The sequence below is a fragment of the Leptidea sinapis genome, chromosome 2 (assembly GCF_905404315.1).
Source record: "Leptidea sinapis chromosome 2, ilLepSina1.1, whole genome shotgun sequence".
NCBI classification, from domain to species: domain Eukaryota; kingdom Metazoa; phylum Arthropoda; class Insecta; order Lepidoptera; family Pieridae; genus Leptidea; species Leptidea sinapis.
The window spans coordinates 9024567-9096655 of record NC_066266.1 but is presented as its reverse complement, the minus strand read 5'-3'; the positions used below and the strand labels follow the sequence as shown (position 1 = coordinate 9096655).

At 35.9% G+C, this 72089-nt stretch overlaps 6 protein-coding genes across 8 annotated transcripts in view; 2 read left to right on the top strand and 4 right to left on the bottom strand.

Annotated features, from left to right (window-relative positions):
• LOC126976426 (CCR4-NOT transcription complex subunit 9) overlaps positions 1 to 833 on the bottom strand; it is a 3009-nt gene extending 2176 nt beyond the window's left edge. The window contains exon 1 of the mRNA XM_050824757.1: positions 1 to 833. This exon is cut by the window's left edge and continues 2176 nt beyond it. Coding sequence (XP_050680714.1) covers positions 1 to 636 — 636 coding nt within the window. The 5' untranslated portion in view covers positions 637 to 833.
• A 5275-nt stretch (positions 834 to 6108) lies between these two features.
• Positions 6109 to 9235, top strand: LOC126976603 (putative glutathione-specific gamma-glutamylcyclotransferase 2). Its single transcript, XM_050825021.1, has 3 exons — positions 6109 to 6330; positions 6409 to 6637; positions 8986 to 9235. The coding sequence occupies exons 1-3, from the start codon at positions 6175 to 6177 to the stop codon at positions 9162 to 9164; spliced, it is 564 nt and encodes a 187-aa protein (XP_050680978.1). The 5' UTR covers positions 6109 to 6174; the 3' UTR covers positions 9165 to 9235.
• Positions 9236 to 16621: 7386 nt separating this feature from the next.
• Positions 16622 to 18743, bottom strand: LOC126976169 (uncharacterized). Its single transcript, XM_050824404.1, has one exon. The coding sequence runs from the start codon at positions 18277 to 18279 to the stop codon at positions 17074 to 17076; it is 1206 nt and encodes a 401-aa protein (XP_050680361.1). The 5' UTR covers positions 18280 to 18743; the 3' UTR covers positions 16622 to 17073.
• Positions 18744 to 38420: 19677 nt separating this feature from the next.
• Positions 38421 to 57996, bottom strand: LOC126975902 (ralA-binding protein 1-like). The gene is made up of 8 exons (XM_050824022.1): positions 57888 to 57996; positions 55091 to 55337; positions 46491 to 46600; positions 44210 to 44361; positions 42909 to 43089; positions 42072 to 42196; positions 40905 to 41094; positions 38421 to 39164 (listed from the first exon to the last, which is right to left on the bottom strand). The coding sequence occupies exons 1-8, from the start codon at positions 57915 to 57917 to the stop codon at positions 38505 to 38507; spliced, it is 1695 nt and encodes a 564-aa protein (XP_050679979.1). The 5' UTR covers positions 57918 to 57996; the 3' UTR covers positions 38421 to 38504.
• Positions 57997 to 63449: 5453 nt separating this feature from the next.
• On the bottom strand, positions 63450 to 65151 carry LOC126973093 (ralA-binding protein 1-like). Its single transcript, XM_050820229.1, has 3 exons — positions 64804 to 65151; positions 63933 to 64071; positions 63450 to 63777 (listed from the first exon to the last, which is right to left on the bottom strand). Exons 1-3 carry the CDS (start codon positions 64886 to 64888, stop codon positions 63450 to 63452), a joined length of 552 nt encoding a protein of 183 aa, XP_050676186.1. The 5' UTR covers positions 64889 to 65151.
• Positions 65152 to 70473: 5322 nt separating this feature from the next.
• LOC126975868 (golgin-84) overlaps positions 70474 to 72089 on the top strand; it is a 17365-nt gene continuing 15749 nt past the window's right edge. For 2 of the 3 annotated variants that reach the window (XM_050823971.1, XM_050823953.1), the window contains exons 1-2: positions 70551 to 70716; positions 70797 to 71212. In XM_050823971.1, coding sequence (XP_050679928.1) covers positions 70819 to 71212 — 394 coding nt within the window. In that variant the 5' untranslated portion in view covers positions 70551 to 70716; positions 70797 to 70818. The other variant, XM_050823961.1, reaches the window with a different exon arrangement.

Genomic DNA, 72089 nt, shown 5'->3' with positions numbered 1-72089 from the left:
CATAGCCACATGAGAGAATCTGTCATAGGTTTGGCAAATATAAGATAAGCCACTGTCATCAAGTAATATCTTCTGTAATATAAATGTAGCTACGGTTTTAGAAAGTTCTGAGCCATTTTCCATGATGCGTAAACACAGAGGTATAATTTCTGTTGTTAGGAGAAATGTTATCACTTCTTGTTCATCTGTTTTAACAAGCGCTCCAATAACGCCCAGACTAGTTAAACGTAAATATTCAAATGGTCGCGTTTTAGAGACAGTATGCAGAAACGGATAAAGAAACAGTGGGACATGCGCTTGTAAAAATGGGGTTCTAGTCTCGGGATGGGATGCAACACACTGCATCAAAGCAAGTGCATTACAAACTCTATTGCTTTGATGTGCTGTTAATGTTGGAGGAATCATTGCCACGTAAATGTTCGTGATTTCTTGCAATAAGGCGGCCATGGATCCGAAACTATGCCACAGCATGGGAGCTAAATCTGGCACAACCTCTCGTTTTTTGCTCAGTTCTAAAAGAGCATTTTCACGAGTGTCTGGATGGCAAAGCTCTAAAATCCAGGTATATATCTTTTCTCTATCCACAGGTTGCATGTTACCAGGGCTCTGCTGTGCGCTCATACTCGATTGCATCATATTGATGTGTATTTCCTTATCAGATTTTATAAATTTACTTTATCCGCGACTATATCTAGATTTACACCAATATTCCACAATAAACAATACACCACGTTAAGTCTAGAAAATTCACATCATCAACTTATAAATAAAGATATAATCGATTTATACTCTATAGTCTATGCAAAGAATTATTGCGTCGTATTTACACTATAAATCCTCCATGGAATATATCTATTTACTTCACTTACTCCACAGAATAACAATAGACCTGACTCCTAGGCTCTAGCTACAGAATATTAACGCTACACTCTACAGAGTGCAGAAGTAGCGTCGGTAACTTCATTACAAATAGAAAGGACAAACATTATTCAACTTAGGCTGGGAGAGAACGGGATTAATCTTGCATCTCTATTGCGTAACCCATTTTATTGTTTACATTGGGACAAATAAGCAAAGAGCTGTCATGTCAACGGTCGGCGATTAGTATATATTTTGTGAATTTATTGTTTTGAAATGTATTTGGTGTAATATAGGTATTCGTATATAGTTATAAAAGCTATCAATAAGGTTGGGTGTATTATGAATATGCTATTGGACGGTATGCAAAATAATTACTTATTTATTACCATCGGCGTAGATAATGGACTTTAAAAGTGAATCGCAATAATAAACATAAAAAATATTGAGTATTTCTGGCAAAATAAAATTATTTATTTTGAGTTTGAACGACATGATTGTAAACGGTTGTGATTGGTTAATTTTACTATGACGTCACACGTTTGTAAACAAAGACAAACATCTTCTTTCATTGCAGCTAGCCGTTTGCGTTTATTATTTTTAACTTTACTTGCGATTTTTAGACTGTTATATTATTACATAACTACTGTTTGATAAAGTGCTATCTAATTGTTTATAATCGAGAGTAATTTTATGAAAGCACGCTTTAATGTTCGGAATGTTATTTAAGAATAACTCTGACTTTAACTCACCAGAGCTAAGAAATATGAAAGCCGCTATGTAACTATCTTATAATAATCTTTATTCACCCACCAAAATCTGAAATAGTATGTTCATAAAGCAATACTTTTGGATATATATAAATCATAACTTATAATATCTCTAATCAAAATAAATGTTCCATTATTCTGATACTATTTTATTTATTAATATAAGTTGCTAAGAAAGTAGGTAGTTCAAAATGACGAAAGCCTTAAATTAAATGTTGATTAGAAATAACATACATAGATTTTTTTAATGTTTATGGATCTGTTGCTGTACCACCTACAACAAATAACATCAAATAATATCAATGTCTAACATCTAACCTTTAACATAATACCTTCGTAGAATTATAGATCGTAGATATTTAAATCGTGCATATTAGCTGTAATAGCGTATGCCGAACGATTCGTTCTTAAAAGAACATATCATTTTGTATACCGTAATATTAGCTCTGATAAGAACCATTTAATAATGCTGTACATCAAGTCATGGAATCATGCAGATCACCCGTAGTCTTCTCAGTAGAAGTACAAGCATCGTCACGTTCTCTCGAAGACTGCAGATGACCAGTCATATGCTCCGCGTTACACAACCTATCTAAAGTGCGTAGTTTCCTATTCATTCAATTTTAATCAATGAGCCACAGCAGTGAGTGGTCAATGACACCCGTCGATCGAGCATCGACGCAAGTTTATGGCAAGCGCTCGCTGGCCGGCTTACTTCTGATAGCAATAGTTTTAGAGCGAGATAGAACACATTATATTATTCTCAATTCTAATTGAATGAAACGTTTAACTATTGGTCAAAATGTAAGCTTTAGTATTAGTGTGTAATTTCTAAAGTTGTAAATATTTTTTAATAACAATTGAAATTGGATAACTAGTTTTAAGGATTTTGTATATACACTGGCCTTCAAAAGTACGTATCACACTTTTAAAATTAGGATAAGGTTTTAAGTTCACAAGATATACTTTTGAAATAAAACGGACTCCAAAGAGAATTTAATTTTGTACATAAAAACTTTATAGTCGGTAACCTTCTTTTAAGAATTGGCTGAAAAAAATCTTCAAAAACAAAATCATTGCTTTTTCAAAGTGGACGTTTCCGAATTACAATATTACCATTCACATTTTTCTTTCTGTTTTAAATTTTTTTCAAGATCGATGGGTCTTGTTTTAAAAATTTATGCTAAAAAGCACATAACATTTATTTATCATGCCTCTTTCAGTTGAAGAATGTGCTAGGATCATGGCTTTTCAGGAACTAGGCATCAGTATGCGTCGCACTGCAAGAATGGTGGGTGTGACGGTACGAACGGTCCAGAAGGTAAAGCGAAGGTACGAAGAGACTGGACACCATCTGAGGAGACCTTATAATGGCAGACCCAGGTGTACCAGTGCCCGAGAAGATCGTTATATTATTTCCACTGTGTTAAGAAATCGCCACCAAAATGCAGTTGAAATCCAGCAACAGCTACTTCAGACCCGGAGGGACTACGTTAGTGACAGTACAGTGAGAAGAAGACTTGCTGAAGCAAATTTGAAACCCCGAAGACGAGCGAGTGGCCCAAAACTCGAGAGACAGCATCGAGTAGCGAGACTGCGATACGCCCGTGAACACATGCAGTGGGATGAAGAAGAATGGTCAAGAATTTTGTTTGCAGATGAGTCTTGATTCTCCCTTTACACTTCTGATGGAAGGCGAAGTGTGTACTGGCGACCTGGTGAGCGATACCTTCAAGCCTGCATCTCAGAAAGAGTCCAATACGGTGGAGGCAGTGTACATGTATGGGCTGGCATATCTTCAGAAGGTCGCACAGAACTAGTAGCCATAGAAAATGGCATCCTCACTGGGCAAAGATATGCTCAAGAGATTCTCAATGAGTATGCAGGGCCGTATTTAGCAAATATGGGTGATGGATCGATGCTGATGCATGATAATGACCGGCCACACACGGCTCATATCGTACAAGAGTATATTCAGGAGGTCGGTATGAGCGTGATGGCTTGGCCATCAAGAAGTCCTGATCTCAACCCGATTGAACACGCCTGGGATGAGCTTGGGAGGCTAGTCAAAAATCGCAGACCACCACCTACTACCTTCAGGGCACTAAAGCAGGCCCTGGTAGAAGGATGGGAGAATAGTCCCCAACATCGGCTCCGAAACCGTAATCAGAGCTCGAGGAGGCAATACCAGTTATTAAAAATTAAATAACATGTAATACATTTTAGTTGAATTTTTTTACACTAAACTAAAAATGTCTATTTTCATTGTTTTATCTTTGTTAAGTTAAAAATGTTACTAATGTATAATTTTAGTTTCTAAGAATTAAAGCCTATAAAATTTGCAACAAAACGTTTTTAATCTCAAATCTGTACCTTCCATAGTTAAGAAAAAAAAAATTTGAAAAGTGTGATACTTACTTTTGCAGGCCAGTGTATATCGTGTTTCTGAAATAAATTATATATTCCTCATGCTATTCAAGGAGTTGTTTTATTTACACTCCAAACGCTCTAAATGGAGGTGGGTTCATTAGCGAAGTCTCTACCTAGCTACAACGTGAAGATTTATTAAAAAACTAAAGCCTGAGACCTAAATAATAATAATTATATTGATACACTTTTACACAAATTATCTTGCCCCAAATTAGGCATAGCCTGTGCTATGGGTTGCAAGATAACGATATACTTAGTCCGGCCATGAAAACTGTTACAATTAAAAATTAACAAAATATTACATTTGAATTTGGTATGTGTCATTTTTATATGTTGTTCTTTGAGATTTCTCAAGAATATTTTGCAATATTAAAATTGAGTGGGGTGATATAGAGAACCGAAACGGTGTGATTGCATTACGCAAACTAGGTATGGAGCCAAATGCAATTCTTAATACTCTCCATACGCTTGGTATTAGTAAAATTTTTGTGTACCTGGCTATTAATTGGTACAATTAGACCTCTACTGTTTGTTACAGAAAAATATCTGGCCCAAGGGTGTCGTACATGGCGACTAAGAGCTTTTTCCAGGATTAATTACCACACTCGCTCAGAATACCGGCGTGAAGTACCGGTCTAGTGCCGCTATGTTTCGCATAGGTTAGAGTCGAGGATCGGAGGCCGACCCCCCTTCACCAATATATGACAGTGATGCAGAGATTTCATCCCAGGGTCGTACCGGCTCTATCAGGGTCGGAGAATCCCTCCCCGAGCATTCTCGCTCGGGCTGCCTGTCGTATTCTGGGGAGGGCACAGAACAGCGAGTGTTTGAGGACAAACGAGGCAGTTATATCACGGCACCCCGCTACATGCATAATGTGGACTTTTGCAATAGCAGGGGAATCCACTCCAATTTAAACGCCATCCAGCACCACCTTGAGACGGTGCAGCCGGCCTTCTGTTTCCTTACGGAGACGCAAATATCTCGACCTAGGGATATGTCATATTTAACGTACCCCGGGTACAAAATTGAGCATTATTTTTTGCCTCATTCCGGGGAATGTGTGTACGTTAGGGAGGATATCTGCTGTCACCGTCTCGGCAATTTTGAGGGTAGAGACCTGTCTACTCTCTGGCTCCGGGAAGTTTTTGAGGACCGCGTCCGCACTATGCGATTGTCTACAGGTCCCATAGTGGCAACGCAGAAACGGATCATCTCATGGGCAAGGTTTGTTTTCAAATTTGGCGAGCAGCTTTCCAGTTGAGAGCTACTTTTGATAACTTCAACCAGCCATCCTTGCACCGTTGCACATGAGGAATAACACCCTGGCCCTTGCGGCATAAAGAAAGCCGATCTTCTGTGCGCTCTTTTTGCCTCCAACTCGACTCTTGACGACAACAGAACACCTCCGACCATCCCGCGGTGTCAGAGCTCTATGCCTGAAGTATAGTTCAGACAGACCACTGTTCGGCGAGCTCTGTTTTCGTTGGACGTCAGGAAGTCGAGCGGGCTGGATGGCATTTCTCTAATCGTGCCTAAAACGTGTGCTCCTGAGTTGGCACTGGTGCTAACGCGTTTATTTCGGCATTCTTATTTAAAAAGCATAGTCCCTGACTCATTGAAGTCAGCACCTAGAAGGTCATGACATTGTCAAGGAAATACGAAAAAAAATTACGTAAATGAAAAATAGTGAAATGACAATAGGATATCATCCCCACCATCTGGATGTATGGCGGTCCTCCACAGTGCGGTTTACAAGGAGCTTTCTTCCACGTACTACAAAGCTTTGGAATGAACTTCCTTGTGCGCTGTTTCCGGGACGATACGACATGGGTACCTTCAAAAAAAGCGCGTAAACCTTCCTTAAAGGCCGGCAACGCTCCTGTAATTCCTCTGGTGTTGCAGTAGAACGTGGGCTGCGGTGATCACTTAACACCAGGTGACCCGTACGCTCGTTTGTCCTCCTATTCCATAAAAAAAAACCGGCATTATGTAAATAAGTGTCAGTACAAATAAGAAATTGTTTTGATTGGCATGCAAATGCAATGACGTTCCAACGTCATTGTTGGCATGTTACATTTGAAAAATTACATTCTACCATGGTGTTTAAACTTTAATGTTTATTTTTGCAAGGGCTATGTGGGTATTCGGTTATGGATCGTTAATATGGAAAGTGGATTTTAAATATGAACTTAAGATAACTGGCTTTATCAAAGGATACCATCGAAGGTTTTATCAGCACAGTATTGACCACAGAGGGGTTCCAAACAAGGTTAGATACTATAATTTTTCAACGTTATAGTTAACAATATTATATTATAATGAATTCACTTTTCTCTGTTTCTTCCAGCCAGGGAGAGTTGTTACATTAATTCCTTGTAAAGACCATCATGCAAGAGTGTGGGGAGTAGCATATAAAATCTACAACAATGATGTTGAAGAAGTAACAAATCACCTAGATTTTCGAGAAAAAAATGGATATTCAAAAATAACTGTTATGTTCCATCCAAATGATAACAATATTAAGCCATATGAAATTATCATTTATGTAGCTAAGGAAGAAAACGAATCATATGCTGGTGAGTGGTCCAATAAGTGTATATACTACTATATTTTTTTAAACATAAGTAGGTAAAGTTGAAATAAATAAATTGCTAACTTCTACACAGCCATAATATCAAATTCAAATATTTTTATTCAAAATAGGATTTATAATCACTTATTGAATGTCAAAATCTACCACCCATTCAAACTTTTTTTTTATATAAAATACGGATTACATTGTAATATCGTACAATAAACATTAATAATTAAAGAGCCTGAGGGTGTTCGCTTTAATCCCAGTCCGTGGTGTCATTAAGAAAATCGTTTATGCTATAATAACCTTTCCCACACAAACGTTTTTTAACAATTATTTTAAATTTTGTAACACATTTGTTTTGTACATTTTCTGGGATCATATTGTAGAAGCATATACATCGCCCAACAAAAGACTCACTAACGCGACCCAACCGAGTAGTAGGCATAACAAGTTTATGTTTGTTCCTCATGTTAACATTATGAATGTCACAGTTTCTAGAAAATTCCTCAATGTGCTTATGAACATACAAAACATTATCAAAAATGTATTGAGAAGCAACAGTCAAAATGTTTATTTCTTTAAATATTTCTCTTAATGATTCTTTAGGACCTATGTTATAAATCGCGCGAATAGCCCTCTTCTGTAGCACAAAGATAGTATTAATATCAGCCGCACTGCCCCATAACAATATACCATAGGACATAATACTATGAAAATAACTAACTAACTATCTATCTATCTCTAGACCTCTCTGGAATGTGAGGCCCCCTCCCAATCCCCTAGCACCCTCTAGTGCTCATCTTGTTGTGTCAGTATGATTTGCACTTCCATTACCTTTAGTAACATGTTGCCATATTTTCATGCTATCTCTGCTTTTTTTTAAAGTTCTCTTTGTTACAGTGTGACTTTTATTGTTTATAGTTCTGTAGTTCTCTATCAAAACACAACACTTGTACATCAATCTATAATACAAAAATAATTCATTGTTTATTTATTAACAACTAGCTGAGCCGGCAGACTTCGTAATGCCTTCATGGATAAATAAAAGACCTAAACTTTTGTATAAAATAAAGTTAAAGTTTTATTAAAACAAATAAAAAAAATGATCGGTATGAATGAAACTTTATTATTATTTTCGATTAATTACACATGATGTTGCTTACTTGCAATACTACTGGCTATTTCCTAAAATAAAGGCTATTTATAAGGTTTCAATTTGATATTGACAGACACATTTATGATACAGTCTGTTACTCAATTAAAAGCTTTCTGATAAACTATATAGCTTGTGTACGTTTACGGGGAAAAAACTTTGTTACGTTTTTATTTAACTCCGAGCATTTTCATATTTATTCACCTTTTAAACCTTCTCTGGACTTCCACAAATAATTCAAGACCAAAATTTGCCAAATCGGTCCAGCCATTCTCGAGTTTTAGCGAGACTAACAAACAGCAATTCATTTTCATCTAGTGATGCTAGTTTAGCACACTATATCATAATGACATCATCAATATTAGGTCAAGAGTAAATATTATTTACTAAGTTACTTATGTATTATTGCCATAAGTTGCATCATCATTTATGTTTATTTAATTCATAATTATCTCTGATTATATTAATAAGAATGACTTGATAGAGCCTCTATCTAAATCATTAATAGTGTTGTTGAATGCATGCAAAATGATCAGATCAGTCCCGCATTTGACACACCCGTTGTTTCTGTGTTATTGCTCATGATATGTAGTATATTAAAAAAATAACTATCAATAAATATATATCTCTAGGAAATGGCTAATGGAGATATGGCTGGCCTAATTAACATCCCACTACCTAGTAAAGGAGTGCTTTAGTGTGACTCAAACTTTTGCCTTCTTTTGTTTTTAATTTAATCATAACACGGCCATGTAACTACTGATAATATGAAGGAATAGCAATACCATGATGGTTTAAATAAATATTTTGAAGTGTTAACTTCTTATGGGAAGGTAAACCTCTTCCTAACATAACTTATTATGGTGCCAGTCTGTCTGGCTTCCCTTTACCTCACAGTAGGCCGGCTCCTCTTTCACTCTTACCAATTGTTACTTTTATAGGATTAAATGATGATACTGCTAACATACAAAATTTTAATGTACACATTAAAGAATTGTATAATAAATAACCTTTCCTTACATTATCATATTAAAATACGTCATAATATTGAAGTAATAACCTAAACATTTCTCAAGTTAAACAAATTCAATATTAAATAGTGACTATTTAACTTTTGTCGTTTCAGTTTCCACTTCAATTGGGCGTCCTGAGACACACCAGTATTTTTTTAAATATTTGTAATGTAATTACAGGTCCAGCCTCAATTGAGGAAATCGCGAAGCAGGTGATCAGCTGTGAGGGACCCAGTGGAACAAATAAAGAATATGTCTACAATTTAGCAGAAGCAACTCGACAACTTGTGCCGGATTTTCATGATGACCATCTGTTTTCCCTTGAAGCTGCTGTGAGGAGATTAGACCCTGATTTATGATAAACGCTATTGGTGTTATTACAAAACACGTGTTGAATACTTGTTTTAAATATTAAATATCCGTATCTGTTGTTTAGTGTCAATTTTTAGAAGTTGCTTAATAGTTATTTATGCAACTGTTGTGTAATAAGGGGTATTAAAACACGAATGTGGGTGTTTTAATACCAATTATCAACAGTTGCATACAAGACTAAAGTCTATAAATCTACACCCAGAATATGAATCCTTTAAAAGATTCTGAAACAAGTTGCTTACTGCTAACATTTAAACAGTCATCCGTCCTAGTAGTAACCTAATATCATCCATTAATGATTCAGTACAACAATACAACACTTGTTTGGATGATGTAATGGTTATTATGACATTGGGTGTTTTAATGTTGGTAATAAGCTAACTGTTTCAGAATCTTTAATAGAGAATTTAAAGAATGGGTGTAGATAATTAATTAAACACAATTATTTTTTGTAATAACACCATATCTGTCTTATTCATATATGCAATGAAAAGTTTCTCTAAGTTTAAAATTACTTCTCCCTGTCATGTAATTACAAACAAAGGTAAGATAAAGACAAAAGGCTTAAAATTTTGAACTTGAACTTCGGGTTTATTAATAATAACACAGTAGGTATATGTTTGAATTTTTTTAATAAAATATGCTTCATAATACGAGTAGACCTATAAAGTATGGTCCTGATAAATGTTGTTTATGGAAAAAAAAAATGGATTTCATTTTAGCTTGAATTGATGTGATACATTTAAATACATAATGCACATTGAACAGCAATAGCACAATTTTGTTTTTTTAATAAGAAATGTTTAATATAGTGTTTATAACATGCTTAAGTTCAAACAAGACAGAAGAAGCCTCATGTAAACATTATGGCTATAAAAATTCTGTGAACCATTTGAAAACCTAAAGATTAGTTTTCACTATAAAAAAATCCCATGTAGTCAATATCATTGATATATTTAAATAATATTATTAGAATAATTCTCATTAATTAGATAATGTACAAAAAATAAAATACACTATGAAAATATGTAAAACATAGGTAATCTTAATTCTTTAAGTAGACAAATTTATAACTATAGTCCCACAACTTCGTGCGCGACCGTCCAACGGGGTGACAGACGGGGACGGGGTACTAAAGATGTCATCGGGTAGCGGGTGGTGTTTCGGGGAAGGGTAACGCGTGAGACTGCCATCACCCCACTCACCTCTACTATATAAACCACTGGACTGGCGGCTGTCAAAGTGCTTTTATGCCTGTTTGATATTCGCCATTTTGGCGCTGTTGGCCATGTAGCGAGAGTCTGCGGTACTAAATCTAGTGATGACAACCTCAGCAAACATCCATAGATGGTGGGAAACTATTCACAAAAAAAATTGATACTTTCTTACGTTGATTCTTGAAATATAAACAACACGGAGAGCGAACGAAATTCATTCAGAATGCAAAAATACTTCAGAGTATTGTACGTTTCTTCGCAGCCATTTGTATTATACGTGAAAATTAGTTCTCTGGACGCTCGCGAGTGGCGCTTCAAATAGGCACAAAAAAATTGTTGTCAAAAATATGGAACAATCTGTCCAGTTGTATTTATACAGGTCAGTGCGTAACCCGCAACCCGCTGATTTCCTATTTCCCCTCCCTGCCACTGTCTGTCACCCCGTGGGACGGTCGCGCACGCAGTCGTCGGACTATAGTACATCTTCGCAATAAATAGACGACATAAGTGGGAAGTGGCGGTGGGGTGGAGGGCAGAGGATGATTGAAGTCGATCATTACGTGAGTGCTTTTTAAATAAAACACTTTTAATGGATAAAAACGCGTGATAATTTTAATCCTTTAAAAGTGTTTCATATAAATGTGTAACACTCGCGTTAATCAAAGAAAATACTACGTGAATGCTATCGAGCTGGTGCTAACATTTCTGACTTATAATATAATGTCAGCAATACTACAATATTGATTACTTGATGTGTTAATAAGCGCTTCCAACGTGTTGAACTGCCATAAGACATTTGACATTTTTGACATTAATAATTTCATCATGATGGATTAGACATCCCAATTAATTATAACATTTATTTAACTACTGACGGTATAAGTACTGTTTTATATAATTATAACTATAATTTAGAAATAACTATAATAGCATAATATATTCATATCTTTGGTTAACTTGATTCGTGTAAGTTAGTTGGCACTACAGTAGTGCCAACTAACAGTTGTTAGCATCATTTCTGTGACGGTTGTGCCCTATATAAGCCAGAGCGCTCAGTTCGAGGGTTCAACATTTCTGATTGTAAATTGTAAGGGGTAACGCTGCCCTAATTGTCTTTTAATTATAATTGTAATTCTAAGTGTGGAAACCTTAAAATACAGATGTAACAGTTTTATTCATTAAATTCTTGTATCCCCTAGCTGGGGCAGAGGGCATCCACAGTGCATCTCCATTGCGATCGGTCCTGAGCATCTCTTTTAATTTCACTCCAGGTCTTTCCGATGTCCTTCGCTTCTTCAATGACAGTCCGCCGCCAGGTTTGCTTTGGACGGCCACGTTTGCGTTTTCCTTGAGGGTTCCAATCTAGGGCTTGTCTCGGTATATACCGAGGTAACAACCATATGGTTGGGATCCCTACGGAGTGTGTGGCCTATCCAGCTCCGTTTGTGGCGTTTTATTTGTTGGTCGATTGGGACTTCATGACAGCGTGCCAAAGATGGTCGTTGGAAATTTTGTCGGGCCAATGAATACCGAGGATATTTCGAAGGCATCGGTTAACGAAAACCTGAAGTTGAAGTCCACGTCTCACATCCATACATCAATATGGTCTTCGCGTTGGACCGGAATATTTTGAGCTTAACTCTCCGTGTCAGTTTCCGTGATTGCCATACGGATCGGAGCCGTGCGAAGTTTGCTCGTGTCGAACAGTTTTATTATGTGCGTTTAAATTACCAACCCCTTGTACAATCATAATTTAATAATACTAAATAAACAAGTGGACTCACACTACGAGAAAATCTACAAGTACTTCATTACAAACCTCCGCCTGCAACTATATAAGGTGCAAATTCAGCTTCATAATATGGAGTACTGTTCTCACCTCCTAGAAGGGTGTTCCCCAGTACCAGCTCGTTCTATTTGACCGCACAGATATATATAATGATTATTTCCTACTTACATGCTTATTATTTTTGTTATATTTTTAATTATGTTTAAAAATATTCAAACAATTATTGTTGTCGTTTTTATACAAATAATTTGATTAAATATTTTGTTTTCTCTAGTTTCTATAAAATGTTGATTTAAACTTTAAAATGAAAAAAAAATATTTGGTTGTTTGTATTCATTTTGTTTTATTTTGTTATTTTTAATTTCTGCTATGTTGTTACAAGATTGTTACAATTAAAAGATTTTTTGTGCTTCTACATGCGATCTGTGTACTGTGTTAACGTGTCGGTGTTGTGGTGGTAAATAAATTACGTTATACACAGCAAGCGCATCTATCATTTCATCAGTATCAACCATAAACTTATTATACTACCGTAATAGACGAACCTTGTGTGAAAGTGAGATGCCTATCCTTACATAAAAACATAGGTGTGAGAAAGAGACGCAATAGGTGACCATGAAACCTTTTTGAAACAACATTGTGTCCATTAGTCTCTTGGTCCGTCTCAAACTGGACGGCGAAATTTTAGTATTGTTATCGTTCTTTTCTTAACGGATATTAATGAAAAAATACGCAGACTAATAATAATAATATAAGCCTTTATTAAGACAAGTTTTAAGTTTTTAGTAAGTATTTAACTATATTTAAAATAAAATTTAAACTCCCTCAACAGCCTTGTCTTTTTGTCTATTGTTGGCAAAGATCTCCTCCAATTTCCTTCATATATTTCTATGCCACCCGCCAGTTCTTATTTGGTCCACCCATCTTTGGAAAGGTCTACCCCTTTTCATGTGACCTGTGTACCAATTCATTACTGTTTTACTCCATTTTGTCCTCTGATTGTATGCCCTGCCCACTTCCATTTAAGTTTCTTAATGGTTATAGATACGTCTTTCGTTCCTGTGTGCTTTTGTATGGTTGATAATTTTAATACATCTAAAAGTTTCTTCCCCATCATGGTTCTATTCATTGCATTTTAACGCAGACTAGGTAAATATTAAATAGTGTTACATTTTGTTTTATTTGGCCGTGAGGTGGCACTGCAACACATGATTTTTTTTCAAAATTCTAATAACTACTTTTTTTGCCTTTGAAATGATTTTTGTGTTAACTTACAACACATAATGATTTACTTAATTCACGTCGTAGTTGACATATCAGTTACAAGAGGTTTTAAGTATGATACAAATGGTCTAGTTGACTAGGCGCCCTTCAGACCGAAGCACAGTAATGCTTGCACATTACTGCTTCACGGCAGAAATAGGCGCCGTTGTGTTACCCATAATCTAGCCGGCATCCTGTGCAAAAAACTATATATAGCTATATAACTCACCTAAGATTGGGAGGCTCCCCCACTGGTCTGGTGTGTTGTTGATCTATCGGGAAGATGTTCTATTTATACAGTTTTAACTTTACATAAGGTGTCCGTTAGTTGTTCAATCCCAGTGTCACTATTTGCATATCTCCCACAATAGCTTCCTTGTGCAGTGTTTCTAGGACGATACGACATGGGTACCTTCAAAAAGAACCCGTACAGTGTACTCCAAAAAGGTGGCAACGCTCCTGTGAATTCTCTGGTGTTGCAATGTGGGCGGCGGTGATCATCCTCTCCTCCTCTTCCATTAAAAAACAATATCTGGGTGTCACAGAGTTTCAGAAGCACGTAAAGTATTTTGTTTAGCTTGAACCAACTCACCGTTTAGGAGCATTACTCGTAACTCGATACAAAATCAAAGTCTTGAATGAACGTCGTTCGGCTGTTTTACCAGGTCGATATGACGCGCTTTTTTTTTTGCCAAACGTGCGGTTGTAGAATGCCAGACGACAACATGATGCGGGTGAAATTTTCTATTTTAACGTAATGTCCGGTGGTGGTAATCCCACCTGCTGCTGGTATCAACCCCAACCTAAAATCTAAGGCGAGAATATACGAAAATTACGACCACGCGACCTCATGACTTTCTCACGTGTCTCACGTAAAACTTAGCTGTGATAAAACGCGAACTTGGCATTTGTATTAGGCTGTCTTAGCTTAAGCTTAGCGTAATTTCAGATCTCAATTGACATTTAAAAAGTAATCAAAGCTTACGCTACGGATAATCTCACCTAAGTTAAAGTCTGAAGAAAGTCTAAGTACGTTATGTAGATCTCACCCTTAGGCCTCACTCACACGAGAGTTTTATTAACTTCCGTAAAAAAAACCCGTTAAAATTTAACATTTTGACACTCAAATGGTTATTTACAAGTCAACTTTAAATCCCGGTGCTTTTTATCGAGCTGTGATCAATATTGCACTTAAAATTCACACTTCAACACTTTTAAAACACGATTCTTTTACCTAGCTGTTGGTATTCAATAGAGAGCGTTGAGCGATAACTAGCGTTGGGTAGATTTTTTTTTAAGAAAAAACCTTCCTTAAACTCCGGTGATGCTCCTCTGAATCCTCTGGTGTTGCAAGAGAATGTGGGCGGCGGTGATCACTTAACTTAACATCAGGTAACACGTACGCTCATTTTTCCTCAACAACAAAGCAATTTCGTTCCACATAGATGATTGCACGGCACTGAGCAATCGAGCGCAGTTATATATTAAAAATAATTAGAATTTGTTTTTTTTCGAGTAATCCTGCTATGTCTAGAAAATTAATTTCCCTGTACAATGACAGTATTGAGAAATAATTATGGAGTATAGCTAGCTCTATTTATGAAATGAAAATGTGACTCACATTCGGAATTTTTTATCACCATGAAAAAATATTGTAGGTAAATTTGAAAATTCTATTTCAGTGTTTAGTGTTTAATACTACCTAGTTTTATTTTTTTTCATAATATGTACATAGAACTAAATTTTTGTTTGAAGTTTTAAAAAATATAACAATTATCGGTTAATATCTTATAGAGTCCTCTTAACGGATGTTTATAATGCGCTCGTGTGAATGAGCCTTTATTGTCGTTATTTTTGTTCATTGTGGTCTTGTTTGATGATTGATGTTGATGATCATCATCAACGAAAAATCATTAGCAATCACGCTAAGATCTTCAAGTTTTGAAACGCAGCATGGGCAGTGGTGAGCACTTGACACCAGTTCAGACAAAATCCCATTTCTCCTTTTTAAAGTACTGTAGTAAGTAATTAATATTATTACTCATATGATTATCACTGTGGAATTTAGTATAAGTTCATCACATGCATATCTAATGACTACCATAAAATGCCAATTAAAATTATATAATTATTAAAACTTGCTGTTTTATAACACAATCGCTATTACGCAACAACTTATCAAAAATTATGAATAGTGAATACATCGTGAATTAGTGAAAAATCACACCCAAGTAGGGTTGCCAGTCGTACTCTAAATAGAGTAATGTACTCTATGACATGTGCCTACAATGCGTACTCTATAATCTATACCACTAATAGAGTATGCTAAAATAGGTACTCATTTTTACACAATTCTATAAAAACCATGAAATATTGCTGTGCTGCAAAAAGTACCAAAAATACTTTTATAAAAGTATAAAATAAATGATACTCTCTTTGAAGTCCACTACTCTTTATAATATATTTTATGCCTTTGAAATCAGATAAACTATATTTCTTCTAAAAAAAGTTGCCAACCCTACACCCAAGTATTATTATTACGTAAGGAAGACAGACATATTCCTATTGTTTCTTTCAAGGTTGACTAATGAATAAATTATGATCGTATAGGTTTCATTTGCAAGCATTACTTTGATAAAAGGAACTCTTTATGTACCTGATATTGTTGGCATCTAGGTACTTACTTGTTATAAACAGAAAATAACAAAAGATTGTCTCATTTAAATATAAAATATTTTATTAATTCCTACCTACATAAAATTGTTTGAAATATATAGTAAAGTAACCAGTAATTTTATGAACAATAGAATAATTAATCTATATAAACAGTTTTCTTTTCTATAAGTATAGGTAAGTAATTAAGTGTTATTTCATGGTTATAGTAACCTAAATAATATTGTTTTAAAATTTACTGAGTGTAAATATTTTAAATAATAATGATACTCGTAAGTATGGACTAGTAACATTTTCCCCAAAGTCTTGTTTTAAATTGAGTGACCGTGGAATGACCTTAATTAAATTAACGCAACCTACTGAACAATTACGTTTAACACAGTTACTTCCCAAAATCAAATTACCTACATTGATTATTTCCTACTTTGTTACTCGCCAGTTCCTATTAATTTGTTTTATAACGACTAATTAATTAATATAGTAAATTAAATAAAAGTGTAAATTTGGTAACACTTATTTTATTAATAAAAATATTCATTTAGTTTGAATTATCGACAGCACAATATTATAACAGTAATTTATCACTGAACGTTAATAAAAATATAAAAGTATGATATCCGTATCACAAATAAAACAGTTTTACAATTTTTTTTTACAAATATAAAAATCTATACGCTCTGAATACATTTTTATTTTCTGTCACCTAGAACCAGTCATTTTGTAATTTTTTGATAAACGATTAAAATTTTAAATGCATTATGATAAAATCTATGAAGTATGTATGACCTTCGTATCCATTAAACTCCAACAATTATGTTACTTATTCAAACTTCTATCGGTTGTTCGATACACTGTAACGATAAGAACCGACGTCAATTTTTTGTATCCAATCGTTAAGAATTGATAAGTTATGGTATCTTCAGCAAAGATAACATTAATATAAACTTTAATACATTAGTTTTGAGTTTTAACACCCTTATTGCGCCCAAGGAGTTTATCTAAGAAACTTCTTTTTCTTTTAACCTTTTTGTTGGTGCTTTTATTGTTCGTACTTCCGCCTTCTTCGATCATTTTATCTATTAACTCTGGCATGGTCAAATCTAGCTTTTTATCCATGGGCACGCCCCTAGATGAATTACTTAATTGTCTTTTTATTGGTGACAGCTCTGGAACATGGTCAGTTTCCTCTCGTTCTTCATCCTTATCATCACTGTTTTTTCTTTGATATTCTAATGACTTGTCGTTCCCGTTATGCAATACTTCTACATGTGGATTAATTTCATGCGAATTGTTTTGGTCTAATTTAACAGTTTCTTCATTCTTTTCAAAGACCTCATCTTTTTCAGGTGAATCCCTTTGGCCAATAATATTTTCACCACTAGATGTCGATTTTGGCACTGAACCGACGATCTTTGGACGTGTAGGAGGTATGGTCCAATCGACAGGTTTTCGTTGTGGTGAGTATCTCTTGACTAGCTCTTCAAAAAGTTTTTGATGGTCGATTTTGGGTGAACCGTTATCATTTGGCAAACTGCGATGCTTATTCTCGTCTTCAGGATTCTGATTTTCCTTACCGTTGTAATCATCAATAGGACCTAAGTCAACGATAACACGTCGCACGGGCGTCGGCGTTAAATACGGTTCAGCGAACGGGAATTTATATATTTTTGGACTTTCAATCTTGTATTTTACAGTGCCACTATTAGCTGGCATTGAGGCGCGAACGCCACTTCGAGCTAACGGGCTCGCGTTCGGTTCGTGAATATTAGAATTCAGGAAATCTCGTCTCAACTTGGAAAGTCGTCGGGTTCTCTCAACAGTGCTGTATCTGTAGTCGACATCGTCACTGCTATTCAAATCGGACGTGAAGTTATCGGAATACTTTCGTGGTCTGAAATCATGGTGATTCCGTTCGTCGTTTCTGGATTCACGCATGCTTGAGTATCCAGTTGTGTTTCGTTTAAAATTAGTAGTGGTTTTACCGTGGTTCGATGTGATGATGGGCTCCACTTCTCTGTATGTCGGAATAGGCGACGCGGGTGATGGTAGCGGCATGAACACAGTGTCGTATTTTTCGAAAACCTCACGCCGCTGACTGAACTGGTCGCCACCGATGATCTCTCGTGACTTCACACTCGTTGTGGGTGATTTGGCGGCCATTTCCGTTCGATAACAAACCACAACACTTATGTTATTGATACTATTTTCCTGTAAACACTGTGTTTCTATTTTAGTACGACGCACATTATGACTTCACCAGTAGCATCGCGGTCGCGTCCGTACACTAAGATCACACGTTGACTTTAAATTGGACAATAAGAGGTAGTCCAGTCCGTATAAGGCGGGCCGTTCGCGATAATATAATAATGACTGATCAATGAGTGCTCCGATAAGATAGCGACTTCGCTCAGCTATACGTGTACACTGCACGATACCTATATCTTTCAGCAGTCGAAACAGTTGTGTAAATAGATGCGAATGAACACATACATATGTGTAATTAATAGCGACGGGTGAAAGCAGGCTGCGTCCGAACTCGAGCGCCGATCGACGACTGTTCGTTATATAATAAATTTTAAAGCAAACGCGGCGAACGCGTTGGCGCGACTTAGCCGGCTAACACTAAATGTTACTATGACTTATTCACACTCTGCAATACACAAACAATAGTGTTTGTATTTGTGTCAGTAGCTGTGATTGTTGAACGTCCAATTCAATTACAATATTTGTTTAGTAATTAAAACACGAATTAGCTATCTGCAGTAATTGTAGTTTGTACATGGGTAATGCTGTTGTTTTACTTAGTGTTAAAACTTTGCATTATTTTAATACTTTTTAAATAAATAACAGACATTTTTAAAGAAGCATAGGTATAGCGTGTAATAAGAGTAACTATTAATTAAGTACTTTATCTGGAAAATAATCTTAGTATTTCATTTAAACGCGTGATTTATTTTAAGTTTTCGCGCTAAAAATCATTTCAAAGGTATATAAATCTACAATAAAACTACTTGTAACCGTTTCTGTTTTATATAAGCTAACCTTATGTAGATAGTTAGTGATATATAAGGAAATTAAAGCGTTTTTGTTCACACCAGTTGATAAAATGTTTTGGTAAAACGAGCCGTGTAAAAGAATGTAAGAAATGCAACTCTAGATGGTTTAACGACAGGGACGCAACGAAAATGCTATAATAAAATAATTTATGTAGCCATTTACAGTTTGTGAGTGCAATTTATAATGTATAATGAATACTGCTCTACTTAAAATAGAACTTACGTAATCAGGAGCTACCTAAACATGCGAAAGAGTGTTCGATAACTGATTATAAAACAAGGTTTACGATCTTCGCCGATCACTATAATAGAGTTTACATACCCACATACGGAATGCAGATGTAGTCGCTTACTTATGTGGCCTTATGGTCGCTCAGAGGGCAGTGTGGAGAGGGCTATGTTTTCCTGCGAGATAGAATAAGAAATGAGGATTTCCGTAGAAGAAATAAGTCACCGCCATAGCGGACGGAAGTGGTAGTAGGCAGAGCACATAGGTAGGACAGATAGTTGGGATAGTAAAGTCCTCGAATGGCGACCATCTACCGGAAGACGTGTGTTGGTAGGCCCCCACAAGATGGACCAATGATCTGGTCAAGATCGCCGGAATACGTTGGATGAGCGCAGCGCAGAACCGATCTTCCTGGAGATTTTTTTTTACGAAAATAAGGGACGAGACAAGCAGGACGTTCAGCTCGTAGTAATCCATACGCCCTGCCCATTACAATGGAGGCCGCTCAAGATTATTGGAAAAACCATAAATTCTGAGCGGCACTACAACTGCACTCGTCACCTTGAGACATGAGATGTCAAGTCTCATTTGCCCAGTAATTTCACTAGGTACGGCGCCCTTCAGACCGAAACACAGTATTGCTTACACATTACTGCTTCACGGCGGAAATAGGCGCCGTTGTGGTACCCATAATGTAGCCGACATCAATTAAAATCTTTCGGGGAAGCTTCTGTTCAGCTGTGACCTTAAATAATGATAACTAGAGTTTATGCATATTTGTGTCTTTATATTCGACTACATGCTGACATTAATTTATTACAAGTTCAGGGGGCAAACGGGTAAATTGATGGTAAGTAATCATAGCCAATATTCTCTTGCAGCCCCAGGGAATCTCTGCCGGCCTTTTATACGTACGCGCAAAGCTAAAACTGAACCCGCTTTGTTTGAAAGAAAGTACCTACCTACCCCGTATCACCCTGCGAAGCTGCGCTAGGAACTATTCCACTATTTAAGAAAAAAACAAAATCCTTAAAAGCAGCGTTGTAGTGGAACACCACAGCAGATGCACACATGCACATGTTGTGTGTTACCTAATGTTGTGTGCGTATAAGCTAATTTTTGAAGGGAAAACATCTCAGTAATTTTGGGAGTTTTTTGAGATGAGAAAAACCATTTATCTTACGAAATTGTTACGGTTACCGACAACAAAGACAATTCATTCAAAAGTAATATCTGCAGAATAAAATATAAACTGACGATTCAAAAAATACAAACGTACCTAGTTGTTCTAGGTTTCATTTCTGTCGGCACTTTTTATATTCAAATTAAAATTCAAATATTTTTATTCAAAACTAGCTGACCCATCAAACGTTGTATTGCTATCATAGTTAACATCTGTAGTTATTCTACCAACTGTTGGTTGCTAAAATTAAGGACGTTTTATACCTCCTAAGAAAGTTAGAAAGATACCAAGATTCTAATAAGCTATTCATTTTAAAGTATTCTTTAAATTTGATTTCTGAACGACGGGGGACACATTAAAGGAAAAAGGCAATATTGTTCTTCTTTTTTAATTTCGAACATTTTCATATTTATTCACCTTTTAAACCTTCTCTGAACTTTCACAAATAATTCAAGACCAAAATTAGGCAAATCGGTCCAGCCGTTCTCGAGTTTTAGCGAGACTAACGAACAGCAATTCATTTATATATATATAGATAGAATGTGACATCACTTATTGAAAGTAAAAAAATACCACACATACCAAAATGAATGCCTCAGACCTGAGAAGAACGGGCGCAACAAACTCAGCGGGCTTTTTTTTCATCGAGGAAATATGTTTACAAAGTAATATTGTACAATTAGACTTATTATTTAATAGCCTGAGGGCGGTCACTCCATTCCCAATCTGTGGTATCATTAAGAAAGTCATTTATGTTATAGTAACCTTTACCACACAAACGTTTTTTAACAATTTTTTTGAATAACATAATACTTTTGTTTTGAACATTTTCTGGGAACTTTTTGTATGGATACTATGAGCAATCTCAGCACTATTAACTTATTGCTCGAGATATACTTTCTAACACATTATCAAATGAAATCAAAACTTCACTCGTTCATATAGGTCAAGGAAATTACACCTATTTTTATAAATTTTTCTATTTTCCTTTTACATTTACCACCATTTCGGAAGGGGTTGAGCTTTAAAGAAGAAGTAGCAAGAAACTCATCGCCTATCATAATATTATCAGGCATACGAATGTCTTAAAAACTCAGAGGAATCTGTTCAGTTATTGTGTGCTCATTCGACGATCTCTTTTAGTTCAACAACCTATAAACACGAAATCGTCCAACGTAAACATTTCTTTAAATAAATCTTTAGTAAGTAGGTTACTATACTATTCTGTCGATATGTGTTATGTTATTATTATGTTTTTTTATTAGTTATGGAAATATATAAGAAGATTACGATGGTTAAACACATTAGTTAAACATGTCTAATCTATAGTAATTCCACTGTTTAGGCATTGTCTAAAAATAAATTTAAATGTTTTATTAAAAAATGGCTCTGTCGTAAATCCTATTACTCCACAGCTGAATATCTAAGTGATCGGACAGCCTGGGACTAGATTATGATTATTTTATAGCGATAGGAATGACTGTACAATATGGTATATTTTTATTGAAAAGAGCGCAAAAAAAGCATGCGGGGAGAGTTTCTTCTCTCTCAGAGCGCCATGTGTTTTCGAAGCGGTAGTAGTATCTAGTATATTAGAAATGACATCAAAAATTATTCTAAAGGAATCAATTTTGAGAAATGACTTTTATGCCTTAATATTATAAAGAGGAAAGACTTCATTGTTTGTTTGCATTGAATAAACTCTTAAACTACTGAACCGATTTGAAAAATTTTCTCACTGTTGGGAATAGGAATAGGCTATAGTAGATTTAAAAAAGAAATAGGGATCCTTACTAAAACGCCAGTAATGTAACCCAAGTTGTAAAGAATTAATAAAATAAGTATTCTTGAAATCGCGTGCGCTGCGAATAGTATTGAGGATGGAATAAAATAATGTACAACAATACACATTTAAAAGTTTTGCACTTTTAGCTAATCGGAACTATTTGAATTTCGAATATTATATTTTTTTAAACGTTGCAACCTTCTTAGTAATAAAAAACTAACTTTCATCAGCCACAACACTTCTTATTGCAAAATAAATTAATTTTCAAAAGTAACGCTAGGTGGCCGACAGGAAAATACAATAATTCTTGCCTTATTTGTAAGCAGACAAAGTCTGTTTTTATTTAAATGAGAAAAACGTCTATCAAATTTTGATGAGCAGGTTTTACTCTCCATATTTTTTCTCATACCGGGCGCCTTATATGAAAATCGATTCATAAGGAGTAAACTTCAAAAAAACAATTGGTAATACCTTTGTTTAATAAGTGTTCTTTTATTAAATTTAATTGAAATATAGCTACTACCAGTACTACTACTTGCTCTCTGTATACGCGGACGAAGTCGCGGGGTATTAACTAGTTTAGAATAAACTCAATGATTTTATACATTGAAACACTTGTTATAAATAGGAAAAAAAGTTTAATACGTGAAATACAATGTTATTATCTACTAGAATTTAATAAATAAAATATCGTTGGCTATGACTCATCTATAAGTCATCGTGATCTTAAAAAAATTGGACAAATGCAAGTGGGACTTGCCCACCGAGGGTTCCGTACATATTTTTATTTGTGTGATAAAGGTTGCTATAACATAAATGACTTTTGAAACCACAGATTGGAAAAGGAAAGACCGCCCTCAGACTAATAAAATATAATAAATTTTATTGTTCGATATTACTTTGTAACCATATTTTTATGAAGCCCGCTGAGTTTGTTGCGCCCGTTCTTCTCAGGTCTGAGGATACTTTTTGGAATGGGTGGTAAGTTTTTTACTATCAATAAGTGATATCACATTCAATTTTGAATAAAAATATTGGAATTTGTATACAAATTTATATTAATAATATATTATTAGGTACCTACTAGCTACCTATACTTATAAAAAAGAGAAAGGGTGTTTTATTCATTCTTTATCATAAATCGAAAACTATACATCATGAAACTTATTTGTTATGTTTTTGAAGTGATAACTGACTAACTAGGATTAATACGAAAATACTACTATATAATATGATTTGAAAACAAAATTTTTTGAACGAAGCGGGACTCGAACCACGATGAAGACACGACCTGAGAGATGAAAAAAGCATACAAGACTTTATGACGATACGTCACTCGTACGGTTAGCTCAGTTCGAAGGGCACTGGCACGGAAACCGAGAGGTCGTGGGGTCGAGGCCCGCATCGTTCATAAGATTTTGTTTTTTAATTTTATTCGTGTATTAAAATTATTATTCCATTCAAGCTTGGCCAATGAAGCCCTTTCATACCATATCCTACATGATATAAAGACCCTGTTTTTTAATGATTTGTATAGTTTTTAGACTTTTTCCTATATGTACCTACTTGTATTTCATAGTTCTAGGTCAAGGGGAAATACCCTATAAATTTAGATTCCCTTTAGAGTGTCGAAATATAAGTTTATTGCGGCAAAAACGGCTGTGTCCGGTTAGACGTTAATTTAGAAGTTTGTTTTTTTTTTCACAGCTTCAAGAGACTGAAGACTTTAGTATATCGTTTTAATTTCATCTTGATATCAACATGTTGCCGAGATAAAGTATCTTGATAGACAGACGCTTTTTCTACCAGTGAGAGGCTCCTTTGCATAGGATTTCGGCTAGATAGTGTAAACATTATTGTGTTTCGGTCTAAAGGGCGCTGTGGCTAGTGAAATTACTGGGCAATAGGACTTAACAACTAAAATCTAAAGGTGACGAGAGCAGTTGTAGTGTCGCTCAGAATTTTTGGGTCTTTCAAGAATCCTGAGCGGCACTGCATTGTAATGGGCAGGGTATATCAATTACCATCAACGTCCTGCTCGTCTCGTCCCTTATTGTCACGAAAAAATGGCAAAGTGATTCAAAAATGGTTCAATTTTTTCCATTTGAGATACAGAACCCTAAGAATCAGATACTTAGTAGTCAATGGTGAGTGTTTTAAACAGGATTTGCATAGCTCTGAAGTCTGAATACAAAACGAATGTTATTTTTAATTGTAAACAAAATTCGTCATCGTATAATTTTAAAACACAGCGCACTCGTTTCGTGAAACACGGTAGGTATGTCCGTTTTATTTATATAAATGATTTTTTTGTCATTTAGCCGGGATCAAGCGCTAATTTTAAATGCATGAGTACGGTACGAACGAAATAGGAATACTATTTGTGGCAATAGGCGGTCGGCCAGTGACATTTAGAAATTGTATAAGGAAGTGCTCTTTGAATGCTTTTGTATAAGGTAACATTGTTATTGTGATTTCAATCAATTATTCTTACTGGATATTTTCAAAAAGTTATATCAATTAAGATTTGTTTGTGTTTTCACAATTTGTTTTCGATAATTAAAACACCTACTGATGAATTTAATATGTTTTTTTCTGTTTAAATTCAAATATATTTTAAATCATTTATTGAAATTACGTGAAAATGTACCACCAAATATGTCTGGGGTGGAACTAGGGTTGGCAACTTTTATTAGAAGAAATAGTGTTTATCTGATTTCGAAGGAGGTAAATAAAGAGCACGCATTTCGAAAAAAAGAGTATATTTTTTTTTATAAAGGTATTTTTTGGTATATTTGGCAGCACAAAACAATTTTTCATGTTTCTTAAAAGGATTGTGTAAAAAAGAGTATTTTAGTATACTCTAATAGTGTTACAAATTATAGAGTAGGTATGCCCACATGATATAGAGTACATATACTGTATTTTAGAGTACGGCTGGCAACCCTAGGCAGAACAGAAATAAGAATATCCAATGTTACAAAATTTTGTAATCATTGATTTACAATATTTTTATGATATCATCAATATTTATGGATGAGAAAACGATGTAGGGTAGAGTCAAGGTACCTACTGCAGTAGATGCAAATATTGCCAACATATATCACCAAGTCACCAACCATATTTCAATACTAGCTGACACGGCAAACGTTGTTTTGCCATATGAATTATTTTTAGAGTTAGACCGTCTCTTGGACATTGCAAGATTACTTAATTTTTCTAAAATAAACGCAGCCTATGTTAATCCTTATATTACATCAGCTACCTGCCAATAAAATTCCCGTCAAAATCGGTCCAGCCATTTCAGAGATTAGCCGGAACAAACAGACAGACAGACAATAATTGTAAAAAAACATATTTTTGTGTATGTACTGTATATATATTCATATACATGTAGTAAAAAACGGTTATTTCAATATAACAAACCTACACTCCAATTTTATTTATATGTATAGATGTATAGAATTCAGTCTTCAAATTATTACTTTATTAATACAGTCAATTTAAGTCACTCTGTAATCAATTTCGAGAAATCAAATTATATTGATCTGTAGATATTAAAGTTTGTTCATAGATATGAGTTGATAAATCGCAATCAGCATTATAATATTGAACGGTAACCTACTTGATTTTGCTTAGCTGTTTCATTTAAAAACATTTTTTATTGAAGTTACACTTCTTAAGGCGCGTTATGAAAAAAATATGAGAGTGATTATTTTAAGATGCGCGCGAATCACTGTTACACAAAAGTTTGAAGTTGGTTCCTAAAATTTTCTGACGTTTGCGGCATTCGTATTTTTTTTTTGGTTTCTTCGTCCATTATTAGGACAGGCAAAGGGATCAAGCCCATACAGCCGTATTCATTATAAATTGTCAAAGCCGTCTTTGCAAGATTTTTACTATATTATTCCTTCTAAAAACGTAGAATAACACGAGGAATAAATCATTTTAATGATTTTTGCGTGCAACTAACTTTAGCAATAACAAACATGTTAAAGTACACCATTTGATTTTTTTCACATGACGTCCAGCGAATATTGGACGCGTCCAATATTCGATGGTTAAAGCTGTTGTTAATGTTAAATAGCTGTATGAACATGTCTGTTCTGTGCATCATAATCATAATCTAGTGGGAGGCTCCTTTGCACAGGATGCCGGCTAGATTATGGGTACCACAACGGCGCCTATTTCTGCCGTGAAGCAGTAATGTGTAAGCTTTACTGTGTATCGGTCTGAAGGGCGCCGTAGCTAGTGAAATTACTGGGCAAATGAGACTTAACATCTTGTCTCAAGGTGACGAGCGCAGTTGTAGTGCCGCTCAGAATTTTTGGGGGTTTCAAGAATCCTGAGCGGCACTGCAGGGCAGGGCGTATCAATTACCATCAGCTGAACGTCCTGCTCGTCTTGTCCCTTATTTTCATTAAAAAAAAATTGTAAACCATCTTTTATCAGCTGTATCCTTACTGTTCCTAAAGGCTCTGTTTATTTTGATATCAGATAGCCCCTAGATAATTTTGGCCGTTTGTGTTTTCTCGAGATATTATATAATATTAACATATCTCTATGATTTTTAGGTTATTTTGACCTTCACATTTTTGTCCTATTTCTCAGTATTCCGGTTAGACCATTTCTAACTAAATATACCGTTGTGATCTAGAGATTATAAGGAATAAATCAATATGTGTTTCAATACTATACACCACATTTCAAGCTGGGCCTATTCGTCGAACAAAAAAAATTGTCTCCTTTGAACTACATAGGTACCTACTAAAGAATAACATAAAAATAGTTGCAACTCTGTATGCATGAATATAAGGATTAATTTGTTTTGTTGGTGAATTTTTAAACATGTTTATTTTAGCGTGATATAGAATTGGAGGTTCCATATTGGAATTTAAAAAAATAGTTTCTGATTTTTCCAGTAACAGTATACTATAATAAAATCACTACATTATTATAAAACAAAGTTATCCGCCACGATTGTATAAATAAATAATATTGACACACTTTTTACACAAATTATCTTGCCCCAAGTTAGGCATATATAGCCTGTGTTATGGGTTACAAGACAACGATATATTTAATACAATATACTTACTTAAACATATATAAATTCATATAAACATACATAAATACATTTAAACACCCATGACTCGGAAACAAACATCCATATTCATCATATAAATGCTTGCACCTACCGGGATTCGAACCCGGGACCACTAGCTTAGTAGGTAGGATCGCTAACCACTCGGCTATACAGGTCGTCAATGTATGTATGTCTGTCTGTTCGCGATAAATTCAAAAATACCGCACCGAGTTTCATGCTGTATTCACCGATGGATAGCGTGGTTCTCGAGGAAGGTTTTAGTATATAATTTATATTTTTGTATAGATATTTAAATAGAAGTAAAAGAAGAGAGAGGAGCCTGCTTACTGCTTTTGTATGCTTCAGAGAAAGGGAAGCCTGAAAACGTAGTGTTGGTAGGCACAAGATGGACTGACGATCTGGATCGCCGGAATACGTTGGATGAGGGCAGCGCAGGACCGATCGTCGTAGAGATCTTTGGGGGAGGCCTTTGTCCAGCAGTGGACGTCTTCCAGCTGCTGATGATGATATATATTTGAATAAATTAGCGATATTTGTTGGAGGTGTCGCATCAAAAGCCCTTTGAGATATAACAAAATAATGTATGGTGGAATTCTGTATCTTATATAGGTCTACAGAAAAGTCCGCGATGGCATATGTCTACATACTATATCCATGGTTTAAATTTTTAACTAATTAAATAAAATTAACATATTTCTTACACCAGATTTTTTTCTAATTAATACTCGAAACAAACATAAGCTCGCAATTCCATCTACTAGGCTCCGAAAAATTGCTAAATCTTTTAAAGTGGACTGTGTTATATTTTATAATAAACTCCCAAATGATATTAAAATATTACCAATTAAAAAGTTTTAATGTGTCGTAAAAAATAAATTAACATCTAAGGCCTATTATAATGTGAAAGATTATTTGAATGATGATATGTCTCTAAATTTATTGTTAATGAATATTGTTATACTCATTTGGACGCTGTTTTAACTTTTGTACTTCATCCTGACTTGCACTTAATAACATATAAAGATTTTTTGAATTTGAATTTTTTGACAGAACAACGTCCGTCGGGTCAGCTAGTTGATTTATAAAACTTATTCAAATACCTGATTTAAACTTGAGTTTCTCTCACTATTTCCTACTCCTAATTCACAGAATTAATATGTGTCCATATAATAGGGGCCGAATAGGTAGTTCTAGGTATTTTATCAGTGATCTCATGCAATTAACATAAATCGGATGTATTTCCAAAGATGGTGATTTGAGTAGGAACAGGTAACGTATGTGATGTTCATTTATATAAATAAAATGATAGAGGTTTCCTTTTGAGCGCATCATAGAAACTAGTGGTTAGTATTAATTAAAGTCTTATAAGTTTTATTACTTAGACACTTGGCCCTTATCTATAGAATATAATAGAATTTTGTGTATGTACATTATTAGTAGCATTATTTAATTATATAAAAGTAAGAACAGGTTAGAGTGAGAGAGGAGGTGCCTGCCTACCGCTACCGTATGCATGAGAGAAAAGGAAGCCAGACAGAATGGCGGCGTAACGAAGCGGTTTACCCTCCCATAAGATGTTTTCACATTAAAAAAATATTGCGATAACTTAATTAAATATTAATTTAGTACTTCTTCCAAAAAAGGTGGCAACCCTAGCCCAAGCTGTCCCATAGTATTGAGCTACTTGGCTTCCGGGAGAAATAGGAGATAGAAGGTTCTATGTCCGTTTCGTTTCTTCTACCCCACTGTATCCTCTACAAGCATAGCTGTCTGTCATATTTATAAGGAAATAGGGCGTTTGTTTAAGGAGCATATATAACTAATTCTAGTAGGCTGCATAAGATACGTCATAGATTTAAGGGTTCAGCCCAGCCACTATTCAGGCATTATCTTTAAATAAATTTTATTGTTTAAAAAAAAATGGCTTTGTCGTAAATCCTACTTCTCCACAGCTGAATATCTAAGTGATCCGACAGCCTGGGACTAGATTAAGATTATTTTATAGCAATAGCATTGACAGTACAATATTGAATAATTGATTAAAAAGAGCGCAAAAAAACAGAATGCTGGGAGAGTTTCTTGCGCCACTTCTTCTATCTCAGAACGCCATTTGTTTCTGAAGCGGTAGTAGTATATTAGAAATGACATCAAATTTTAATTTTAATTTAAAATAAAAATTTTAAAATAATTCTAAAGGAATGAATTTTGAGATAATAAATGCCTTTTTCTTAACAGTTAGTATTCTTAACAGTTTGTTATTTTTAAGTGTATCACTTATCTCTTGTGATATTCAACAATATACAAATTTAATTTGTTACAAAACTCATGGACGATATACGTGACTCGAACCCGCGCCACGTGGTTTCCGTCCGTGCGCTGTTATCAACTGAGCCAACCGTTCGAGTGACGCATCGAAAGATAACACACTGTTTAGATTTGGAAGAGCGACATCTCAAGTTAATTTGCCATTATTGGGGATAATAGGGCCAAAGCCCGAGAGATGAATAAGACATGCAAAAATTTAAGTTGATGGACAACTCGGACGGTTGGCTCAGTTGGTGACAGACGGGCGGGTTCGAGACAATTTTGGTACAAATTAATCGTATTCTTAAGAAATCCCAATAAAAGCTTGATTTCAACGAGCTATGAAGAGTTCAACATTGATATTGAAGGTCAAATCAACTGTACATAGGGTTGCCAATTTAATTTATTTATTTTAATTTATTTTGTTTATTAGAAGAAATAGAGTATATCTGATCTCAAAGGAGGTAAATAAAGAGTACAGACTACAAAAAACGTAACATTTCTTTTATATTTTTAAAAAGGTTTTTTTTGTACTTTTTGTTAACACATTAACAGTAAATAGCATTAGGTTTGCATAATATAACATGACTAGCAATAGTATACAAACATTGTGAAAAAGAGTATTTTGAAAGAAAGAAAGATTTTATTTTTAATTTGGAACGTATATAAGTAGTTTTGTACAAATACAAAAGATATACGATAAAAATAAATTTAACTCAAGATTGATAAATAAGCAAAAAACAAAAAGACAAACATTTCTACTATATACAATTCAAAAAATGTTCCTAACTCAACATGGTTGATGGTTTGAAAACCAACGCTGGTCTTCCGTTTGGCCATTTTGTGACATCACATATTTTGATATAAAATAAAAGCAAAACTTTTTTATGTTAGGAAACTAAAAGTAATGTGGTATAAAATTTAAATCTTATAAATTTACATAATGTAACCTAATTTAAAATTCATTTCTTATTTTCTTAAGTGTTTCGATATGATATAATTAACAATGGGATATAATTAATGAATGATTTAGAACGTTTTGCTTGTATACTCAGTGGCCGCATGAAAGTATTTAAATAGGTATTTTAGTATACTCTAATAGTGTTATAGATCTGTACGCCTACATGACATATGAGTACAGTCAGAGAGTGGCAACCCTAAATGAAGGTCAAATCGACTGTGATTCACTCCGTTTCCTTGCTCTCGCGTTCACAGCAATATTTCACACTTCAACGAGTGCTAAATGACTTGAGACTTATAAATGATTCAAAGCCTGTATCGGCACTATAGATATGCATTTAGTTGGTATAATACTTGTGTATTAATGTCACGTAATAACTATCACTTACTAAAATCAAATTCAAATGAAACACGTGCGGATTTTTAGTAATTCTTAGGTACTCTCTCACAATTGTATGAGTCAAAGTTTAGATAATTTATATGTCAGACAAAGAATATGTAATAATACAAGTCTATAAAAAGCCTCTTTCCGCTAGACAACCGATGAAAAGAGCCCAGGTTTATTACGTTAGTGGGCGTGACATGCTACTCGGGATTTGTATGTCACTTTGTGTTTGTGTGTGTGCATTGCTCAAAATTGAGGTTGATTGTCAACGTTTTTACAGCTTTAATATTTGGACGTATAAATGATCTAAGTCACTAGACATAGTCCCTACTTATATAATATATTAATTATTAATTAATGCAAGAGATCTGACGGTATGAGTTTGATTCCATGGAAGATGGGCCGGGTGCTGGTATGGGATGCAACCTGTTCAGACACACTGGCCCCTTCCCATCCACATGGAACCAACAACAGAGCTGGTGCGGCTAGTAAAGCGGCTGAAAAAGCTAAAGCATGCAAATACAGGGGTCTAGGTTCCGCATATGATTTTTTCTCATACGGTGTCTTGGTCCGTGGGGTCCTAGCACTATAAGGCTTTTTAAGGAAATAGCAAAAAGGTTAGTCAACATCACAGGAGACCGAGGAGCTGGCAGCTACCTCGGACAAATAATTAGTCTTGCTATTCAAAGGGGGAACGCTGCCCGTATCTTCGGAACCTTGCCTAAAGGGACTCCTTTTAATAATATATTTTAATGATTATATTATATTTTGTAATGTTTTTAGTTTTAGATTCATCGTCCTAGTAGATTTATTTTTATTTTTGTATAAATAAATGTATTTGAATTTGTACGTAATATTATAAATGTAAAAATAAATTAAAAACAACTATGGCAAAAGAGAAAAACGCTGGATAGTGCCCACTGTCATAAATGAACTGCCACAGGATTTGCTAAAATATGTTTCCTCTAAAAATCATCTTAACACATTCTCACAAAACATTATCTCTCACTGTGCCCATGAAATGGATTTAATATAAGTTTATTTAGTTTATTTAATATACAATTTAATTATAATTTTAACTTTACTATGCCGTGTTGATTTATAAATACGAAATAAGTTTAATGCTGTACATTAGGTTTAATAGTAGTTTTAGGTTAATACTGTATGTAGATTTAGTTTTATTGTAAGTAGTATTATCTTTTCACGAGATCTGCTGCCGACAAACTACTTCCGTAGTTTGGCAGACTGCACTTATGAAATTTGTAAAGGCTAATGGAATAAAAAAAAAGCTATATTGTGTGTCTTCTACCGCATTTATCACGGGAAGTGTTCCGAAGAGCTGTTTAACCTGATTCCTGCCGCCGAATTCCACCTTCGCACGACACGCCACAAGTTAGGATATCATCCTCACCATCTGGATGTGTGGCGGTCCTCCACAGTGCGGTTTTCAAGGAGCTTTCTTCCACGTACTACAAAGCTGTGGAATGAGCTTCCTTGTGCGGTGTTTCAGGGACGATACGACATGGGTACCTTCAAAAAAAGCGCGTACACCTTCCTTAAAGGCCGGCAACGCTCCAGTGATTCCTCTGGTGTTGCAAGAGATTGTGGGCGGCGGTGATCACTTAACAACAGGTGACCCGTACGATCGTTTGTCCTCCTATTCCATAAAAAAGAAATATATATATAATGATAAAACTACGTCATACTATGTTCGTTAGTGTTAGAGAAAACTATAGATATACTTCGTATCACCTAAACAAATGTATACCTACCTACCTATGTACAAAATTTCATACTATCAAGATTTAAAATATTTTATGTTAATTAAATATTGTATTGTATCATATAATTGTGTCATAAATCTGTTGTTGACCGCTTAAAATCTGATACATTTTATTTTACCAGTGGGAGGCTCCTTTGCACTGAATGCCGGCCAGATTATGGGTACCACAACGGCGCCTATTTCTGCCGTGAGGCAGTAATGTCTAAACATTACTGTGTTTTGGTCTGAAGGGCGCCGTAGCTAGTGAAATTACTCGGCAAATGAGACTTAACATTTTACGTCTCAAGGTGACGAGCATAATTTTTGCTCAGAAGCTCAGAATTTTTGGATTTTTCAAGATCAGCTGCTGCTTGTCTGTCCCTTATTTTCATAAAAATAAATAAATCATGGAATATCCTGAAGTGTCCGTTTTATAAATAATATATGACGATAATCTGTAGATAACTTAACATATTTTAAGCGTTTTTTCATTGCTGACGGTGCTGGGGCGAATGATGTATGTTCTACCTTTGTAAAAGTTCAATCATTACAATAATTATTTTGTTCTTCCCTGTACGGTTCACTGCCGCGTGCCCACGTTATCTGGCAACACTAGAGGAATCACAGCAGCGTAGCCCCGGCCTAAATTATATAAAATACGTTCTTAAGTTCTAAGTAACTGGCTACTTACATGTTAGGTACTTCATAAGCTAGCTAACAAAAACTAGGCTGTATCAGTTTCAGCTCGATCCATTTGACCGCGTCCAACGCAGAGCAGCTCGAATTGTCGGGGACCCAGTGCTCTGTGAACGGCTGGATCATATGGCATTGACATCTTCTACCGCATTTATCACGCGGAGTGTTCCAAAGAGCTGTTTCACCTGATTTCCGCCAAATTTACCTTCGCACGACACGCCACAAATTAAGATATCATCCCCACCATCTGGATGTGTGGCGTTCCTCCACACTGCGGTTTTCAAGGAGCTTTCTTCCACGTACTACAAAGCTGTGCAATGAGCTTCCTTGTGCGGTCTTTCCAGGACGATACGACATGGGTACCTTCAAAAAAGCGCGTACACCTTCACTAAAGGCCGGCAACGCTCCTTTGATTCCTCTGGTGTTGCAAGAAAAAGTGGGCGGCGGTGATCACTTAACATTAACATCAGGTGACCCGTGCGCTCGTTTGTCCTCCTTTTCCATAAAAAAAGGCAAGGCTTGTGTCTAATAACCAAAGAGTATCTTTATACTTCGAAGAACCCAAACAGTTAACAAAGGAAATTATTTGGTACCGGAATAACGTCCCGTTCCGCTGAATATACATTACGTCCTCAATTGCTGCAATTGGCGGCTTCTTGTACCTTGAACACGCTGCTAAACTAGACGAAATCATAATTAGGGTTGCCATCTGCACTCTAAAATACTCATTTTTACACAATGTGTACTGAAAATTTTATTGAAGTAGGCGTTATTTTGCGGAAATCCATAATTATACAAATGATTTGAGTTTTCTTTAGTGTTAATTCCGCCAATATTTGTCTTTTAACAATTCAACATGTGTTTCGCCTCTACACGAGGCACCCTCAGGACGTGTTGTCTCGAAAACTCAAATCATTTGTATAACAAAGTTTACTATACTAGTGCCAGTCATTTAATATAATATTAACCAAGTAAAACCATTATCATAACCAAAAACCTCAACTATTTACTGTTAATATTGACACACTTTACACAAGTGTTAATATGTTAACAAAACGTACAAAAATGATACCTTTTAAAATATAAATAAAAAATTATAAAAAGTTGACAACCCTAGCCATAAAACACAATGAAGGTCAAGGAGTTATTTTTTGCTCCAAAGATCGTAACTAGGGCAAAAATGACGTAATGCTTCTTGCGTATATTTAATTAATTGGTTTGTATGTATACAATTTTAATGTAACATAGACACATCTATTTAACTATATCTATCTTTATATCTATATTTATAAAAATGAATTGCTGTTCGTTAGTCTCGCTAAAACTCGAGAACGGCTGGATCGATTTGGCTAATTTTGGTATTGAATTATTTGTAGAAGTCCAGAGAACATTTTAAAGAACGTTTTAAATTATGAAAATGCTCAGAATGAAATACAATTTCGTTTTTTCTTTTATTGTCCCCCGTCGTGTAGAAATCAAATTGAAAGAATAGTTTAAAATGAATAGTTATTCATTCACAATTAGAATTTTTATACCTTTCTTTCTCAGGAGGTAAAAAATAAACTTAATTTAAGCTAACAATAGTTGGTGAATAACTGCAGTTGTAAACTATCTATCAGATTATTTTTATGTAGATTGATAAATCTTAAGTTTTGTCACAAATTAAATTTCTAAACCTAACCATTATATTTGACATTTGACAACCAATATGTCGAACCATCCCATCATACTTTTCAGTTTTTGAAGAGGTTTTTTTATGTTGCATCACTTTGCATATATATTGTAATTGAAATGATTTTTATGTTACATTGAAAATCTGCTTTCCGAAAGAGCTATGAAAATAAATGTCATATATCAAGTGTAATATGATTTACCTATCAAATAAAATATTTTTGATTAGAATAAGTCTCAAGGTGACGAGCGCAATATTAGTGTCACTCAGAATTTTTGGGTTTTTCAAGAATCATGAGCGGCACTGCATTGTAATGGGCTCAATATATCAATAACCATCAGTTGAACGCCTGCTCGTTTCATCCCTTACTGTCCTAAAAATCTCGATCTTTATTGATAAGACTTGTGTAGGTTTAAGTCGTCGCTGAGTGCCCGCTCGCTGCCCGATCTATAGAAATGTGGTTACAATAGCTAAATACATTTTATAACACACAAGTGCTGGACTGGCGGCTGTCAAATTGCTTTTATGCCTGTTTGATATTCGCCATTCGCGCTGTAGGCCATGTAGCGAGAGTCCACGGTACTAAAACTAATAAGGACAACCTCAGCAAACATCGATAGATGGTGGGAAATTATTTTCAAAAAAAATTCGTATTTTATTACGTTGATTCAAAAATATAAATAACACGGGAAACGAACTAAATGAATTCAAAATGCACAAACACTTCAGAGTATTGTACGTTCCTTTGCAGCCATTTGTATAATACGTCCAAATTAGTTCTCTGGACGCTCGCGAGTGGCGCTTCAAATAGGCACAAAAAGTTTGCTGTCAAACATATGGAACAGCCTCTCCAGTGGTATTTATACAGGTCAGTGCCGCGCCCGCTCATTGTATGAATTGTCAAATTATGTAATAAAATGTCATTGACTGAATTATTTGTATTGCGAATATACAGGGAAAAAAATCTTATTAAAAAAAATATAGGTTCACAATATATTTATGTAAACACCAACATGTCTTATACCAAAAGCTTCTCCGAAACACGCTGCATCTTATGGTATAGGTATTATTCCGATCGGTTAAATAGTTTTCGGAAAAAAACGGCTTTTCATTTATTAGTATAGATATCGCTATTCAACCGCTATGAAAGACATTACTATCACCACTACCTTATTTATGTTCTCCTGGTGTCTATGTAGTAATATGTCGTGCGAATGACGTGAGAATATATTAAGGTATACTCGCGTCATATATAAGACATTCTCTTCTTCAATTATGATCGCCTAGTACCAAAATACTGTATAATGCTTCCTATCTTCCTATTGTCTCCCACGTTAAATCTTATGAATTTATGTGTCTGTCTCTTTTTCGTTTCATCGACTTTTACATCACAACGATGCTAAATATGTTCACTACAATAAACTTAGAATTAAATAAACAGTTTTAAATTTTCAATAAAATCTTTTAGAAACTGAAATAGTACCTATTTTACACACAAGTAATTGTGCATAGGAAAATTTTTGCTTATCTCAAGCCAGTCAACTGCAATTGCATAGGTACTTACCTATAGCTTAATCATATATATTAAACAAATTATAATTGATAAGAACATAACAATATCATGGAACATATCTATATAGGTGCTTTCAAGATAATGACGAGATAAGAAACTGCCATAGACAATTTCGTATTATAATTATGTATGTTTTAATTACATAATGTTTTTTATCATATTTCACTTTTAGTCACATTTTATTCTAGATTTCTGATTCTCTATTAATTATTGAGAGATTCTTAGACCCAGTAAGGTTCCAGTGCTCTGTTTTTATTTTATTCTTTGACATTATGTCATTTACAAATAAAGAGCTGTTTGGCGTCATATCAGCTCCCTTTCAGAATATAAAGATCTCGGTACACTTCAAAATATCAAGAAGCGATTTCGTTTCCATGCAATTTCATACAAGAAAAGTCCTTTTATGGAAAGAACTTGTTTGTTTTATATATTACATTGATAAAAACGACATCTGCTTAGGTGCAAACGTCCACATACCATTTGAAATAGAAGTTTGCAGTAAAGGTAAAACTTGGTATAAGTAAGTATATATATCATCGTAAAATTTGAATATGCACAGCAAAAATAATAAGATTATAGTTTGATTGTAACTTAATTTTTTTTTATAACATTCGTTTTATAAGTAAAATGGGAACCATATACGTTTACCAATATTGGTCCTAGTTTTATGGGACGTGGAATAAGTTTTGAGATGTAGTGGCTATACTTACCAATACAGATGGTGCAACTAACATAATACAAAATAAATATCTTTATTCGACGTCGTTGTTTTTCTCTAGAAAGACAATGTACAAATGAAGAAAAAATGGATAATACTATCTTTCTGCTGCAGAAGAGGGCTATCGATCGGCAGCGGCATCTGGATCATCCAGCAAAAAACAGATTTGCTTTCACGGGTTAGACGCAAAAAAATACCCCATTTCATCCCACTCTGCCGACCATTACTTCCACACGCAGCGGCAACAATAAAAGTGGGGCCGAGCTAGGCACGTGATCGGCACGATGCTCCGCATCAGGCAGTGGTCCGGCGAAACAAACATAGATAATATAAAAACAATCATTATATTACGTTATGGTAAATACATTCTTATTTGTAAGATAATGGCCAGAGTAGTGGGCTTTATCAGTCTTCTTTGCACAGGATGCCGGCTAGATTATGAGCGCCCTTTCTGCCGTAAAGCAGTAAGTGTAAGCATTATTGTATTTCGGTCTGAAGGGCGCCGCAGCTAGTGAAACTAGGCAAAATGAGACTTAATTAACTTACTTACTTAACTTTAACTGACTTGTCTCAAGGTGACGAGTGCAATTATTGTAGTTTCACTCGGAATTTTTGGGTTTTTCATGAAACCTGAGCGGCACTGCATTGTAATAGACAGGGCGGATCAATTACCATCAGCTAAACGTCCTGCTCGTCTCGTCCCTTATTGTCATAAAAAAGACTAGGTATAACTTTGAGCTTACTAAAAGCAGTCTTGATGACAGTTTGTCATCAAGACTGCTTTCCAGGAAGAGCAAGTAGCTACAGCGAGTCCGAAACCTTGGACAAGCAAATTTAAAAAATAAACCCACCCTTTTGTAAAACAAAAACTTGTGTAAAATATAATGATATATTATTTATGACAAAATTATTGCTTAAGCTAAACAATAAATAAATTAATAAGATCTTTTTGCATTACGACTTAGACATAATTTCATTCATCGCAAGTTCAATTTTCAGCTGCACACAAGCAACTCTCTCTTGGAATATCTGATTGATCAAATTCAGTCTCTTCTGCTCCAACATCGCGTTCTCTTTCATCAACTTCTGTTTCAATTCCTGGTCTTCTTGGCTGGAGTTGTCCTTTTCTTTATTCTGCAAATTATCTTGCTTATTCTTCAAGGCAACATGACTTCTAAGTTTGACAATTTCGAACTGTTCTGAGTTGATTTTTGCCTGCAGCAACGATTTGAGTTGTAAGTATTCAGCATTTTCCAACTGCAGTCTTAGTACTTTCAGTTCTTTTTCGCTCAGCTTTGGTTTCTCTTGTGACTCCGGTTCTGTCTCTTTAGCTTCAAAAGCGAAGGTGTCTTCGAATTCAACTGGGAAGACAGCTTCTTGTGGTTTCTGTGATTCGAAGTCAACTGGGAATGTGGGGTCATTTGAAGGTTCTTTAACATCTGGCACATCACAGGACTGCGAGGTGGGTGTTATGTCTTCTTGTTCGATTGTCTGTTCGTTTGTTTGTGCGTTCGTTTCTTCTATGCTCGGTATTGTTTGATGCTCGTCGACTGACAGATGCTGTGAAGGCAGCGATGTAGGCTCTACTGATTTTTGCACTGAGCGTAGTTTTCTCTGAAAGAAGTATATTATATTACTAGCTGACCCGACAGACGTTTGTCTGTTCACAATAAAAAAAACTCTTCCGGGTGGAATTTTGAAATAAACCAAATTTCAAGTCTCTACTTATGGTAACAGAGATATCGTAATGGGTCAACATATAGGTGTAAATCTCTTATATCGTAATCAGGAACGTCAAGGTTCGAGTGAGTACGAAGATATTTCGGTATTCGTCTTGGCTCGGGAGTAATCGGCGTGCGGTGCGAGTACGATCGAGACCGGGCGCCGAGCAAGCGGCGAGCAGGCAGTCAGCAGGGTATACAATCTTATTTGTATCGCAACGATAATAAAGTACACACATAACTATAAAAAAATAAAAAGTACTAAAATATTGCAGTATTAAGGACAAATATTAGCATTTTAATTTGATAGCATTAGAATATGTATTGTATGTACAAAACCTGCACAGAGATGTCGCTGCTGTCATAGAAAATCCAAAATATTAAAATGTCACGTGCACAATGGCCGCCAGTGTCTGTACTTGTGTTGTATGTTGTGTATTGTGATTTTTCTGGAAGAACAAAGACTGTGTGTTTTTATTGTTTGTGCTTTACACCTATATCTGTTAAGTTCGTTTGTTCACTCATACATAATATAATCATCACACAGTGATCTTTTGTTATTGTTTGTGAAATAACAAGGAGTCTAATAATTATGAGGATACATTTAAAGTGAATGCGAAAAATATTTTACAATTAATGTTATAAAAGGAAAAATAAATGACTTGAGAATTATTTTGTTGTTTTATTATTATATTAAACATAGTAATATAGGTATTGTATATTATTATTATTACGGAAAAGGAGGACAAACGAGTGGACGGGTCCTGGTGTTAAGTGATCACCGCCGCCCAAATTATCTTGCAACACCAGAGGAATCACAGGAGCGTTGCCGACGTTTAAGGAAGGTGTACGCGCTTTTTTTGAAGGTACCCATGTCGTATCATCCCGGAAACACTAAAGCTCTATCTCGAAATTGCAACAAACAAAGAGAGACAGCAAGAGTTTTAAATTCCCACGTGGATGTGGAAACTTACTTCAAGAGCTGAGTGCGCTTCGTCTCCTTGTGGCTCCATCTACAATTTCTACATGATCTACTCTACCCTTGATAATCTGCTCAACCCCAATATTGGCATATTAGGTAATTCACTTGAAATGTTGCTTTTTCATATCTAAACATTAACCTGATGTTTGAATAAGATATACCAAAATTTACGACCCATGAGTACTCGAACGGTTGGCTCAGTTGGAAAGAGTGCTCGGACGGAACGCAAGGGATCGCGGCCGCATCGTTTATAATTTTTGGTTACAAATTTAATATGTATACTTGTGTTTTGTCTGGTTAGTGTAAATGGCACTGCCGTGCTAATTGGACTTAAATAAATATCAGTGGGAGGCTCCTTTGCATAGGATGCCGGCTAGATTATGGGAACCACAACGACGATTATTCCTGCCGTGACGCAGTAATGTGTAACCATTACTGTGTTTCGGTCTGAAGGTCGCCATAGCTAGTGAAAAAACCGGACAAATGAGACTTAACATCTTATGTCTCAAGATTACGAACGCATTTGTAGTGCCGCTCAGAATTATTGGGTTTTTTCAATAATCCTGAGCGGCACTGCATTGTAATGGGCAGGGAGTATCAATTATCATCAGCTGAACGACCTGCTCGTCTTGTACCTTACTGTGATAATACCTTGAGCTGTGTGACAATGCGTTGCGCCTCCCACAGCTGATGGTCCCTCGCAGCGGTGATGAAGCCCGCGTGCATCTCCGCGTGGATCTGACGCAACAATGACTCCTGCTTCCCCAGCTCTGTGCTCAGCTCCGACTCACTGGCGCGATCAATCCAATCAGCTGGCAGAGACTGTAGGGGTGGCACATATCTAAAAAAAAATATACTTACACTAGCTGACCCGGCAGACTTCGTACTGTCTCTCGACTCTTGTATAAAATAAAATTAAAACAAAGAAAATGAATCCTTTTTTAAAACAAATAAAAAGAAATGCTCGGTATGAATGAAATTTTATTATTATTTCACACACGTTGTTGCTAACTTACAAAACAGAGGTTACACGTTATGATTTAAACTATATTTTTATGTTTTGTTTTGTGGTGCGGTTATGTACAGAAATTTTATTTTTTGACAAAACTTGAGATTTATCAATCTACATAAATAGATTGTTGTCAAATTTCAAAAAAATATTGTTTGCGTTCAGAAATTTAATTTGTGACAAAACTTAAGATTTATCAATCTACATAAAAATAATCTGATAGATACTTAACCATTGTAGTTAATCTACCTACTATAGTTACCTAAAATTAAGTTTATTTTTTACCTCCTGAAAAAGTTTGAAAGATGTTAAAATTCTAATTATTTATTCATTTCAAACTATTCTTTCAATTTGATTTATAAACGACGGGCGACGCATCAAATGAAAAACAAAATTGTTGTTTTTATTTAATTCCGAGCATTTTCATATTTATTTCTCCTTCTAAACACAGACTTCCACAAATAATTCAAGACCAAAATTAGCAAAATCGGTCCAGCCGTTGTCAAGTTTTAACGAGACTAACGAACAGCTATTTATTTATATATATATATATAGATATTGATACGCACGCAAGAAGTTATACTTCTTTGGCGTAACAAAACAAAAATCCCTAATAAAATAGTCGTCTTGCCGGGTGAGAATCGGCCACTTTTTTCCCACGCACCAGGGACTAACAGCTTTTCATCGAGGTGGGAAAAAAACCTTTTTTTTTAACGGGATGGACTCAGATCAGCCATCATTAAAATAAGACTACGTTGAACTCGCGCGCTAGCTGTATCTGTGAAATATAAAAATAGGTATCTACTTACCTAGTCAACTTCACATCTGGGAATAGTTTGTCCTTGTTGGCTATTAGGTAGGCCAGCAGATTCTGTGACATGCCCAGTGCGGGGCCCAGTGACGTCATTATCGTTTGTATGTTCACGTGGTTATACTGAAAATAATATAAAAATGTAATACCCGCTAGACATCCATATTGGGATTGAGCAGGTTAACTGAAAAGTAGATCCTGTAGATGGAGCCACAGACTGAGAGTTGAACAAGACATACCAAGATTTACGAACCATGCGTCACTCGAACGGTTGGCTCAGTTGGTAAGAGCGCCTGTAACTCAAGAGGACGCGGGTTCGAGTCACGCATCATTCATAAATTTGGTTACAAATTTAATTTGTGTATAATTATAAGCACCTCGCCAAATTTTTAGATCTGAAGTTTTCACGTTAGCGAAACAGAAATGTCCGAGCAAGGCACTCCCGCATTGGGCCCTCTGAGACAGTATTTTGTCACTGTGTAACTATTTGCAGCAACGTCTATGTATGACAATAAGGGACGTGACGAGCAGGACGTTCAGCTGATGGTAATTGATACTCCCTGCCCACTACAATGCAGTGTCGCTCAGGATTCTTCAAAACCCAAAAATTTTGAGCAGCAATACAATTGCTCTCGTCACCTTGAGACATAAGATGTTTAGACTCATTTGTCCAGTAATGGCACCCTTCAGACAAAAACACAGTAATGTTTACACATTAAACACCGTTGTGACACCCATAGTCGGCATCATATGCAAAGGTAACGTTACGGTCCCTGTGTTTACATTATTTATCAAGTCTCGTTGGCCTTAGTATAGTACAATTTCCCCGTGATACCTGCTCGTTGTCGAGTACGGCTCGCAGATGGCAGCACAGCCAAGCAACAAGGGCGTGGTTGTGTTGCGGAAGCCGGCCAATGAGAGCGACAACCGCGCTCTCGCGTTGAGGCTCGGCGATCGCTGCGGCCTGCTCGAACTGGCCGTGCAACTCTTGTGTCAATATTGACTCCGGTAGCTCACTGCATATAAGTCAGAAAATGTTTTTTTTTTACTAACGTAATCTTATAAAAGCATTTGTAAATAGTCATAAAAATTTACAAAAACAAGTGCGCAAACGAAAAAACATAGTTAATATTATTAATAATTCAAAATATGTTAGTAGTGGATGCTACGGGGGTCACAGAGTCTGGCGTTATACAAGCAACCGTACTGCAAACTTCATCATCTTCAATATACTATTTAATATTAAAATAACCCCTTGCTATTAAAACATGTAGAAGGGGTTGGCAGGGCAGGGGGGGGGGGCAGCGTTACCCCTTACAATTAACAATGTGTAATGTCCACTCGAACTGAGCGCTCTGGCTTATATAGGGCACGACCGTCACAGTGATTATGCTACCAGCTGTTAGTTGGCACTACTGTAGTGCCAACTAACTTACACGAATCAAGTTACCCAAAGATCAATATGCAATAATAGTTAGGAAAATTATAGTTATAATTATATAAAACAGTACTAACAAAGTAAGTCGTTAAATAAATGTTATAATTAATTGGGATGATTCAAATTCAAATATTTTTATTCAAAAAAGGATGTGACATCACTTATTGAAAGTCAAAAACTACCACCCATTCCAAAATGAATGCCTCAGACCTGAGAAGGAAGGGCGCAACAAACTCAGCGAGCTTTTTTTTTCAACGAAAAAATATGTTTACAAAGTAAAATTGTACAATTCAAATTATTCTTTAATAGCCTGAGGGCGGTCACTCCATTACTAATCTGTGGTATCATTAAGAAAGTAATTTATGTTATAGTAATCTTTACCACACAAACGATTTTTAAAAATTCTTTTGAATAACGTAATACTTTTGTTTTGAACATTTTCTGGGATCTTGTTGTAAAATCATATACATCGCCCCACAAAAGACTTACTAACTGGACTTAGCCGACTAGTAGGCATTATAAGTTTATGTCTGTTCCTGGTCTTAACATTATGGTTATGACAGTTTCTAGCAAAATCTAATCAAACATATATCGTGAACTTAAAATGTCAAATAATGTCAAAAATGTCAAATGTCTTATGACAGTTATAGACATGACGTTAGTAGCGGTTGTCAACACATCAAGGTGACAAACATTACCTGATAAAGTTCTTGAGTATAGCGCAGGCCACGGGAATATCCCAGTGATAGGGAAAGGCAGCGCCACGGTCCGTGTACAGTTTCCTGAGCTGCTGCAGCTTTATCTTATCGGGCTCGCTGCGGTAGATCTGGTTACTTTTCAATCCATGCGCCTGAAAGATTATTAAAGTTATACAACTTTTGGCGGGTTAGGGAAAAATTATCAGAGTGATTTTTTCGACGCGTACGCACAACGTCACGCAAAGTCGGCACCCTGACGTTAGCTGGTGAACTAGACCATTTGCAGGGGCGTGCATTGGTTTTCTAGCAAGGTAGGCACTGTGGATATAACTAGTCGTAGTTGAGCTTTGGAATAAGCTGACTTACCGTAGGTATTTTGTATCGAGCGTAAGGAGAAATTTTATGAGTGGGTGTTCAATAGAACTTTGGTTATAAAATAACGGAACGAAATTAAATTTAATTAACTGTAACACTATTCTATCTCTATTCTACTGTGCTATTCGCTAAAACATCCGAAGATATCAAAACTATGATAGAAGAACTTGCAACAGAAAGTGAAAAAATAGGGTTAAAACTCAATCCAGACAAAACTAGAGTGATGAAAAATGGGAAAAAAGACATGATACAATTAGGAAACACTAAAATCAACTATACTGATGAATTCATATATCTGAGACAGCTCATACCTTTAAAAGAACCTATGAGCGAGGAAGTAAAGAGAAGAATTGCGAACAGCTAGAGAAGATATTGTAGTTTGAGCGAGATTATGAAAGACGAAAAACTTAATATTAATATTAAGAGCAAATTGTTTAACACCTGCATTTTACCCGTATTTATGTATGGCTGCCAATCATGGACTTTAACTCATGAAATAATTACCAAACTCACAACTTACCAATATGCTATGGAGAGAAGTATTCTGAACGTGAAAAGATCAGACAGACTAAAAACTCGCGTCATCAGAAGTAAAACAAAAGTCATCGATGTCAAATCAAAAATTAGAAGACTCAAATGGCATCTCCTTGGCTGGGCACATGGTAAGAGAACATGACAAATGGAGTAAGAAAGTGACAAGACAGAAAAGATGGGAGGACGATATCAGGGAAGTGGCAGGAGTAACTTGGAACAGAGTGGCTCAAGAAAGACACGAATGGAAACGGTTGGAGGAGGCCTTTGCGGATTGGCAAACAGATCCACAAAAAATACAAATACTAGAATAAGTTATTTTGTTTTTAATGTTTTATGTTTGTTTTAGAGTATTGTTAGTTATCTTTGTAAGTTAAGATCTGAATAAAGGCTATATTATTATTATTAACTGTAACACTAGTGCTATATTTATTTAGGTTCGTAACGAGGTAGGCACTGCCTAATTGCCTATATGATATGCTCGCCTCTGATCCATTTGTATCATACTTTAGCTACCAAGCCTCTTGTAACTCACATTCCTACTGAGCCACAACTAAACGAATGGACGAGAATTCAATAAATTTCATTTTACAAGCAGTAAAATAAAAAAAAAATAATTTAATGACATTAAATAACACGCTATTTAACTAAATTATGCAATATAATAATAGTTTTCTTGATTATTATTCCGCCACTATTCGTCTTCAAACAATTCGACACGTGTTTCAGTCTTGTGCCAGAGTTTGGCGAGTTAACATCTCCCCGTGGATGCCTCGTGTAGAGGCGAAACACTTGTCGAATTGGTTGAGGACGAATATTGGCGGAATTAACACTCAAGAAAGCTCAAAACATTTGGATAATAATGGATTTCCGCAAAATTACGCCTTATTATCATAAAAAAAAATAGTTGATTATAAAGGTTCCACTGATAAACCGTTAACAACGGTTTTTCCACCTATCACACAAAACGCGTCAAGTTACTTACACAATTTTGTTTATTTAAAAATTTATTAACAACGGTTTTTCCATCTATCACACAAAACTCGTCAAGTTACTTACACAATTTTGTTTATTTAAAGAGGCGCTTCCCTGAAATACGACATTCCATACTTTTGTATAGTTCTAAGTTTGGATATGCAGTTATTTGGACAGTTTTTCACTGAACACTTTGTCATTGCATGGTGTTGTATTCAAAGCGCGGTCGAAACACAACTGTAACACGAAAAATCTACCCAATAGACGCGAAAGTTTTACAGAGTTTTGCTTCAGACAATTTTTTGAGCATCATCATTTGCGTCTAATTGTTTAGTGTACGAGATTGGTAGTGCCTTCCAATTTTCCTTGACGAGACATTGTATAGATTATAGAATCTCACCTGCAAGTAATCAATGCTGTCTCGTACGACAAGCGGCAGCCCTGTGTCGTCATGGCACCGGGCGCGTTCCACCGACTGCTGGAGAGGCACTCCGAATATCGGCAGCGCAACTGTAATTCAGTTTCAGAGGATTAACTCATATATCGTCGCTTTGTTGGTGAGAGCTAGCCCATGCATTAGCAATGGGAGGCTCTTTTGCACAGGATTCCGACTAGATTATGGATACCACAACGGCGCCAAATTCTGCCGTGATGCAGTAATGTCCGGTCTGAAGGGCGCCGTAGCTAGTGAAATTACTGGGCAAATGAGACTTAACATCTTATGTATCAAGGTGACGAGCGCAATTGTAGTGCCGCTCAGAGTTAGTGGGTTTTTCAAGAATCCTGAGAGGCACTGCATTGTAAAGAGCAGTGCGTATCAATTACCATCAGCTGAACGTCCTGATCGTCTTGTCCCTTATTGTCATAAAAAAAAACAATGCTTGAAATAATGTGCAATAAATTGGATTGGTCAAATTTGAATACGTTTGTTGTATGACTACAAAAAATACAAAATTTGATTGAGATTCATTCAATTCAAAAAGAGAGAATAAACTGAACGTGCCATTTAATAAGTTAGCTACATTTAAGAGCTCCTTCATTGGTGAGTTTTGGTATTCAATAGTACAATAAAATACCAGACAGTATACTGGGACTCACTGAGCACTAATTCAAAAAATATATTAAAGGCTCTTTGACATAAAGAAGGCTTACTATGGTATCGTAGATTATATAGAGGATAATGATGCATGGTTATTATCTGGTTCTGTGCAGGCCACCCAAAAATATATAATATTAAGTAGGCTAAGTTGTTACAAATTTATTTATACTAAATTTAAAAGAAGTTAGAAAATAAATAAATAAATTAAAAACATGTGTAAGAACAAATCTTATAACTATATTTACAATACTATTGCTACATAAACGCTTGCTACTGCTACGATACGACATGGGTACCTTCAAAAAGAGCGCGTACACCTTTCTTAAAGGCCGGCGACGCTCTTGTGATTCCTCTGGTGTTGCAAGAGAATGTGGGCGGCGGTGATCACTTAACACCAGGTGACGCAAGTTTGTCTTCCTATTCCATAAAAAAAAAACTATCATTACGTGGAAGCGTACCAAGAATACTAGCAGCATTTCCGCGTTGGATAAAAAGGCTGATCCGTTGACCGAGATAGCTGCCAGCGCTTGGGTTTCCAGTAGCCTTATTGGGGCGCGAAGATAGTATTTTGAACATTCTCCGCGCCTCTGGGCCCCACGGGCTAAGTGTCTCGACACCAAACGGCACAAAGATGTAAAGTTGTTACATGATTTTAAAGATTGGCTGCGAGTTTCTTGTCAGTTCTTCTCCCCATATCAAAGCCCCTTTACGAACTGATGTAACTTCATAACGTTTACCAAGTGTTATTGTAATATGTTATATTATTGTCCCAATCTATGGTAAATAAATATATTTCTATTTATATTCTATTTTGTAACATCGTGTTTATTTCGAAAAGTTAAATGAGCTATGAAGATTAGATTCATTTTACTTTTGTGATAATGGCATTTATTTTCTCAAATTTGATTCCTTTAGAAGTATTTTTAATGTCAATTGTGTTAATTGTAATATACTAGACACTACTACCGCTTCAAAAAAAGAATGCTGTGAGTTTTTCTTCGCAAAAAAAGCGCTGTTCTTAATAAAATATACAATATTGTACTGTCATTGCTATTGCTATAAAATAAGCATAATCTAGTCCCACGCTGTCCGATCACTTAGATACTCAGCTCTGGAGTAGTAGGATTTACGACGGAGCAATTTTTTGATAAAATTAGTTAATTTATTTATAGATTATGCCTGAACAGTGGATGGAACTTTATTATAGAAGTGTATACATTTACCCTTAAAGCAATTATGTATCTTATGTAAAACTGTGTTTGGTTTAGCTCTTTTCACCATTGCAAAATTCACATTATTTAGATAATACTAGTGTATGTAACTCATTTTGAACACTTGTGGCATAACTCTCTTCACTATCAATGTGTCAATACGCAGATTCTACTACCTGACCTGGTCATAGTACAAGAAATAGAACAGTAGTGTAACTCAGAGGTCTCCATCAAATTTATACCTATGTCTGGGCGGAGCGCTAGAGTTGGTACTCGTACTTACAAAAATATTAGTCGACGCGGACGGCGAGAGTTGGTACTCGTACTTACAAAAATATTAGGCGACGCGCGGCGGCGTACAGTTAATTTAACTCGGACAGCGACCAGGTGGCACTCAATTCAAATCAAAATTACACTTTATTCATGTAGGTCACGGAAATGACACATATGAATGTCAAAAAATATTTTTTCTAATTGAATCTACCGCTACTTCGTAAAGGGTTGAGCTAATGAGAAGAAATAACAAGAAACTCACTGCCACTCTTTTATATCATGATTTACATTTTCTTCGATTTGCAAATAAATTATTTGCAATTACAATATAATATAATATGTAAAGTTATGCAATGCTCAATAGTTTTGTCTTTCCAGGATTGCTTAGCGGCCGTGTACATCACATTGAACTATTCACTAAATCTATTCTACATATAAGATATACCTGCACAGCATTGATGTTTCATAATAACATTCTTTATAATAAAATAAAGAAACAGATACATATATATAATAGAAACTCCCATGACTGTAAACTTGCATTGATCGCTTGGATGCTACCACTAAATACACATACATACACACGCACACATACAAACGCACGCGCACACACAAACACACACACACACACACACACACATACTTACAAGGGTAAATATAGAACACTTTTTTTAATATTACATTTTATTAAAAAAAAACATAGCCTAAGTAGATAATCGGGGTGCCACAATACATCCACTCCCACGCAACACCTTAGGGAGGAGGGTATGGCTGAAAAACAGCGCTGCATGGAAACATAAATCCATGATTCCATGTCAGATGAAGCTGAGGCTTTTCCTTTTGCCTTTTGTTTCATCGCGTAGCCTAATTATTCATTTTATATTTGTAATATGCCGTAAAAAAATATGATAATAATGAGTTGTTTTTACGACACATACGCTAAAACAGACACACACACACACACACACCCACACGACATACACACATACGTTCTATCATATTTCATAAATTTCTCAAAGTATGTTATTTTAAGGCTAAGAAAAAGCCTCTCGGCACTAACATTCTTCATATGTGTAAAAGGAGACCCTTACGACTATTTGTTAAGGAGACTGTGTTAAAACCAATAAAGATTTTTAATTAATTAATTTAATCATCGTCAGCTGTTTAGCTATAGTTATACTGCTATAAGCATTTCTGTGACGCGAACTTACGAGATTTCACCTATCCAAAAAGTGTCGAACCATATATATATATATTATTTATTTATCGCGTGCGTCAGTAATGAGCATGTCAGTGACGCAAACCCATAAGATTTCCCCTACCAAAAAGTACCCAACGCGGTTAAAGAAGTTTTCACTTCAAAAATTAAAATAACACGCGTTTTAGTCCTATAAAAAGTATTTTATTAAACAACTAGCTGTCCCAGCAAACGTCGTATTGCCATATAACATATAAATAAAATCAAATATTAAAATTTTTAGCAACCAATTCTCAGACCTACCAAATATATCGTACTGCAATTATTGTATTCGATTGCCATCTTGCAACCCTATATCGGTTTAGTGGATGGAACAGAATAATATAAAAATCGTGATACAAAAATAGTTGTAGATCGTAGAAGGGCAAAATAGGGTGAACAACCCTTATCACTTAGGGGTATGAAAAATAGATAGTAGCCGATTCTCAGACCTACTGAATATGCATATAAAATTTGGTAAAAATCAGTAAAGCCGTTTCGGAGGAGTAAGGTAACTAACATTGTGACACGAGAATCTTTATATATATAAGATTACTAGTGGACCCAACAGACGTTGTCCTGTACACACGTCTTAAATTTGCAAAATCTGTCCAGCCGTTAAGAGGAGTTCTTATTTATATGGACGGAGAGAATTATTTTATATGGACGGAATTGAGAATCTAAACCAATCTCAAATTCACTGAAACAAACAAAAAAATCATCAAAATCGGTCAAGCCGTTTAGGAGGTAGTTTAATTGTGAATCTAAACCATTCTCGAATCCACCTGAAGACACACACCAATCTCGAATCCACCTGAAGACACACACCAATCTCGAATCCACCTGAACACACACACCAATCTCAAATTCACTGGAACACACAAAAATATCATCAAAATCGGTCCAGCCGTCTAGGAGGAGTTCAGTGACATACACACGCACACAAGAATTATATATATAAAGATGTAACACTCGCGTAAATCAAAGCAAATACATATGTATAAATAGTTATAATTGTACTAACGATATATATACCTACCTTTACAATTAATATCACTATGAAATGGATTAGTGCTGTACATATTTCTATATTAGCTTCAAGCCACGCGAAGATACTATCATTCTTATCAGCCGTCGCCTTGAAGTCTGCTTTGTTTTGAGCAAAGATTACTTATTATCTATGCGCCTTACGACTTATCAGTACACTAAAACCGTTTTCAGTTTTCACAGCTGTCACAGTTCTATCTAGACGTTTAAATGATATTTGTTTTTATTAAAATAAGGGACGAGACGAGCAGGACGTTCAGCTGATGGTAATTGATACGCCCTATCCATTACAATGCAGTGCCGGTCAGGATTCTTGAAAAACCCAAAAACTCTGAGCGGAACAACAATTGGGCTCGTCACCTTGAGACATAAGATGTTAAGTCTCATTTGCCCAGTAATGTAACTAGCTACGGCGCCCTTCAAACCGAAACACAGTAATGTTTACACATTACAAATACTAAAAACCTATACCTATAGGGTAGACAAGAGATTTCAATTAAAGTTTGCCACAACCCTACACTACAGAAATGAATGAAAGTTATGCTCTAGCTCTATCACTGACGTCTACCATACTATATTACCATTATACCACAAGACTATCGGCTGTCAAAGTGCTTTTGTGACTGTTTGATATTCGCCATTTTGGCGCTGTTGGCCATATAGAGAGTCTGTGGTAGTAAAACCTAGTGATGACAACCTCAGCAAACATCGATAGGTGGTGGGAAACCATTTACAAATAAAATTATGTGATCAATTAAGTTGATTCTTGAAGTATAAATAAATAACACGGAAAACGAACGAAATTAATTCAAAATGACAAAAATACTTCAGATTATTGTACGTTCCGTCGCTGCCAATCGTATATTATACGTCAAAATTAGTTCTCCGGACACTCGCGAGTGGCGCTTCAAATAGGCACAAAAAAATTGCTGTCAAACATATAGAACAGCCTGTCCAGTGGTATTTATACAGGTCAGTGTCTAGCATACATTTCAATCGTGTCACTTTTTCAACAAAACAGCGTTCCAATATTTCTTTACGTGAGCGATGACGAAAATTCATTGCGCGTTTAATAATTTATACTGATTGCGCAAGAAATGTATAGAAAACTTAATGGATTGATTTCTTAACGGGGATATAGATAAATCATATTGAAATATTATCATTTTACATAAATGGGCAGCGGCTATCGTAAGCAAGTGAAAAAGCCTGCCAGTTAGCCTGGATATAGCGAAGGCCTTTGATCGTGTATGGCACAAGGCGCTTCTCTCGGAACTTCAACATTTGGGCTTCTCGAGAGTTTATGCAAGTGGACCTCCAGCTTCCTCACTGCAGCATACAGGTCTTTGTCTGCGCAGGTCGCATCAACCGTTTCATACATGGCCTCTAATTTTAATACTATAGAACCGTCTCCTTTTGGCTGTTTTCCCTATCTGAGCATAACGTGACGTGGCATCATGCACATAAAGGTTGGCTATTTCCGTTGCCATTCCCTATATAAATTTATATTGTTAACTTTCATCATCTCCACATGATCAAACCTCCTAGTTTTTTTCCAACTATTCTATTCCTTTACGTCGTGACCAATTTCTCGCTCCGCTTAAAGGCGCCTAGACGCCAATCGCCAATCGCCAAAACCCAGAAGCCTGCATCCTTCTAAGCCACATTTCTTCCGGGAGACATTGGAGGCCAAACTAAGGGATGACCCAGCGCATGAACACACTAACGCTGATACTCAGTGGAAACATTGGAAAGGTCATATCAACGATGCACTGGACCAGATCTCAAAGCGGAAAATGCCGGAGCGGAAGAGAGGATGCTGGATCTCCGATTGTTCATGGGAGCTCATTCAACGCAGGAAACACTTAAAAACCAGGAGTCTACAAGATCATGAAGTAATGACCGAATACTCCGGGCTTAGCATAGCTATTTAGGCCAGTTGTCGCCGCGACAAGAACAACTTCATTGAGGGCATCTGCAGCGACATTGAGAAACATTAGAACAAGCTACAAACTGCAGACCTTTTCAGGAAGGAGAGTCCTTTCCAAGCAGTTCAAAGCTAAATGGATTATCGAAGATGCCGACGGCACTGTACTGCACGAGCTCGACCACATTGCTGAAAGATGGCGTGCCTACTGTTAGCAGATACACAGATCCCCACTCAACGCCCGAAGTTACCCCGGTTTGGAGGGACCTGGCACTGGAGCCCATGATTCTTGGTTCCGAGATATCTAATGCTCTACAGTCTCTCAAGAATAGGAAGGCACCAGGAATTGACCAAATAACAGCAGAAGTGCTTAAAGCTATGGATGACCTGGGTGAAGATACACTATACAATATTTGCTCACACGTCTGGCAAAACGGTGATTGGCCGAAAAAGAAGCGTCAACCAAGAGCTGCGGCAATTATCGAACCTTATCCCTCATCTCGCATGCCAGCAAAATTTTGCTTCATATTCTCAATAATCGCATCCACTACTATCTGGATTGGCAAATTCCGCAGGATAAACTGGTTTTGTGAAGGGCAAGGGCACTCAGGAGCAGATTCTCAATGTCAGGCAGCTCATTGAGAAGGCATACGAGTTTGATACTCCAGTGCTAATGTGCTTCGTCGACTACAGTAAGGCTTTCGACTGTATCAATTGGAGTTGCCTATGGAGGGTTCTGCAAGAGCTTGGTGTACCAAATCATCTCATCGCTTTGCTTCGCACCCTGTATGGCTCAAGCCAGGGAGTTGTAAGAGTTGATAAAACAACCTCGAAACCCTTTAAGTTTCATCAAGGAGTGCGCCAGGGATGCATATTGTCGCCCATTCTCTTCAACGCATATGGAGAGCACATTATGAGACGTACCTGCGAGAACTGGGAGGGAGGCATCACAATTGGTGGCGTAAAAATCACCAACTTGCGCTACGCCGATGACACTACTCTTCTTGCAGCAAATGAGTCAGAAATGGCTGCACTTCTTGAGCGTATGGAGCGGATTAGCGGAGAGATGGGACTTCCCATAAACAGGTCCAAGACCAAAGTCATGGTGGTGTATAGATCTGGGAAGTTGGAACTAACTGGTGCGCTTGGCCTTGAAATGGTGGACAACTTTATCCACCTGGGTTCCAACATAAGTAACGATGGTTCGTGCGAGAGGGAAGTACGCAGGAGAATTGGCATGGCTAAGAGCGCTATGTCTCAGCTTGGAAGAATCTGGAGAGATTGCAACATTTCCGTAAAAACTAAGACCACACTGGTGCGGACCCTAGTCTTCTCAATATTTTCGTACGGCGCTGAGACTTGGACACTGAAAGCTGCAGACCGCAAACGCATTGACGCCTTTGAAATGTGGTGCTGGAGAAAGATGCTTCGTATCCCCTGGACAGCATTTCGGTCTAATCTCTCCACACTGCGTGAACTCAGGATCTCCTCGCGATTGTCTTCCGAATGTCTGCGCAGAGTTTTAGAATACTTCGGCCACATCGCAAGGAAGGACGATGGAAACCTTGAGAGGCTCATTGTGGTCGGCAAAATAGATGGGAAGAGGCCTCGTGTACGCAGTCCAACACGATGGTCCGATCAGATCCGCTCCGCCCTCGACTCTACGGTTCACACCGTCAGAGACAGGAATAGATGGAGAGCGATCATACGTGAGAAAGTGATACAGAGGGGTGGTCACGACCCTCAGTACTGAGGATTACGACGCAGGGCATCACAAGGATTCCTTTACGTTTCATTACAATAAAACTGTATAGGAGCCATATTTTAGAGTTATGCTGGAAGCTATAGCCTCATTGTTCTTTATTTGATTTGATTTCTGGATTTAAAAGGATGGTAATGAGTTTCTTGCTACTTCTTTTCATTAGCTCAACCCTTTACGAAGTAGCAGTAGTATCAATAAGAAAAAAAAATGTTTTTGACATTCATAAGTGTCATTTCCGTGACCTACATAAATAAAGTGATTTTGAATTGATTTAAAAAACTTTAGTTACTTGTCTAGTGATACTAAACACACTCTAATGTTGATATAACTATTTAAACTACATCATTCAAGTTGTATTTTTAGGACTAGATGGACAATAGATTTTTCTTCAAATTTTACCCCCTCAAACAACTTACCGTCAAGAAAAAAGTAAAACAAACATACCTCCCAATGTGAATATCTCTTCAAACGGCACACCCGATGTGACGGTGGAAGGAATTTTAGTCAACTTCTTCTCCTTCTTGTCTTTATCCTTTTCTTTTATCTTCTCCTTGTCTTTCTCTTTGACCTTATCTTTTTCCTTTTCCTTCTCCTTCACTTTTTCTTTTTTCTCCTCCTTCACTTTCTCCTTCTTGTCATCTTTTAACTTTTCCTTAGATTCCAACTTGAATTTCGCCTTCTCCTCTTTTTCCTAGAAGTTATTTTTTACAATGAATTATTACCTTCAAGGCTTTCTTAAATAAAAAGTCCAATAATTTTTGAATTAAACTCAGTAAATGCCAATAATTCTGTCGAATAACAAATTATGTCCGAGCGGACCAAGTAGGTTCAAGATAGACAGTAAAATTTCATTGAATTAAGATTTTGCTGCTTTTATCTTTTAACTACTGGTACAAGCACATTATGAGACGCTTCTTAGAAAAAAATATAGTCTGTGAAATAATGGCATTAAAGTTTTCACTCACTACAACTTACCATTACTGATACTGCCGAAAAGAAGCCGCGAATATTCGTGGCATGATTAATAATAATCGTTTAAACAATCAATAATGATATTAATAGCTAATTTTGGAACGCCCCAAGGTCTTGGACCTCTATTATTCATAAATGATTCTGGATAATGCATAAAATACACGTAGGTATATCCAACATAGCTTTGAACTGACAACAATTAAATATAATCTTACTAACGAATGAAGCTATTTCTTAAAAGATGTAACTATGTGCATTTTCTGTAGTAGTAGTCACGTAAGGCCGAAGTCGGAAAGTTGTTACAGATTGAGTATCGACAGTATCTGAATCGTTGAACAGAAAATGATTATGAGAAAAGGAAGTAGTACTTCATTATGGCACTTTAAATATATGAAGAATTCGATACTATTATTAATTGCGGATGCTAGTTATCTTTTAATAGTCAGGACATTCGATATATAGGTTATTGCATCCGAAATTTACTGCTGCAACCTTGATCCATGAAACTGGCTCGAAATATTTGTACAAGTTTCAATTATGTTCTTTTTCTTTTAGATTGGCAATATTAGCCACTTTAACGATGGATATGAATGTCTTTTCAAATTATGCTCTGATTAAGCTTTTCAGATGGCTGAAAGTTACGGTTTCGCTCATAGATTTAACTCACAAAAATAGAAAGCTATACAAGAAGAGTAAGAAGGATTCCTGAGACAAAAGATCTAGTGGCACGGAAGAGGCCCCATCATGTCGAGCAAAAACATTACTATATTTTTATTAGATAGTAGTTTAATATTCAAAATATTAAGGAGCTTATGCCAAGCGTAGCTGTCTGTTTACGATTTCTCAATCAAAATCGATTACAGAAACAATAGATTCGCATTCATTTTATTCTGTTATGCCCTTAAAAGCCAGAACGTTGTAAGTCTGTGTGTTTATGATATATTTACAGCTCACAGAAAAACCGTTGGCGACTTGTACGGATAGAAGAGGACTTTTCGCGCAAAAACGTTATGAGTCCGCACCCTAAGACAAAAAAGACTTGCTGCTGCTGCATGCTGTTAAGCTGCTGTTAAGACAGCAGTATACTGTAAGCAGTATATCCTTGATAGTCGTTAATATCATCCTCACCATCTCAATGTGTGGCGTTCCTCCACAGTGCGGTTTTCAAGGAACTTTCTTCTACGAACAACAAAGCTGTGGAATGACCTTCCTTATGCGGTGTTTCCAGGACGTTACGCCATGGGTATCTTCAAAAAAGCGCGTACACCTTCCTTAAACGTCGGCAACGCTCCTGTTATTCCTCTGGAGTTGCAAGAGAATGTGGGTGGCGGTGATCACTTAACACCAGGTGACCCGTACGCTTGTTTGTCCACCAAAGAATTATAATAATTAATATTGAAAATATAAAGGCTGCCTTTGTTCTTTACATATCTGCTGTCTGACTTTTGCAGATTATGATATACCTACAGACCGCTGAAGATAGACGGACTGACACCAGAGCCTTAGTAATCCCTCGTCCGGAACCTTCTAAAAGGCAACTAGATTTTTTTTACCTAGATACAAGCTTCCCCAATAGTTAAGGTCAAGGAGAAACGCTAAGGATCATAATTATGCAAATAAAACTAAAAAGAACATTTTATGAACGATGAGGGACTCGAACCCGCGACCTCTCACGTTCCGTGCGAGCGCTTTTTCGTACTGAGCCACCGTTCGAATGACGTGTCGCCATAAAATCTTGTATGCTTTGTTCAACTCTTCCAAGGTTTTAGGGCATGACAGTACTTTTCAAGTTTTTTCAAATTGTCTATATTATGAAAATAAGGGACGACACGAGCAGGACGTCAGCTGATGATAATTGATACGCTCTGCCGATTACAATGCAGTGCCGCTCAGGATTCTTGAAAAACCCAAAAATTTTGAGCGGCACTACAATTGCGCTCGTCACCTTGAGAAATAAGATGTTAAGTCTCATTTGCATAGTAATTACACTAGCAACGGCGCCCTTTAGACCAAAACACAGTAATGTTTACACATAACTGCTTCACGGCCGAAAAAGGCGCCGTTGTGGTACCCATAATCTTGCCGGCATCCTGTGTAAAGGAGCCTCCCATTGGTAAAATCATGTTGCACCACCGACTCTTTAAAGCTTACAATTACTGCAATTCTTGTCTCGATTCTTAACGTCAATCCGCAAACACCAATAATGATAACCAATTGCACACTGTTTAATCACACAATATATCTTATCATAACAAATTACAAATCTAACCTTCCAGAACACACTGCGCAGGTGATGCATGCCTCGATTTCAGATTACAACTAAACAAACTATCAATGCCCAATGTTTATCCGCCAAGGCCGTGTCGGATTACTTAATAGTGAAATTATGCATGCGAATCACTCAGCTGTAAAATCGTATTCAGCTGTGATCTGTTTGACCACTTTATTTACATTACAGCTTATGTTTGATGTTAATCTATTCAATCCGCACCAATATTAGAGGTTAAGGTATGAAATTATAGTTTACATGTACTGAAAAACTACGCCATTTTTGCCAAGGTAAAATATATAGGTTCGATTGAAGTGCATCATCTATACATTTAAGCAATCTAACGGGGAGGTCATTTACGGCCGTTTCCAATATACTATCAACAGATAGAGCTAAATTACTACCTTCTACTGTCAGTAATTAGCTGTCAATAATCTAAAGCTGTCCCAATATACCCGATAAGTCATTCTTATCGCCTTATATTGGGACGCGTGAATTGAAATTTCCATACAAACTTCTATCGCTGGTAAGCTATACGTCGTGTACGGAGAAGGTGTGTTACCGTTGATATGTTTATTGGGACAGAAAAGTCAACGATAGTTACGATTTTTATCTCAAGTAAGGCATAGACTGAATATTGGGAACGGCTGTTAGGCCATTGCGGTAGAACTCTGGGGATGTGCCCAAATGCTGTTAGGGCAGTTGGTATTGTTTCTAGGGCTATCATCCAATGTTATGAAGTTTCTTAAGTGCTAATCCCGTATAGATTTTTTTACCAATTACCAACAATTACAATAGGCGTCGAATTGGTTAAAAACCAATCTTAGTGGAACTAACACACTAGAAACCTCATAACAATTGGATATTTATGGATTTCCACATAATAAACGATAGATTAAAATTATATAAATTAATAAAAATCATATTTTGCAAATTTAAAAATGTATTAATTTCATCAAATTGTATTGTCAGTATTGTCATCGGTCCTCGATAAACTTACGAAGTTTGAACGAAATCTGGCCGTTTAAAGTGGGTCAAAATCGCGCCCAAAATGAGTCGGTTACAAACAAACATGTATATAGGTGAAGCTAATAAAAGGCGTGTAAAAACCTATATTTTTTACATGAAAAATATATAAATTACGGAAAGAATGGTAGTCGGTTGGGGCGACGTCACGCGAGTACAATTGATGTCACAGGGTTATCTAGATGTAGATCCTGTGGAGTTAAAACGGTTTCTCGCGACGTGTAAGGTTTTGCGTTATCATGTAGCAATAATCGTGATGATGGGTTGACGAGTCGGGGTTATCTCACTGAGAATTTAGCCGTCATTATTCACGGTTCAATACAAAATACGTCTGCTGTTTTTGACTGAACTGTGAGAAGTTTAATACTCTATGAATATAGAATAAGAAAAACGTGGTATTTATAAAGTATACACTTCTGCTCGTGTGGCGTTTACGTTTGTGAACAACATTTCATTGCCCAAACCAGAAATTAATAAGTAAACCATCATTCCTTCATTTCAGCCGGAACATGTCCACTGCTGGACAAAGGCGCAGGACCGATCGGGACGTGACTGCGGTCCTGCACTGCCCTCAAATCAAATCAAATCAAAATCACTTTATTCATGTAGGTCACGGAAATGACAATTATGAATGTCAAAAAGAAAAATTTACCACTACTTCGTAAAGTATTGAGCTAATGAGAAGAAGTAGCAAGAAACTCATTGCCACTTTTTTAAATCAAGATTTACGTTTTCATCGTCTCACAATTCATTTAAAGTGATGCACTAAACGTACTCAAACGTCAAATAGTTAATGCTTTACGCGAGTAAGTAAAAAAGTAAATGTTAATTAATACCAAACAAAAGAGTACAGTAGCTGCATTATCCACACACACCATAAATAAAGGTATTCTGTAAGCATTTTTATAAGCGATTATAATAACTTTTAAGATTCTGAAGCCGAGCAGCCACCGCCTCCCTCAACTAAAGATAAAATTCGAGGTATTCGCTAAACGAGCCCTGTAGATGCGGTGAAAGCGTACGAAAATGCCATAGAAGAGACCCCTAAGGAAGAATGGGCCCACAGCTTTTCTCAGTGGTTCCATCGAATGCGACGATGTGTAGAGAGGAACGGATATTACTTCGAAAAACAATAAAGATATTGGCAACTTTCTACATTAAGCCGTTTTTCATTTTCTAAACATTTTCAGTGTTACCTAGGTATTAGAAATTACAGCAAAAAGAATTCGAAAGGAATCAATTTTGAGAAGATAAATGCCTTTTATGAATTAGCCTTCACAACACGACACAACACACCTCCTAATACGCCAAGGCCGTGTCGGAGTACTTAATAGCATAATATATGTATATGCGACTCACTGAGCCGTCCAAATCTATTCTGTTGTAAGTTATGGTGAGCCTAATGGTTAAGCCAAATTTGATGACGCCAAATGGAACTCTTTATATAAATTATATTAGTTGCGACATTTACGATTTAAATATGATTTTCATAAGAAGCACGACTGGAAACAAGCGCTTAGTATAACGGCGTGAGTTAATTTTTTTGATGTGATAATCTTAAAATATATATTTCTTTTGCGCGTCTGTTGTAACTGAACTCCTCCAAAACGGCTTGACCGATTTTAATGAAACTGTGTGCCTTCAGGTGGATTCGAGAATGGTTTAGATTCATCATTGAACTACCTCCTAAACGGTTGGACCAGTTTTGATTATTTTTTATGTGTTCGTCCATATAATATAATTCTCCTGCTCATGTGTATGTTAGTGAACTCCACGTAACGACTGGACCGATTTTTCAAATTGTAGACACAAGTGTACATGAAAACGTCTGTCGGGTCCACTCCACTAGTGTTTTATGTAAATCTACGAACGCATGCACGAAAAAGTGTCAATATCCGTCCGTCGAGAGGAACAAGTGATAGAGAGGCACAATCGGCCTCGTTCGGCTTGCGACGCATCTTGTTCTTTCATTAATAATATAAGCCTTTATTTACAATCCTTAATTACTTAATTACGTACAATGATTCCTTACCTAACTAATCTAATCTAACCTATATTTAAATTCTATTTATTATTATTTTTTTATTTTCATTTGTTGGTAATTACTATTTACACCGGTACTTATTATTGGATGTCTTGCCTTTCGGCACAGGCCTCCCCCAAACTTTTCCATAGTAAGCGGTCTCTCGCTTTTCTCGACCAGATTGCTACTTTTTTTATGTCATCTTCCCAATTAATGATTTTGATTATTAAAGTTCTTTGATTATTAAATAAAAAATAGAATCGGTTGGCGAGTTTTTCAATAATAGGTTATGTCACGACTAAAGAAATATTATGACACATCGATCGTATAAAAAGACGTTACCACGTGAAATTATCGTCCGTAAAGTGACTTTACAGACATTTTTTTTATGGAAGAGGACAAAAGAGCGTGCCAGTCACCTGGTGTTAAGTGATCACCGCCGCCCACGTTCTCTTACAACACCATAGGAATCACAGCCTTACCAGCCTTTTAGAAAAGTGTACGCACTTTTTTTGAAGGTGTCACTGCTCAAGGAGGCTCATTAGACAGCTTTTTTACGTGGAAGAATTTTCCATGAAAACCACACTATTGTCCTCCACTATGCCACACATTCAGATGGTGGTGATTATACCCTAATTTGAGGCGTGTCGTGAATTTAAGCTCTTCAGAATACTCCCCGTGATAAATGCGGTAGAAGACACACAATTTTTAAGGTCGAGCCAGTAAAACATATTCACAATAAGCGCTTTATTAGAATTTACAATTACTTCTCATATTACTTCACTTAATGTACGAATATGGTATTAGAAGGCAACCATGCTAGGCGACTGTTGTAGCTCGACTGGCTTGCTGATCGTTTGTGTTAAACACGTTAGTAACCGATTGACAACTTACTGAACAAAGAGGAGGTTAAGTTGTCAGGAGGCAGATTAGAGAGACAACAACATTGTCTATGGAATTAAAGTAAAGTAGACTTATGGTTTTAATATTTGTAACACAATTAAGCGACGTCTCTACGCAACGACAGGTTATCGAGTCGTCCACAGAGGAGCGGTTTATAAGACTGAAATGTCGCACTTTCAAATTTAAGCAAAATGTTATTTTTTAAGCGATCTCATCACTTCAGGGATTATTAAAATTCATATCGAGTAAGGGAATCGAATCTACTTATACAACTGTTGCATAAAATACTTTATCTACACCCATGCTTTAAATCCTCTATTAAAGATTCTGAAACATTTAGCTTATTGCCAACATTAAAACACCCAATGTTCTAATAACCATTACATCATCCAAACGAGTGTTGTAATGTTGTACTGAATTTCATAACAACACTCCTATGTTTTTTTTCGATCCCTTTATATGCAAAGAGTTTCAACAGACAGCCACATTCTTATTGCTCGATGCGTGGTATCTGTATGAATTTCAAAAAAAGAACATTTACGTTTACGCGCGTTCCACACAACCAGAACTTCACGCGCCGTAAAAAAAAAGTAGGCTATTCGAATCTCCGCCATTTTTCTGAGATATTTTTATTGTTTTGTTTACAAAAAATAAGCGATTCATTTTAAACGCTGCAAAAGAACATTATGTTCGAGTGAATTTTAATTATTGCACTATACAAATTGTAAATTACTACTAAAATAATGAATAAATAAATAATTGCTATATTAATACTTAGTTTATTTGTATATAATCAGTAATGTATGATATTAGGTTACTACTAGGACTGGCTCTTTTAATGTTAGCAGTAAGCTAACCGTTTCAGAACCTTTTAGAGGATTCATATTCTGGGTGTAGATAAAGTCTTGTATGCAACTGTTGATAATTTGGTATTAAAACACTCATGTGATACTATTATCAAACTCGACTTAGCCTTGTGTACCCCTTACCCCTTATAATACAACAGTTGCATAAATAACTAATAACTCATTGTTAAGTTTTTGTAGTAACCATTTCTATTTAAATTCATTAAAGTACATGTTTAACCATAAAAACACTTCCATAAATACCTACCTACGGGCCTGAGGCAATATATTTGTCACACCTCTGTGTTGCAACTCTTTCAGCAACAAAGATTTCGCGGACGGCGAAGTTTTGCGCAAGCTGACAATAAAAACCTACATTTTAAAGGTCTTGCCTGTATTAGCGGAGAAAACAGCTCTAATAGGCATTTGTAGGGAAGTGCTGACATATATATGGAATTAAATACATACGGTCTTACAAATAAACTTGGTATAAACCCTACTTGTTATATATCCTACAAGTGAGAGGCTCCTTTGCACAGGATGCCAACTAGAAGTGAAATTACTGGGCAAATGAGACTTTCCATTCTTAAATTTTTCAACTCAGAATTTTTTCAGCTTTTCATGAATGAGCGGCACTGCATTGTTATGGGCAGGGCGTATTAATTACCATCAGTTGAACATCCTGCTCGTCTTGTCTGGTATTGGCATAAAAAAGTTATACCTGACTTTTCTAGTGTTGCAAGAGAGCCTGGATCGTGATGATGATCAGGTGACCAGCAAGCTCATATGTCTTTTATTCCATAAATAAAACGAAGGATTTCCTGATCCATTCATACTAGCATGATTAATATTTTCATAGATATCAATAAGTACCTTATCTTTTTCCTTTAACTTTTCCTTCTTCTCCTTTTCTTTTTTCTCCTTCTCCCGTTCTTTCTCCTTTTCTTTTTCCTTCTTTTTCTCTTTTTCGTTCAATTCTTTTTGCTTGGAAGGGTTCTCAAGGACTGTTTCTTTGTCTCGAGATTTTTCACGTTTCTCCTTGTTTTTAGTTGGGAATTTGAATGACTTAGTCTTCTTAGATTTTGAAGGACTTCTAAAAATTAATATGTAAGCATTTTATAAGTGTATGAAAAGGTTGATGCAACTCTTGGGAACCAGTCACCTCTTAGAACTTGGCACATTTATATCAACATGATAATAAATCATGTTCTTTATAAAATATTTCCTTACAATAAATAACAAACTTACTTTGTATTTGTATCCTCTTCAGGGGAGCTCTCTCCCTCTAAAGCAGCATATCCTCGATCCTTCTTTGATTCCTTTTTATCCTTTCTTCTTCCCAGTAAATCCTTTTTACTGGGCTTGTCATGATCACCACCATCACTAACTGCAATAAATACATATTTGAATTTGATCATATTTGTAATAAAATTTAATTAATTCCGGTAGTTGCAAACATTTATATGATGAATACAAATGTTTGTTTCCAAGTCATGGATGTTTGTAAATATATAAATATATTGTTGTCTTGTACAGGCTATGCCTAGTTTGGGGCAAGATAATTTGTGTAAAGTGTGTCAATATGTATTTATTATTATTATATTTTTGAACTGTAAAGCAAGCTGCTCACAGTATTCTGTAACATGTGGCTACAGCCGCTTAATGTATGCAACTCCTCAAACACTGATAGAAACTTCTTGATGGACTGTGGCTGGCTCAACTAGATACAACTCATCACACACAATGTATCAAGAGAGCTCAATTGCGGAAACATAAGATTATATTGCATGAGCAGTTAAAACTTCCAAAATTGGCAAGTGTGTTAAGTAGCAGCATCTACGGATATATTATGCTGTGTAACATCTCATAAGATAACCTAAGGCGAAGGACACCACAATACAACCCAAATCCCATGTAATACACCTGTCTCATTTGTCTTCATTTGTCAACATTAATGTATAAGCAAATAAGAACGTAACAACTACTGGTTGTCCAATAAATAAATAGGGATTCCTTGCAACATAGATGTTATTATCTTAAAAATTAAATTAAAAAATTGGGTAATGAGGACCGTTTTATCCATATATTATTATGATTTCACATAATAAATAAAACTTACAATCACTCTCGTTGCTTTTGCGTCCAGATTCAGAAGCGTATAACCCAGGAAAGTCTTTCTCTACGTCTGGGCTTTCGAAATCCATTCTTCACAAACGTAAGAGAATCACATTCGTTTGATTTGATTAAATTAGAATAATAACCATTAGGGATGAAAATTAATAATGTGAGTACACTTATATTATTATTTTTTATCCAACGACAGTGTAAAGTTTGATACTATTTAAATTTTATATCAAAACAAGATTATATGAGTAAAACAGAATGCCTAACAATAATAATAAAACCTATTTATTTATACTTTACAAAGGTTTTTGTAAGAACTTCTTGATTATAAGTTGGTAGGTATTGAAAAGTATAAACATTTTATTTATTTTTTAATTTATTTAGTGGCACGAGATACAAGTCATAGGCCGAAACTTATATAAAATTATGAGCACAGGTTGGGTACAATAGGTTATTCGTCCGACTACTGTACGATTAATAATAAATTGTCAGTCCAGGACCCAGCCAGGAGGCAGCCAGTTACTGGTCCTCGCTACCAGACCATCGGTAAGCTAAGCTGCTCCTAGGCAACTATCAACGTAAGCGTGCCAAAAAATGCATAGGCTTGGACAGGACACCACTGAGAGCCCTCACGGGATTCCTATCCGGCCATTGGAAGCTGAATGGGCACCTAGCCAGAATGGGCCTCAGTGAATCAAACCTGTGCGGATTCTGCTGCGAAGCCACTGAAGACACCCCCATACACATTCTTCTGGAATGCGAAGCCATTGCCAGAATCAGGCTGGGGTGTCTTAAACACCTTCACTTAAAGCAGAGGACGTGCCCTGCCTGGACCCTCTGAGGATCCTACGCCTTTTAAAAGTAATAGGTCTCGAGGATATAATTTAAATCCCGGCACAGTAACACGTATCCCCGTTAAGAGCCTTGATTCTCCTCCTTAACTTTTAAGTTTAGGGCAGGTGCGCTAGCGCAAGAAGGGGGCACAATAGATCCTAGGATTTTAAGTGCACTGAAATCCCCAAATCATAATAATAATAATAGTCAATAGACCCGCATTAATTATTATAAATTTTTCGTACAGTAGCCGTAATAGACTCAGCCAAATCTTATTAATAAGATAACAAAGTTAATTTTGTCATATTATAGCAGTTGCAATGAATAACACAAAATGTCTTGTAAAGTGGAAGATATCTTATGCGTTTCCTTCTTATAATTTAATGTTATATTTTGAATGTTTGCTGCTAAAATCAAACTATGAAATCATACTTTTGACGATTCATGACCATATGTTCTAGATCAGCAGTCAGCTATGTAACCTAGTGTACAGTGTTAACATTTGCTCTCTCACTTTGGGATTATCTTCAGTCTTGCAAGTTGAGCCGGCGATCTACAATCACCAAAGTGCAACCGTAAATATTTTCAACTATCATTTATCAAGTATAAAGTTCAGTTGACAGTATATACTTGAAAACGCGACAGTCGACACACGACAGTCAAAGTTCTTTCAAGTTAACACTAGACCATACACATCTTTAGCCATTTAGGGACTGAGTGTTTGGAGATTAAATAAAACAATTGCTTGAGTAGTATGACTGGTCACGTCAGTATATCTGCGGTCTTCGAGAGAACGTGACGATGTTTGTACTTCGATGAGATGACTACTGGTGATCTGCATGAGTCTATGAGTTGATGTACAACATTATTAAATGGTTCTTATCAAAGCTAATATTACGGTATATAAAATAATATGTTCTCTTAAGAACTAATCTTTCGGCATACGCTATTACGTCTAATATGCACGATTTATATTTCTACGATCTATAATGCTACGAAGGTATTACGTTACAGGTTAGATATCAGACATTTTTATTAATTCACGTTATTTGTTGCAGGTATAGTTACAGTCTCAGCAAAAATTAAGAGTTTGGCTAGGAAGTCATACATCCGCCATATAGCCCTGCGGTGCTATTCACCTAATATCAAAATCATTGACGTTAAGTTCCACGTTATCCACGTTATCCTCAAGATCTATATTTTCAGGTATTTTGCTATAATTTCCCTTGACCGACACGCGACAACGACATTTGAACGTCAAGCAATTTTCAAGCAATTTTTTCCCCAAGATGTTATGCTTAGCTCGGGTGACTTATACCTATTTACCTTGGACTTACGTAAGTTAAAAACGCTGAACAGGCGTTAACGACTTAGACAAAGGGGTAATTATGAGATGTCATTATAATCGATATAACCTTCATATAAATCGAAATCAATTGCCCACTTTAGAAATATTTCGAGCAAAATTGAGTGAAGATATTAAATTTAAATAATCAAAAACAAGTTTGAGTTGATTAATAAAATTATTTGGATTTAAGTGGAAAAGAAAAGAAAACAACAGAAATATTATAACAGAAACTTCAACTATTCGGCTATTGTTACGAATCAATTACCTACAAAAACAAATTAGACCAATCCTTTATACTGATAAATCATACATCACTGCAAAACCTATGGGATGGGCTGATAGTTTTACAATAGGTCTGAAAAAGCCTATCTCAAAAGGCCAATTTGATATCATTCGTTTTGGGTCAGAGGCTGGATTTGGGTTTCAAGTTAGGCACAAAATCAAGAAAATTCCATGACGACATGAAATTTGAAAATTACCAAAAATTTAATCGAACATAATTGGTACCCAATCTGCCACCAACCTCCGTTGTTGTGGTAGACGACGCTTCATACCACAACAAAGAATTTCATATGACTCTGACACCTAATTCCGTAAACCAGATATGCAAACATGGCGTACCGAAAATTCGAGCTTTGATTCCAATTTCTCTAAGCCTCAATAATTGGGCTTAATAAAAACAACAATACCCCTTTTTAAGAAATACTCGTAAAATCTACGAATAGTGGAATATTGGCTGCATTATGGATTTTAATTAAAGAAAATATAACCTGATGAATGGATAAAACTATTCAAAAAGGCAAAATCCATAGAACGAAAGTACCTATACAAAAGTGACCACATCGTAGATGAGCTTACTAATGAATGAATTAATAATGTGAGAGAATCAGACGTAAGCGAAGATGTCGATTTGATTTATCTGGATCTTTGGAAGGTGAAATTAGTACGAACCCCGGCCGCAATTCCTTAAGTACTACGATTCCCGCAAATTCCATGAAATAGGGAATCATGGAACATTTTTTTAGTTAAATTTATTCTAGTAAACATTTTAAATTACCTACGTTTGATTTATTTTCATAACCATAATTTACAAAATTACATTATTATATTAAATTTAAAATATTGCAACAGATGGCCGCCATTTGTGGTCAAACGTGAATCCAATAACCATAATCCATCTTCACTACTCAATGACGTTCTATACACATGGACATATCATTCGCAGTCTGACAGTGGACCGGCAAAAGTGTGCTTAAAGACAATGTAAGCACACTTTTCTAATTAGTCGTGTGTCAACTGTGTGTCAATCAACAAGCCGAAGTGTGCTATAAAAAGTGCTTAAATAATACATTAAGGACTCAAAAAAAGATGGTGTGACTTATCATCCATATTTTATTTATATGCAAAAAGCTTAAATAATTTAATAAAACGTATATTTTTTCATTTAATATGGTATTAATTAATGACAAGTCCTCAGACAAGACCCGGTTGTCAGAATGAGACAGATGAAAGGACACAGTCAAAAATAAAAACAATAGAGCTCTTTTTAACCGACTTCAAAAAAGGTGGAGGTTCTCAATGTGTCGGTATGTTTTTTTTATGTTTGTTACTTTCGACTGGGTGAACCAATTTTGATAACACACACACATACTCACGCCTTGTTCCCGTCGGGGTAGGCAGAGACAATAGAATGCCATTTGCTTATATCCTTACAAACCTCACGCGCTTCCTCTACATTCATTACTCTTTTCATACATGCTCGCCGGTTGCGGGTGCTTCGGACCTCTCCTTTTCTCAAAACGTCCCCAATTTGATCGACGAATGTTCTACGAGGTCTCCCGCGACCGGCTTGCCCACACACACTTGCCTTATATATTTGATGCGTCATTCTTTCTTCACTCATTCGCTCCACGTGTCCAAATCACTTAAGCATTCCTTTTTCAGTCCTTGTCACAACATCCTCTTTCAAACCACAGTGCACTCGTATTACCGCATTCGGAATTCTATCAGTCAGTCTTACCCCACACATACTACGCAGTGATCGCATCTCAACTGCGTTAATTCTGCTTTTATGCTTCTTCTGCCATACCCAACTCTCACTTCCATACATTAACGTGGCGACAAGCACTCCATTATGTACAGCCATTCGCGCTTCTATTGGCACAGTATAAAGGTATGCAGCGCTCCATTCACACAATTTCCCGCAGTCACTCTCCTTTCAATATCACCTTCATATCTTCCGTTTCTTGTAAAAAATTATTTTTAATTAAAAAAATAATAAATACGATTTTGATAATTATTTATTTATTTGAAAGCTGGTGCTTCCATGTTCTATGCTACTAGAATTAGATCTATTAAATAGATTGTATAAAAATACGAAATTATTTTTACACTTTGTAGTGTATATTATATATATTGGTTTGGAATAGTGTTTTTGATGTCGGTTGTTTATTTGTCAATTTTTTTGAAAGGCCTAGTGAAAAATGATTAGTAATATTGTATTTTGTGAAATGTGAACGGCTTACAAGAACGTGATCGCTTACTAGTGCTGTTTACACGTTATCACGGAAGTATCGTTACCTAGTGATAATTGATACTTATTTACATCGCAAATATGTAAAAGCCAATATTTTTCAGCTTTACCGTACACGAGATAATTAAAGAAATTGGCGCCAGTTGGTAGCAAGAGAGAATTGTTAAGAAATTTACAAACTAAATAAGGATATTTATATATCACCACTAAAGGTTTAAGTTTTTTGGATTTAACTACATTTAAAATTTGACAAAAGCTGTCATACAAACAAATGTTGATGTCCGCTTACGCTACATATACCAAAAAGATACCCTGGAAAAGATATCTAAGTCTAAAAGACATATTTAATTTAATTCAAGGAACTCAACATTTAAATAACCAGTTCTACTAATTATTTTATGTAAATAAAGAAATTATATTTGAGTATTAGTTTCTCTCCCTCCTTCTTCTCCTCCCTTTGGAACGTAAAGATGTAACAAATATAAACTCAAGCCAATAAATAAACATATAAACTTTCCCCTTTATAATATGAGTGTTATTTTTGATTAAAAACGTAAAAAACCTCCGACTGAACAGATCTTGATCGGAAAATGGGACAGACTGACGAACGGAAATCTTATAGCAACCCACGTTATTGTATGGATTAAAAAAAATACCTAACTGCTACTCCACTGATGTCACTGTCCAAATCGGGTTCTAAATTCAAAATACGCAGCTAAAACTGAAATAGTGTTTACATTGCTGCCTATTGACCAATTATATCTTAAACAACTGGAGTAAACGCAGAAATGTATAGACATAGCAGTCGAAGGTTATTGTGGTGTAATTTGTGGCATATATCATATTTCGGCTTTGATTTTGTATGAGGTGCATTGTTTATATGTATACAACGTCATTGTCACTACTATTTACTTATTTAGTATTTATTCTCTGTATCAAGTGACAACGACAAGGTGATTTTGAAAACTGATTGTGAATTGTGATACTTGAAAGGAGAAAATAGAAATGCGAAACAGATGATGTATGCAGTGTGAAGAGTTTTGTTTTGACTTTTGAAATTTATTAATATAAAATAAAAATGTGATTTTATTGACTAATATTTGGTCGTATTCTATATCAAGTTTTTAACAAAAAATTCTTGTTATTCAGGTTTCAAGTAATAAATCAGTTCACCTTCGTTTTTTAATGGTCTGGTATGTAACTTCAAAATTTCATTAAAATCAATTTAAAATATATTGTGATGTATTTGTAAACGTTAACTGTGACCTCACAGGTGACAATAAGAGCAGCTAATTATGTCATGGTTTGCGGAATTGGCCGGTAAGGCTGAACATCTTCTAAACAACTTAGATGAACAAACCGGTGCTGTCTTGCGAAATCATGGTAATGCGAAACCAAATAATGGATTATCTTATCAAAGCAGCATAACGATTCCGCAAAAAAAGCGCCAGCCGCCAAGGAACACTCAAAGCCCGTTTGACACACGTTCTAGCACACCTATTAGAAAAAGTTCACCTCCAAGTAAACGTTCGCCATCACCTAAAAGAGGAGTTACAGATAAAAAAAATATTATGAAAACTAACCAAGAGCAGAACAACAGGTCTCCTAACAGAAAAACTACTAAATATAACTTGAATAACAGTCCTCCAACATTAGTAAATGAATGTAATGATGGTTTGAGACATAGAAGTGAGTAATTACTAACTTTATTCTATTTATTAATATAGTTTGGGTGTGAGGGGAGTGATCAAACAACACTACTCCTTCATTGACACTAGTACTTGATACTAGTGTTACATCAAAGTATTGATACCACATTCAATACTACATGCAAGTATCGATACTTGTGATTACTCAATACTCATTTTTTTTTAATGGAATATGAGGACAAATGAGCGTAGGGGTCACCACCTCCCACATTATCTTGCAACACCAGAGGAATCACAAGAGCGTTGCCGGTCTTTAAGGATGGTGTATGCACTTTTATTGAAGGTTCTCATTAATTTTTAACAACATTATTGAATTCATATGCAAGGCTATGCCACATATGCATAAGAGAGGTGAAGAAAAAAAATGATACAAAGATTTATAATCAATGCTTTTTCACAAATCACCAAATAAATAATTCAACCAAAAAATTATTCATATTATGTAGTGCCTCCATTCATATTGACTAATAGAAGCTCTGCTGCAGTGGCCACTGGCTGGGTAAGACCTGGGGCCTGAGGCGAATGGTGGTATTGTGCATTAATTTGATACAAGTACTCGGTATAGAGAGTTGCCAATATTCAATACCGAGTACAGGTATAGAATAAGAGAATCTATACTAAATGAGTACTCAGAGAATGGGTGGTAGTTTTTGTCTTTCAATAAGTGAATAATAATATTTGAATTTGAAGTAGTATCAAATTCATCCATATGCGAGGGGCATAGGTTAGAACAACAATGTATCAAAGCATAGCCCATTAGAATAAATGTTTATGTATGCAATGAGAGTTTCAAGTGCTGAATTTTACTGAGTGACTGTTGCTTCAGTTCCTAAAAGTATCAGGTAAGCAGTTTTTTT

Excerpts from the sequence above, each read along its gene's own strand:
- LOC126976603 (XM_050825021.1), top strand. The coding sequence starts at position 6,175 with ATGTTTATTTTTGCAAGGGCTATGTGGGTATTCGGTTATGGATCGTTA. Across the intron at positions 6,331-6,408 it reads ACAGAGGGGTTCCAAACAAG|CCAGGGAGAGTTGTTACATT; the intron begins GTTAGATACTAT and ends TGTTTCTTCCAG. Across the intron at positions 6,638-8,985 it reads AGAAAACGAATCATATGCTG|GTCCAGCCTCAATTGAGGAA; the intron begins GTGAGTGGTCCA and ends ATGTAATTACAG.
- LOC126976169 (XM_050824404.1), bottom strand. The coding sequence starts at position 18,279 with ATGGCCGCCAAATCACCCACAACGAGTGTGAAGTCACGAGAGATCATC.
- LOC126975902 (XM_050824022.1), bottom strand. The coding sequence starts at position 57,917 with ATGCATCACCTGCGCAGTGTGTTCTGGAAG. Across the intron at positions 46,601-55,090 it reads AGAGATATTCACATTGGGAG|TTGCGCTGCCGATATTCGGA; the intron begins GTATGTTTGTTT and ends ACTGAATTACAG. Across the intron at positions 41,095-42,071 it reads CCAGATGTGAAGTTGACTAG|ATATGTGCCACCCCTACAGT; the intron begins GTAAGTAGATAC and ends ATTTTTTTTTAG.
- LOC126973093 (XM_050820229.1), bottom strand. The coding sequence starts at position 64,888 with ATGGATTTCGAAAGCCCAGACGTAGAGAAAGACTTTCCTGGGTTATAC. Across the intron at positions 64,072-64,803 it reads CAAAAGCAACGAGAGTGATT|TTAGTGATGGTGGTGATCAT; the intron begins GTAAGTTTTATT and ends TATTTATTGCAG. Across the intron at positions 63,778-63,932 it reads GAAGAGGATACAAATACAAA|AAGTCCTTCAAAATCTAAGA; the intron begins GTAAGTTTGTTA and ends ATTAATTTTTAG.